This window comes from Odocoileus virginianus, chromosome 13 (assembly GCF_023699985.2).
Source record: "Odocoileus virginianus isolate 20LAN1187 ecotype Illinois chromosome 13, Ovbor_1.2, whole genome shotgun sequence".
NCBI lineage: Eukaryota > Metazoa > Chordata > Mammalia > Artiodactyla > Cervidae > Odocoileus > Odocoileus virginianus.
Window position 1 is genome coordinate 58,883,407 of NC_069686.1, and position 71,127 is coordinate 58,954,533.

General features: G+C 47.6%; 2 protein-coding genes and 1 long non-coding RNA gene across 3 annotated transcripts in view; 1 reads left to right on the forward strand and 2 right to left on the reverse strand.

Annotated features, from left to right (window-relative positions):
* Window positions 1–4,594: 4,594 nt before the first annotated feature.
* LOC139038079 (uncharacterized) lies at window positions 4,595–9,553 on the reverse strand. Its single transcript, XR_011491018.1, has 2 exons — window positions 9,467–9,553; window positions 4,595–5,279 (listed from the first exon to the last, which is right to left on the reverse strand). It is a non-coding gene; the product is annotated as an uncharacterized lncRNA (long non-coding RNA).
* Window positions 9,080–25,407, forward strand: LOC110130832 (5-hydroxytryptamine receptor 5B-like). Its single transcript, XM_020883047.2, has 2 exons — window positions 9,080–10,228; window positions 23,382–25,407. Exons 1-2 carry the CDS (start codon window positions 9,302–9,304, stop codon window positions 23,712–23,714), a joined length of 1,260 nt encoding a protein of 419 aa, XP_020738706.2. The 5' UTR covers window positions 9,080–9,301; the 3' UTR covers window positions 23,715–25,407.
* A 7,699-nt stretch (window positions 25,408–33,106) lies between these two features.
* CCDC93 (coiled-coil domain containing 93) overlaps window positions 33,107–71,127 on the reverse strand; it is a 92,077-nt gene continuing 54,056 nt past the window's right edge. Inside the window, exons 12-24 of the mRNA XM_020883043.2 lie at window positions 66,625–66,741; window positions 62,708–62,770; window positions 54,780–54,853; window positions 53,876–53,957; window positions 52,952–53,023; window positions 51,652–51,705; window positions 49,228–49,290; window positions 46,459–46,567; window positions 44,434–44,516; window positions 41,985–42,022; window positions 40,236–40,320; window positions 37,956–38,069; window positions 33,107–33,509 (exon numbers count right to left, since the gene is read on the reverse strand). Of these exons, the coding sequence (XP_020738702.1) occupies window positions 33,456–33,509; window positions 37,956–38,069; window positions 40,236–40,320; window positions 41,985–42,022; window positions 44,434–44,516; window positions 46,459–46,567; window positions 49,228–49,290; window positions 51,652–51,705; window positions 52,952–53,023; window positions 53,876–53,957; window positions 54,780–54,853; window positions 62,708–62,770; window positions 66,625–66,741 (1,008 nt within the window). The 3' untranslated portion in view covers window positions 33,107–33,455. The remainder of the gene's footprint in view (window positions 33,510–37,955; window positions 38,070–40,235; window positions 40,321–41,984; window positions 42,023–44,433; window positions 44,517–46,458; window positions 46,568–49,227; window positions 49,291–51,651; window positions 51,706–52,951; window positions 53,024–53,875; window positions 53,958–54,779; window positions 54,854–62,707; window positions 62,771–66,624; window positions 66,742–71,127) is intronic.

Genomic DNA, 71,127 nt, shown 5'->3' on the forward strand with positions numbered 1-71,127 from the left:
CAGGACAGGGGCGCAATCCTTTCAGGATTTCAGGAATTTCAGGAACCACAAGGAGGGAAACTGGTCTGCACAGCTCCATAAAAGAGCATGTTCACTGTGTGTGAACTCCTGGTCATTCCCTCTAGGGGAAAAAATATTCTCCAAATATGGATTTAGACTATACTGTCCTTACATTTTGTTTATTCTTGAGGGGTGTGTCTGTGTGAGCGCATGCTCTTGCGGAAGCATTCTTGTTCAAGAATTTAACAGCGGTATTAGGAGCAAAAAGGAGCTAGGATAGTGCAGGCAGGATGCAGTGACATGTCTTTATTTCCCACTTGCTTTATAAAGCTTCACACAAAGCATCACTGTGATCGAATAACTCTGCTTCCAAGGAAGGGATCTCTTTGGATTTTCAGATTGCCTAAGTGAGGACAGAGACTAAGGAAAGGCCTTAGGAGGATGGTTTGTTTCTGATGGGAGTAGACATTCTAAGGGCCAGACACCCAAAAATATGGGCTGGGCTGGGAAGATTGAGGGGTTGAGGCTGGGACTCCAGACTGGTGCGAACTCCTCGTGGGCCCCCACTTGGAGGGACCTTATCACCTACAATAGGGTGATTTGGAACAGCCATATCCAATGCTCAGTGCTGTCTTCTGTGTGATTCTTGGGGAACTAAGCCAGGGGACCACGCCAATGTTGAGGAACTTTCTCTGGGAAGATATAGGAAGGGAAACTAGTAGGACTAACACTTCTGTGGTGGAGCAGGACATTTGAGATGGGGCATGCTGGCCAGAGAGACAAGTCTGAATCACCCAAGTCAGTGGTTCTCAGCTGCAGTGGTTTTGGTCCCCAGGGAACGTCTGGAGACATTTGTGGTTGGCACACTTGGGGAGATTCTTCTAGCATCTAGTGGGTGGAGGTCAAAGATGCTGCTAAATATCCTATAACAACTGGCCCCACCCCCAACAGCAAAGAATGATCTAACCCAACAGGTCAACAGTGTTCCGGTTGAGGAACTCTGGCTTAGACGGAGGTAGTGAATGCACTTGGATGTTCATATGCAAATATAATGCAAACTGAGTCTTTAATAATGCAAAAGAAAAGGTTGTCTGGCAAAAAATAACACAATGAAACGTGTCTGTTGAGGATCTAGCATGTGTCAGGTTTTGTCATGTGTTTTGGGGTTCCAGAGGCCAACAGGACAAACTTCTTGTCCTTGTGGAATTTTTAGTTGGGAAAAGAGACCCCTAAGAATCGTTTATTTCAGATCCTAATTATGCTATTAGCTCTTGTGAATTAACTCTTTGAATTCTCCCCATAACCCCGTGAAATATGTGCTCCTATAATAACCCAGTTATTAAGACACTGAGGCCTATGGAGGCAAGTACCTTGTCCAGGGTCCCACTGCTGACAGTGAGTCCCAATCTTTATAGCCTTTAAAATTGTTTTTATCATCAAATAGGCTTTAGCGCTTCACTAGCTATGTGATTTTGGTGGCTTAATTTATCTTGCTGCTTCTTTTACGTGTAGAATGGAGATAGTGAAAGCACCACAGAAGGCTGCCAAGAAAAGTAAATGTGCTGATCGATAGAAAGCGCTTGCACACACTGAAGGTTAATAAGTTGTGTAAGGAAAGCAGAGAGGGAAGAGCTGAAAACCTGCTTTAGACCCATGGCCCCCAAAAGTGTGGTGATGGGATCAGCAAGAGCATCTGGGAGCTTTTTAGAAATGCAAACTCCTGGAACTTCCTGGTAGTCCAGGGGATAACCATGCTCCCAGTGCCAGGGGCCGGGGTTCGATCCCTGGTCTGGGAACTAAGGTCCCATATAGAGCAACTATTGAGCCCTCACACAACTTGAGAAGCCTGTGCTTCAATGAAGACTCAGAACAGCCAAAATAAATAATTTGAAAAAAATTATTTTTTAATTTAAAAATTGCAAACTCTTGCCCCCAGATCAGGCCTCACTCTGGGACTGGGCCCTAGCATCCAGGTTCAACAAGATCTGTGGGTAACTCTGATGCAGGCTGAAGTTCAAGAACTCATGTATGAGACCCTTCTGAGGGCAGCGGTGTTTGGGCTGTGAAACGGGGAGTGCTTCTTCACCCAGTCCTAACTTCCTCCCCAACTACAAACTGGTTTTTTTTTCCCCCCAGTTTTTTTGAAACTCTATATTTCCTCCCTCTCTTTTGCTATTTCTTCACTTTTGCTTGGCTTCTTAATTGATCCCTTCTCTTCACCATGTATGCCCAGGTATCTTCCTTGATACCCTTCCATACCCTCAACTGCTCTCCACCTGTTACCAAGTGTAAGATCACTCTGCTCCCGAAAGATAAGTCAATGAATCTGAGCAAGGTGTTGGGGTCAGGAAAGGGCTTTATCTAGGAACCAGCTGACCCATGGATGGAGAAGATGGAAGGCTAGCACCTCAAAATAACCATTTTTTTCCAGGCCTGCTTGCCAGGTTCTTTCATGGATCAGGCATGGGAGGGAGAGGTGAAGAAAACAAAGTTAAAAAAACTATTCAGTCCGTGCAAATGTTCCCTAGAATGGCAAACCTCAGGCAGAGGAATGTTTTAGTTTCACTTCCTTTTTTAAAAAAATTTATTTATTTTAATTGGAGGCTAATTACTTCACATTATTGTATTGGTTTTGCCATACATTGACATGAATCCACCACGGGTGTTCCTTACAGTCCTTTGCCGGTGGGCTGCTCAGGTGGGCTGCACAGATTATCTCCCTTTATTATGTATGTATGTACGTAGGCTGTGATGTATGCTTACAAAAGTGGCAGGACGGAGGTTAAAGTCACAGAAGCAGATCCAGCATAAATTCAAAATTAACCCTTCCAGCTTACACACCTTCAGTGAGTTAGTTCTTGACTCTCTCATCTCTTCCCTCGCTCATTCATTCACGCATGCATACATGCTCACTGAGCCATGGGAACAAGGGCAAGGAGACCCCAGCCATATCCTCAGGAACCCTGCTGCCTTCCAGGGAGAGGCAGAAACACGTCCTGTCCCAGGACTGCCTCCGGGTCCAGCCCGAGCAAGGGCACTGTTGAGGCTGGGGGTGAGGCAGAGGTGGGGACCAGGGCCAGCTTCTCCAAGGAGGTGACACTTAACTAGGTCTGAGGGTTGATGAACTGACGAAATGAACAGATAGGAAAAGAGCCTGATAAAATAATGTTAAAAACCATCTGGAGAGCACAAAGGCAATAATATAAAAGAACAAAAGCTTTTTTAATAAAAGCAGAAGAAGGTCATTGCGGCAGATGTCTGGAATCACTAAAGCATAGACTCATGTGGTTAAAGATGATGGAATGTTCTACCTCTGTTTGCTTTAAAAGCAAAACCTGACAGACCAGAAGGGAATGAACTGCAGGCACTTGGAGATCCTTCTCTGCCGGTCCCTTTGTTTTGTTTTTGTTCTTTTGTCTCCAAGCCTCTGCTCACCCCTCTTCCTCAGATGGCTGTGCCCCTCCCTCCTCCTCCTCCTCCTCCCCCCTCCCTCCTCCACCTCCCTCGTCCCTCCTCCCCCTCCCTCCTCCTCCCCCCTCCCTCCTCCTCCTCCCTCGTCCCTCCTCCCCCTCTCTCTCCCTCCTCCACCTCCCTCCTCCACCTCCCTCCTCCCTCCTCCTCCACCTCCCTCCTCCTCCCCCCTCCCTCCTCCACCTCCCTCCTCCACCTCCCTCCTCCCTCCACCTCCACCTCCCTCCTCCTCCCCCCTCCCTCCTCCTCCTCCCTTGTCCCTCCTCCCCCTCTCTCTCCCTCCTCCACCTCCCTCCTCCACCTCCCTCCTCCCTCCTCCTCCACCTCCCTCCTCCTCCCCCCTCCCTCCTCCTCCTCCCTTGTCCCTCCTCCCCCTCTCTCTCCCTCCTCCACCTCCCTCCTCCACCTCCCTCCTCCCTCCTCCTCCACCTCCCTCCTCCTCCTCCCTCCTCCCTCCTCCCTCCTCCGTCCTCCTCCTCCTCCCTCCTCCCTCCTCCTCCTCCTCCTCCCTCCTCCCCCCTCCTCCTTCCTCCTCCCTCCTCCTCCTCCACCTCCCTCAGGCAAAGTCCTCCTGCCTTTTAGTGTCCAGGTCAAAAGCTGCCAAGCTCTCTGCTCCTTCTCACTGGAGGTGACTCCTCCCCAGCAGTAAAACCAGATACCTTTGTTTCTACTTCTAATCAGCTGTTGGCACATTCTGCTGCATTCTAGTCCCATCACAGATAGATTTTGTTCTGTGTTGGATGAAAAGTCTTCAGGGTCAGAACAACATCTCATCTGCCTCTGAAGCTCCCAATGTTTTGCCCCCAACAGTCAGGACTGGGCTTTGCTGCACAGAATCACACATGGCCCAGGGATGAGAAGGCAGATCACCATTTCCTGCTGGGACACACACAACAACGACTCCAGAGAAATCAAAAGGTTAAATTCCTAAATCTATCCATAAACTTTAGTAACAGAAATAAAAGGCAGGAAAGTAACATCATTACAAAGTAAATTAAGAACATCGGTGGAGATAAAATCAATAGGTCCTATCATATGAAAGAAAAAAAGTTACTCAACAAAATGTAATAAAATTATAAATGCAAAGAAAGGAATGACAGAGAAAAAAATATATGACAACAAGAAGGATGAAAATCTGCTCTTTAATTACACTGAAATTGATCAACAGCCATAAGATCAGTATCCAGATTCTGATATAAAGTAGTTAAAAGGGGATGAACAGTTTCTACACAAGAATATGTGCATGATAAAAATCACCATGTAGAAAAATGGGTTTTTTTAGCCATTGAAGAAAAGCAAACTAAAACAATTGAAATAAATCATTATACCCCAATTAAACACTTCTTTTTCTAATAAAAAATTGATTTTGGCAGGACTCTAGGTCTTTCTCTTGTTTCTCCAATGCCAGAACTAACACAGCAGTGAATCCATTAAATCTGTCTAGGGTACACTTTGAAAATATGTAAAAAGAGCAATCACACAATCCCTACAGTTCTACTCAGTTACTAAATTTGGGGGGAAAATAATTCAAGGAAATAATCTCAAAAGGGTGAAAGAATTCTGCTAACTATAATTTTTTAAAACAGCTTTGTTTGTCCATTGCTGGCCGCGCTGGGTCTTGGCTGCTCCTCAGGCTTTCCTCTGGCTGCGGCGAGTGGACTCAGGCTGCAGGGTGTAGGCTTCTCAATGCCGCGGCTCCTCGCGTTGCAGCGCTCGGGCTCCAGGGCACCGGCTCAGTCCTTGTGGACGGGCTGAGCTGCTCTTCAGCATGTGGGATCTTCCCGGACCAAGGATTGAACCCAAGTCTCCTGCATAGGCAGGCAAATTCTTTTACCACTGAGCCACCGGGGAAGCCCTGCTACTTGTAATTGGAAAATCAGCAAGCCAAAGGCCTGACAAGAACTGGGCAGGGCCGAGGAGTTTACCCTGTTTGCAGGCTAACAAGCCACCATGTAACTTTTTCATAGATGCTGTCACAAGACAGAAGACTCCCAGGCCAAAGGCAGAGGACTTTATTCCTCTGGGCAGAAGCTGCAGCCGGAGCTCCATGTTTATGGGTACTGGCTCTCCACGTTTCCCAAGTCCGTGGGGTTCTAGAAAGGGTCCCAGGCTGGACCCTGCATAGGCAGGGGGTTGGGTTACAGAGAGGAGCACTCAGCTCGGGCACTCCTCAAGTCATAGTAATGGAAGCGAGCTTGGCCCCGGGGAGGGATTCCTTCACCCTGTAAGGTGGCTTGCTGCACATACGACTCTAAGAGATAGCCTGGATAATAACGAATCAGCTCCTGGTAACCTTGGCCTGCCCTACATGAATGTGTAGGGGGCTCGGGGTCCTGGATCACGTCTCCCAACTGTGCTTCAATTTACTCATTCAACATATCCATTCAAATTTATTATCATCTTCTATGTACCTGGCACCAAAATACAGTTGACCCTTGAACAACAGGAGTGTGAACTGCACAGGAACACTTATGCACAGATTTTTTTTTTTTCTGTAAATACCTCTTATAGTACCATTCAACCAAGCAGTTGTTTGAATCAGTGAATGTAGAACTACAGATAGGAGGACTGATTGCAAAGTTATAGGTAGATTTTCCACAGCGCAGCACCCCTAACCCCCAGCTCCAGGGTCATCTGTAGATGTTCAGGATACAGTGGTGAATATATTTCCTGCCTAAGAAGAGCTTGGGCTTCCCGTGTGGCTCAGATAGTAAAGAATCCGCCTGCAATGCAGGAGCCCAGGGTTCTATCCCTGAGTCAGGAAGACCCCCTGGAGAAGGGAATGGCAACCCACTCCACTATTCTTGCCTGGTGAATTCCATGGGCAGAGGAGCCTGGTGGGCTACAGTCAATGGGGTGGGAAAGAGCTGGACATCACTGAGCAACTAACACATGCTTTCACTTTTCTTTCAAAAAGAGCTTTCATAGTAGGGAGGCAGATATCAAAAAGGAATTAAATAACCTGATTTCCATGAACTGTTGTGAAGACAGATAAAGCAGAAGAGTGGGACAGAGCTGCCTTTCGATAGAGTGATAGATTGTAGATCCGATGATCAGGGATGGTCTGAGATGGTAACACTGGGCCAGAGGCCAGAAGGAAATAAGCAAATGAGCCACATGACTACCTGAGGGAAGAGCATCCCAGGGACCAGCACACCCACACCCCATAGCACTGGGAATGGGATGTGCTTGTACTTTCAAGAATAAGAGCCAGGGGGCTGGAGGGTGGTGAGCAGGGGAGAGTAGTCAGAGATGAGAGGAGGAAAGCCCAAGAGATAATATAGTTTTGTAATGGGGACAATATAGTTTTTTAACATGACAAGCAGACTTATCACATGGAACAATTTATATAAAAGAATTCAATAGGGTGGGAGGTGGGAAAGAGGTCCAAGAGGGATGGAACATATGTATACCTATGGTTGATCGTGTTAATGTGTGGCAGAAACAACACAATATTGTAATTATCCTTCAATTAAATAATTTTTAAGTAAAAAAAGAGTTCAATAAAAACCATCAAATTGAACCCCCAGTCCAGTGTATGGAGGGCTGCTGGGTATCAAGGACAGATGGGTGAGGGGATCAGAAGAGCTGAGTCCTGCTCCCACCATCAGTTAACAGGCAACAAACCTCTCGCTGTTTCTCCATCTGCAAGTGGGTAAGATCAAGTGAAATAAAAGGTGTGAATGTACTGTGTGGTTACAAATATTTGAGAGAGTACCACTGGAAAAACACAAGCTTCATCAAAAGGTCACAAGAGGATGGAATTTAAGCTTTGAAATAGAAATTTAAAATAGTAGCAGCAGTCATCATTTATTGAACTCTTAGTAAACTACTAAACTATAGCTTTATAATAATCTCATGACAGTTATAATTAGCCTCATTTTTAAAATGAGAAAACAGTCTCAGAAAGCTTAAGTTACTCAAGTCTCTGACTTAATACATGGAACAACATAAAAAAACATAACTATGAAGAGTATATATAGCAACATGAAAAATATTAAGAGAAATCTGCAAGATAAAAAATTGATTTTAGGCATGCAACATGTATGTGGATATATGCAAAGAACAGAAAACAAAAGCATGCCCTGCATCTGACTGAGGCTAGATGAATACTTTTACATTTTTGATAATTTTTGCTCTTGTTAGAATGTTTGCCGAATAAAAGAGGGAGAAAATTCTTGTGAAACTATTTCAAAGACTAGTCCCCATTTTTTTCCCTTAAAGGATAGTCTTTGTCATGTCAATTTTCTCAACGCCATCCCAAATCCAGCTTTTTCCACTTTTCCTGCAAACCCTGCTCCTCGGCACTTACACCTGCTCGTCCACCTCCAGGTAGCTTGACCTCAGCTACTCACACTCTGGCCAGGTCCCGTCCTCCACGTATCTCTGTGCAACACTGAAGTGCCTGCCTAACAATTCAGTAAGCCTAGGGGCTGCTCCCACCACAGCGTCCCCCTCTTTGTGATCTCTGAACAGTTCATCAATTTCCCTTACTTTTATCAACCACTTGACCATTATGCCTGAAAGTCCAAGTATTTTTACTCTGACTCCTTTGCCTGGAGTCAGCAAGAGCAGTCCCATGCAGGATGCAGAGCATCCCAGTCTGTGAATGGCTAAGAAAGGGAGAGCAAGGACATTCTCTCTTGTCCTTGATCCCCAAAGATTTCTCCAGATGCCAGGGGTGGGATGCTCAGAGGACCAGGGAAGAACCCCCATCACCTACTGCAGCTTAGGGCATTTTTCCACAGAAAGCCCCTTCTGCGGACCCTGCTCAGCCTGAGACTCGGTGTTAATAAGAAACCAAGCTGCCCTGGCAAGAGATGGGGCAGTTTGGCCTCTGTGTCCTTTACGTTTCTACTCTACTCCCAGAAACAGGCTGGAAGGCAGCTGTAAGTTTGCATTATGATTGAACTATTTTTTAAAATGTAAGAGACTGAAAACGGGGGAGGCAGGGCGGGTTAGGGGAATTTCACTTCCCATTGGTTTCCACCTTTGTCCAGGGGTCAACAAAATAGAACTCCATCCTCACCCTGGATGTGAAGAACTGGAAGACGTGCCCCAGGATCAGGAACTTTGGCAACTGCAAAGGGAGCGCGGGGTGGAATGGAAGCCAGTAAGGTTGGGTTGGAGACTGGGAGGAGGACACGCCCTTCTCAGGGCCTCGGCCAAAACGCGTAGAAGCCGAGTTCTCTCTGAGAGCCAGAGAGAGAACTTCTCAAGGCAGCACGAATCCTCAGAGGGGCAGAAGGGTAGTAAGGGAAGCCGCAGGCAGGATGGAGCCGGGTCGAGGAGCTTCCTGTTGAGCATCCCTAACACCTGAGTCCCCTAGTTCACACATACTTAGGATGGAGATCGAGGAAAGCAGAACCTCTCGGTCCCGGACAGGGCCGGTCCCTCTGTTTCCAGATGTCAAACCGTACCTCAGGCGAGTCCCGGGGATCCGGCTACGGAATTCCTAGGCGATTGTGAACCTTCTTCGGAGACTCCCGCGTTAGGGTTCTCTCCGCGCAGAGGGGAGAGGGAGACCCACGGGACAGCCTGAAGGCCCTGCGCAGTCGGCTGGTTCCCTAGACCACGCCGCCCTCGCCCACCCCGGGTGCAGCTCTGCTCAGCGCCGCTGGGCTCGGAGTCGCGGGCCGCTCTCCAAACCCACTCTGCCCGCGGACACCCGCCACGCCCTCGGACTCCCAGCCCTGTGACAGCCCGCTGCCCTGGGAACCGCGAGGAAAGGCAGGAGGGACTGGCGCGGGGCCCACTCTTTTCTCCACTGGAAAAGAGACCCACGAGGACTCAACGGCGAGGCACCAGAGGGGCGGGGAGCTGCGGCCCCATGAGGGACCAGAGTAGGGCAAACTGGACTCCTCTCTGCCCTCCCCATCACGCAAGGCCCCCTTCCACGCCCTTACTCGCCGCGTCCACGCCAAGCCCAGGGCGCGCTTGCGTCCCCGCGGGGGAGCCGGGATCCCGCGCGCCGCGCGCTATGGAAGCAGCTAACCTCTCGGTGGCCTCCACCGGCGTCGCCCTTCGCCTGGGACCCGCAGCCTTCAGCAGCAGCCCACACCCAAGCGGGGTCGTCGGATCGACCCCAGGCGGTGCGGCCCCGCCGGGCCGAGAACCGCCCTTCTCCGTCTTCTCGATGCTGGTGGTGACGCTGCTGGTGCTGCTGATCGCGGCCACGTTCCTGTGGAACCTGCTGGTTCTGGTCACCATCCTGCGCGTCCGCGCCTTTCACCGTGTGCCGCATAACTTGGTGGCCTCGACGGCCGTGTCGGACATGCTAGTGGCCGCGCTGGTAATGCCCCTGAGCCTGGTGAGCGAGCTGTCGGCTGGGCGACGGTGGCTGCTGGGCAGGCGTCTGTGCCACGTGTGGGTCTCCTTCGACGTGATGTGCTGCACCGCCAGCATTTGGAACGTGGCGGCCATCGCCCTGGACCGCTACTGGACTATCACGCGCCACCTGCAGTACACGCTGCGCGCCCGCCGCCGCGCCTCGGTGCTCATGATCGCGCTCACCTGGGCGCTCTCGGCTCTCATCGCCCTCGCACCGCTGCTCTTCGGCTGGGGCGAGGCGTACGACGCTCGACTGCAGCGCTGCCAGGTGAGCCAGGAACCCTCCTACGCCGTCTTCTCCACCTGCGGCGCCTTCTACCTGCCGCTCGGCGTGGTGCTGTTTGTCTACTGGAAGATATATAAGGCGGCCAAGTTTCGCTTCGGTCGCCGCTGCAGGGCTGTGCTGCCCCTGCCCTCCACCGCGCAGGTGAGGCGCGGGTTGGGGAATGGGGGTTTGGGAAAGGGGTCGCCGAGGGACGAGGAAGCCTGGCGAAAGGGAGAGCTGGAGGTGCAAGTCTGCACACTTGGCGCAAGCTTTTCAGGTTGGCCAGCCGGAGCGCACGCGGAGTTTGCCATCTGCGCTGCTGCAGCGCTCGCGGAGGACCTCAGCATCCGCGCCTAGCGCGCACACGAGGGGTTCATGCGTGGATGGCGCGCCGTGGGGAAAGGAGTTCCAGCACCTGCCCACTCGGACTGGAGCTGGCGCGGCCACCACGCGGCTGGGAGGGGCGGCGGGGGCAGTGTTGCTCGGTGGCGTTGAGCTCGCGGCGGATCCACGGCGCCCTCCGTTGCTTTCCCCCCGGAGCTATTGTGTCCGTGGGAGACCTCAGCCGCCAGTTTCCTAGCCCCGGCTAGACCAAGCGTGACGACAGGGGGCTGGAAATTCGTTCTGAGGTTGAACACATTTCTGTGACCATTCGCCCGGTATTTTTGTCTCCACCGCACCCTCATTCACCCCTGCAGTCCCGAGACTATTCACTCCATTGGCCAGCTTCCTGCCAAGGGGAAAGTGAGGATAAAAATGAATCCAAGTATCACTTTTCTTTCACTGTCTCAACCTCAGTGCTATCCTTTAGTGACTTTGAAAAGAGTTAGAAAGCTCAGGACCGTGGGGCAGTTACTTAATCTCTGTTGTTTCCTGCTCTTTAGACTGGTTAATTCCTACGTAATAGGGCTTTTGGCTTACGTGAGATAAAGAATGCAGACACCTGGCACAGTGCCTGGCAAACGTTGGTGGAGGGGTCGCAGAGCTGCCTGCAGCGAGGGGATCCTCAGGACCAGGGCGTTGCCCGGCAATCTACAATGGGCGCCGGAAACGAAGGAATGTGAGGGAGGAACCTGCATTTGGCAGAACTTCTCTCCACTGTCTTTAGAATGGGGGCTTTCTGCCTTTTTTGCTTATTGTTTAGTCTGTAATTCCTGTCAGACTCTTGAGACTCCATGGACAGTAACCCGCCAGGCCCCTCTGTCCATGGGATTCTCCAGGCAAGAATACTGGAGTGGACTGCCTTTTCCTTCTCCAGGGGATCGTCCCCACCCAGGGATCGAACTTGTGCCTCCTGCTTGGCAGGTAGATTCTTTACCCCTGAGCCACCTGGGAAGCCTCTCTGCCTTTTGGTCAGACCCTAAGAGACCTAACTCCCTCCTCACTCTGGAGCTCACTTTGTGGGCTTCAGGCCCTCAGTCCTGGAGAATAATAGGAATTATTGCCTCTTTCCTAATACAATGTATGGACCAGGGGAAGGGGACACGAGGTGGGAAAGAAAGGGGGTCAGTTTTTTTGTTGTTAACTTTGTTTTAATTCTGTAAGTTAACTCAGATGCTTAGGTTATTCAAATGTGTGTATTTTTAAAAGCAGGCATCTCCCGCCCCCCCACACCCTTCATGAAATGGCAGAAGAGTTTTGTAGGATAAAACGGGAATGTCAAGTCTATAATTGGAAAGTGTTGTTAAGAGAGAGCTTTATTCAGAATTAATGATGTCCTTTGAAAGGTCCCTTGGAAATGCCTGGGGTGATTATCCTTTTTCTATCTGATTGCCAAGGCAAGGCAGACTTTTACTAGCTATATCGATCCAGGGTGCACCCAGAGAAATCATGGTGAAATGGATCCCAGAAAGGCTTGCCACGCCTGAGTTTAGTGTTCATTTTTGATAGACCCTATTCAAGCAGCTGATAACAAAGCAGATGTGCCTCGATGATGGGGAGCAGGACAATCAGGATGGTCACTGGTAGGGAGAAAGTTCTCTGGGAGGCAGGGCAGCCTGGTGATTTAGCCACCTGCCAGCAATGAGCTTCTTTCCCATTTTGGGCTGCAAGCTTTCTCCTCTAAGACACAGCATTGGTCTAAGTCATGGCTAAGAGTCTTGAATCGTATGATGCTGAGGTTGTAGATGAGATGGGTTCAAGAACATCCTGCTTCTTCAGGCTCCAGCAAGCCATCACTCAAACTCTTGGGTAATGTTGCCGAGTCAGCAGTTGCAAGCTTGTTGACCACACCCAAACAGAAGTTTTAACTAATGTGCCAGAAATACTCTCTCTGTGCCTTCCCCCACCTGCTTTATAAAAAAATTTAATTGGAGGGTAGTTGCTTTATGATGTTGTGTTGGTTTCTGCTGTATAAGAACGTGAACCAGCCATGAGTATATATAACCCCCTTTCTCCTGAGGCTCCTTTCCACCCCTCTCCTTCCGTCCCACCCTTCTAGGTCATTGCAAGGGCTGGTCTGGGCTCCCTGTGTCACACAGCAGCTTCTCACTAGCTATCTGTTTCACACGTGCTAGTGCATATATGTCAATGCTACTCTCTCTGTTTATCCTCCCCTCTCCTTCCACCCCTGTGTCCACAAGACCATCCTCTACATCTGCATTGCTAGTCTTGCCCTGCAAATAGGTTCATCAGGACCATTTTCTAGATTCCATGTATGTGCATTAACATGTGATACTTGTTTTTCTTTTCCAGACTTATTTCATTCTGTATAACCTGCTTTTCTCTGCATTCCAGGGAAAATGAGTAGAGTTGAGTTTAGGTCCTGCAGAATGTCTTTATTGCTTTCTGTGGGTGATGGGAGCACTTAGGAAGGCAGAAGGCCTCTGGCCATGAGGTTGTGCTCACCCTTCACTGTTTTCAGGGTTCTGTGACTAAGTCCCAACACTAAAATAGAATCAGGCAGGAATCTGCAATCATGCCTGAAGTTTTGAAAGTAGACGTGGAAAGAAATGCTGACTGAGTGAGTTCCCTCTTCCAGGCACAGTACACTTTACCTTCTTCCTCTTATTTAATCCTTAGGCTCCAGACACATTGGCATACAGCGTCTGTTTTTCAGGATAAGCTAAGATACGCTGAGTAACACAGAACCCCCAGACTAACGGTTTAACCCAGTTTCACGCAAAGTTCAGTGTGGGTCTGGTGGCCCCCCTCCCCTGCTCAGCTCTCCTCCAGGCAGTGACTTGTGGATCCAGGCCCCTTGTCATCTTTAAGTTATGCTGTCTTGAACATGTGGTTTCTGAGGTTGTTGTGGAAGAGGAAGTGAGACCTGGAGATAGAGCAGCTTCTACCTGCCTTACCCAGAAGAGCCCCTTCTGGGCACAGTCCATTGGCCAGACATTGTCTGTGAAGACTAGGGGAACCTATGGCTCTTTGGTGAGCATTAACCATCTTTGCCACACAGCTATCATTTTTGTTGTTGTTCAGTCTTTAAGTTGTGTCCATTGAGTTGGGGATGCCATCCAACCATGACAGAGGATGGTCTGTCACCCCCTTCTCCTCCTGCCCTCAATCTTTCCCAGCATCAGGATCTTTTCCAATGAGTTGGCTCTTCACATCAGAGTTGAATTTAGGTCCTGCAGCTTCAGCTTTAGCATCAGTCCTTCCAGTGAATATTCAGGGTTGATTTCCTTTAGGATTGACTGGTTTGATCTCCTTGTAGTCCAAGTGACTCTCAAGGGTCTTCTCTAGCACCACAGTTCAAAAGCATCCATTCTTCAGATGATCCAATTCAGTTCCCATAAAGTGAGTTCATCCATGACACCTCCCAGTTACTGGGTGGAGAAGCTAAAGTCTGTCCTGGATCTATCAATAAAATCACTGTTCTTTTCATCCCTTTTTCATTATGCTGTGCTCTCTGCATAAATTTAATTTCTGAGCACTGTCACAAGTATCTAGAACTTCATGGGAGTGAGACAGTCATATCCCAGTCAAGGTGGGTCATGGGGATGTCAACTAAAAACAACAACAAAAATAACAACCTAAAAGTTGAGAATGTTGGCAGACTTTCTGAGAACTTCATCTGGAAGACAGGTTCTCAGATAGCTCTGAGGTACTCCTTGTGTCATCTTGCTGCAAGCCCATGGGCTGTGGCCTACCAGACTGCTCTGTTCATAGGGTTCTCCCGGCAAGAATAGTGGAGTGGGTCGCCATTTCCTTCTCCAGGTATCTTCCTGACACAAGGATCCAACCTGTGTCTCCTGTGTCTTCTGCATTGGCAGGTGGGTGGCAGCCCATCCATAGGGAGTAGGATCTCAAAACTGTGAACTCCTTTGTAGGAGAGTTGAAAAACAAGTGAATACAGAGGCACCACCAGCTTCTCTCAGGAGTGGGAGTTAATTCCCATCTGCATCCTTTTTTTCCCACCTCATAGATGGGACATCATGATATAGTATATTCTGCTGTCCCCAATGCATCCCCCATGGGGTATAATTGTTTCCTACTATGCTATACTCTTTACTGCTTAGAAGAGGAAAAAAGCAAAGTCAATAGAGATTGTTTGGTTGGTTTTTAAAATGCAACATCAAACATTTTGTTCATTTTAATTGTTTGTCTGATAACTGTGCCTGATACCAGGGCATGCTTATTTATTAGGCATAGTGGGTACACCACCGAGAGCCGCAATACTTTTCGGGGCCCATGGAAATTGTTTAATTTCTTTTAGAGGGAAAGTGACTATAATAGTAATGAATAGGTAATAATGAGTTCAGCCTTGATTATATTAGTCTTTATAATAATATGATCATAAAATATAATTTTTAATATTTTTTAATGGAAGAAGGGCCCACAGAGGCATGGATGCCTCAGGCTCAAGAAGGTTATAATGCAGCCTTGGTTGATACCTTCTTTCATTCACTCAATCAATAAACATGTGCTGGGAGACAGTGTGCACATTAGTTAAGAACTTGGGATTTGGAAACAAGGAGACCTGGATTTCAATTCTTTTTGTGCCACTTATTAACTCTCTAGCCAAGTGAGTTCAGCTCCATCTGCCTTTCCCTGTAGGTAAAATAGAAATATTGCTATCTGCCTCTTAACATTCTTGTGAAGAGTAGATGAGATAACAGTGTATATGGAGTAACTAAAATAGTAAACCCTAAATGATGGCCACTGTACTACTTTTGTTACTATTTTTTGCAACTTTTTTTATAAGTTATAAATAACAAGTTATTATTTTATACCTCTTACTGCTGTTGCTCACCATTATAGGTGGATTAGTTATTTCTTAACGATCACCCCTATGTTTAGTGTCTTCAAACAACAAGCATGTATGAACTCAGTTTCTGTGGGTCTGGCATTGGGAACAGCTTAGCTGGGTGTTCTGGTCCAAGGTCTTTTGTGGCTGTAGCTGTGGCTCACGGCTGTTAGTGGAGGGCTCTACAGGGCTGCCTGAGTGTCATCCCCGATACAGTGGCCGGCTTCCCCCATTCTGAGAGTGAGGCAAGGGGGAAACTGCAGTGCCTTTTATGAGCTGTCTCAGAAGCCACGTTTCATCACTTCCCCTAAAATCTATCATTAGGAGTGAGCCACTAACTCCACTCCTCCCTCAAGGGAAGGCGAATTAGGCTTCGCTTTGGGGAGATGAGTGAAAGAACCTGTGAATGTATTTTAAAATCACCCCAAAAGGCCACGAGGATGGTGTTCAAGGTTATTGGACTTGTACTGACCTGCACATCAGACAACATGGGAGCCTCTGAGGTTTCGTAGGAGTGGTCTCTGCTCTCCAGGGGTTCACGCTGCTGCTGCTGCCGCTAAGTCGCTTCAGTCGTGTCCGACTCCGTGCGACCCCATAGACAGCAGCCCACCAGGCTCCCCTGTCCCCGGGATTCTCCAGGCAAGAACACTGGAGTGGGTTGCCGTTTCCTTCTGCAATGCATGAAAATGAAAGTGAAAGCGAAAGTGAAGTCGCTCAGTCGTGTCCAACTCTTAGCGACCCCATGGACTGCAACCTACCAGGCTCCTCCGTCCATGGGATTTTCCAGGCAAGAGTACTGGAGTGGGGTGCCATTGTCTTCTCCAGGGATTCATGTTAGTTAACCACAATTACAGAATTATAAATGTAATAAAGTCTTAAAAAAATCATTTTATTTTTTTGTCTGCGCTAGGTCTTCGTTGCTGCTCGAGGTCTTTCTCTAGTTGTGGTAAGCAGGAGCTACCCTCTAGTTGTGGTGTGAGGTCTTATTGAAGTGGTTATTCTTGCTGTGGACCACAGGCTCTTGGGCACGCAGGCTTCAGTAGTTGTGACTTGCGGACTCTGGAGTTTGGGCTCAGTAACTGTGATGCACGGGCTTAGTTGTCCTGCAGAATGTAGGATCTTCCTGGACCAGGGATTGAACTTGTGTCCCCTGCTTTGGTAGGCAGATTCTTAGCTGCTGGATCACCAGGGAAGTCTGCAATGATGTCTTACAGGTGTTCCGTCCAGAGTACAGTGATCTTGAAAGACTGATAGTATTTGTGAAAGCACTTTGTAACCTGTAAAGGTCAAAATAAATGTATAGTATTGAACTATCGGGTTTGTGACGACTTGGATTTGAATTTTAGGTAATGTCATATTACAAAATATTTGCCTCTCCAAACTAATCCTCCACATTAGATTTGTGTTGTAAGCATACAGTATATAAGCCCTAAGTGACCTAAAAACTATACAGAATGCTTGATGTTTTTGTCACATCTTCAATGTTTAGCTGTCATTTGTTCCACCCCAAAGACTAAGGGACTGTTGGTCTTGTGGACCTAGCCACGTGTGGGACCAGAGTTCAGTCAGAGCTAAGCTCTGGGAAGAGGATGGTGGAAAATCACCACCCTTATTCTGATCCCATCTATTAAAAGAAATATGACTCAAACCACTCCCATGCCAGCATGCAAGACTATTTTAACATAAGAAAAGTAAATTTTATTCATCAAATTGTAAGGTTATTTTAACTTTAGAAAAGTAAAGTTTATTCATCAAATTGTATGGTAATGATACATCTGACTTATCATTTGATTCTTTTAAGACTGATGCCTAATTGTCTGAGAGTGTCCAGAACTACTTGTGTGGACAAAGGAGCATTTTCTCTAGACTTTTTAGAAATACCCCTGGCTTTTCCCCTCTTCCTTGTTCTCTTCCATTGTTACATTCATTCTGCCTCTTCTGCTTCCCTTTCTCTTTTCCCTGGTTGGATTGTTGAGGAAAGTGCAGGGGAGACGAAGGGGGATGGAGACGAAGTATGGTGCAGGGATCAGGTGTCTGCCCCAGTGACCTTGCAACAAGCTACTTCTTAAATCCCTGTAGTTCTCGGAGAAGATTGAGTTTCTCAGTAGAAGAGTGAGATTCAAATTCCATGGTTATTAACCCTTTCATAGGTCACAGAATTCCTTGAAAATTAAAGAAAGCTTTGGGCTGGCTGCTCAGAAAGGCTTGTAGGCGCCTGCTTGCCCAGTGTGCCTAGGGCACTGCCCGAAGCCTGTTTGGAGGGTGATCCTCAGTCTTGCCTCCCACCCACTCTTCAGGAGAATGGAACCCACAGTGCAGTAGGAACTGGGACTCTCCACAGCACCGGCAGTGGTTATCAGGGGAGCCATGGCCCCCTACGCGGCCATGTCAAGACACTGGGGCTGGAGAATGCCTGCGCAAAAGGCAAGACTTTCCCTCTCTCCATTACACCCTCCTTCTATGCCAAGACTCTCTGGCCTGGGAGTCTGGGGACCTCAAGGTAAGAACTCACACAAAGGACCTTCCATTGGCCTCCACTCGTAAAAGAGGATGACTAGATCTGATGATATGAGAACGGAAACAAATGTTGTGTAATTTTAAGTAACACACTTGATTACAGTTTCCCTTCCTCAGTATTAACTCCAGTGAGTTCTTAGCCATCCCAGGGTAATTGAGCACCACCCCCACCAAATTCATATTTTCCAAATGTAATAATAGTAGCGATTGTCCTTTATGTTATGATCATACCCGAGTTTAGCATAACTGTTCTTTTTGGTGTATGTAATTACACTCAAGGGAAATGTAATTTTTTTCAAGCCCAGCAGTGCTCTGCTTTTATTTATTAATCTGTTTTATTTTAATAAGAAAACATCTTTATTTTCTGGTTTCTTTTGCACAAGGGAAGCTGCTGAGAAAATTTCCTGTTGTAGTTTGTTAGACAAGTTAGACATTAGACAGCTTCTGTTTACTTTGAGGGGATATTTTGGTTAGTTTTCTCTTCAAGGTGCCTTTGAGAAGTACAGCTTGGAGCTTGGTTATCTCCGTACAGCACGGGCAGAGAGAATGGCAACCTGGGTGCTCCATCTCCTGACCTGTTGAGCTCTGGATAGAAATGGGGAATTCCAGTTACAATTCGGATTGCCTTCAACCAAAACTGGATGCCTCTCAATGTCCTCCGTCCTCTCCCAGAGGTCTCAGGGCTTGGTTAGTCCCTGGGATTGGCGTGTCCCCACCACCAGCCTTGTGAAGAGCCTCGCTATACTGGATGCCTGACCTGTGTGTCAACACCCAAGCTAGTTGGTTTCAGGAGTGATTAGGAACCATCTTTCTTTTTTCTGCTTTCCTTTTCTAGTTCTTCTTAGGGTGTTCATCTGACAACACTGGCGGTTTACACATGTTTGTGGGTACTCCCGGTGGCAGCTGGATTTTTTTTTTAATTAGAGGGGAGGGAAGGCACATTCCTTTTACTTAGAGGGACTTAACGTTGACATCTCTGAGTTCCTGCTACGTACCACGTCTCACTGTCATCCTCCAGGAAACCCACCATATATGACAGATAAAGATCTTCATCGCTGGAAATGCAAAAATGGGAGCTCAGATTGGAATCCTGCCTAAGCCCTAATTTGCTCTGAGCCTTGGTTTCCTTACTCCTTAGTTACTGGATGCTGTTATAACTGAGTCAGATGGTGTGTGGAACCACATGGCCAAGTAGCAGATGACTGTCAGGAACTCTGAGATTTTCCCCTGCTGGCAAGCTCACAAGTCAGCCTCCCCTAGTTTACTGGACACTGACAAAAGACAGGAGACTTCGGGGTCAGAGTCAAAGGATGTTATCACCCGTGGTTCACAGGCAGCAGGAACTTCATGTGTGCATCTCTTCCCTTCGAAGTCCCTTGCGACTGACATGGAGTGGGCCAGCTGGATTTGCATCACAAATAGTAGGGAAACTCCCAGATTAGGGAACTCAAGTCGATACTGTCCTGGACTGAACAGTATACAAACCTGCCCTTTGCTTTTCGGAAACCCGAATCTTTAATAATGGGTTGCAAGTAAATCTGTCTTCTTTTCTACTGGGAGATACTCTCTCACTCTTGCAAGGCTCTTTGTTATACAAACATCCTTGACAGGCTGGTCTGAAACAAGAGCTGTCAGTGCCTTTGCTGGCAAAATGTGTAGAAACACAAGAGACTTAAAAGAGACTTGTCTCCCCCAAATAACTTTTTATTTAGTGTTTGTTGAGATTTTACTATAGACCATACATTACACTAGGTGATGGGGACGCTTCAGTGGACGGGACACTCGTGTCCCTGCCTTCCTGGAGTGTTGATCGTGACACAATATTCACAATCAGCATGAAGATTCAGAATCTGTGCCTTGGTATCAGAGTGCTTATGAGAATAGTGGGACAGGATATTTGAAATTGGGACTTCATGAAAAGTTCCAGTACATAGTCCCTACATGCACTAGTCCAGTCTAGTGTTATTTGCTTAGTCGTGTCCAACTCTTTGTGACCCCAGAGACTGTAACCTGCCAGGCATTTTTGTCCATGGGATTTTCCAGGCAAGAATACTGGAGTGGTTGCCATTCCGTTCTCCAGGAGATCTTCCTGACTAAATCCGGGTCTCCTGCATTGCAAGCAGTTTCTTTACTGTCTGAGCCTTCAAGGAAGCCCCAGGAGATGATTAATAAATGTCAGCATATATTGTCTGGCTGATTTGGTCCTTAATTAATTTTAGATGGAAAAGCCTCAGATTCTATGGAGATGTTTAGGTGAACTCATCTTTTAGGTCATGTCTCACAGTGGCAGAGAGAAGCCAAATAGGCCTGGAGCCAGACAGATGGGCAGGCACCTTGGTTCTGCTTTGCCCTGCTCATGTGACCTTGCTTGTAGCATCTGACATCTCCAAACATCTGTGTACTCAGAGCACCTGTCCTGTTACAGCAGGACAGAAGGTGGCAGGTGCTACTGGTTCTGCACCTTCAACAGTCAGTATTTTAACCTTCAGATGAGTGGATTCTAAGAGTCTGAGGCCTTTTAAGCCAGAATGGTCAGTTTTACAACAGGCGTAGAGAGGATTGTCAGGGCTTCTGCGGTGATTCAGACGGTAAAGAATCTGCCTGCAATGCGGGAGATCTGGGGTTCAGTCCTTGGGTCAGGAAGATCCCCTGGAGAAGGAAATGGCAACCCACTCCAGTACTCTTGCCTGGAGAATTCCATGGACAGAGGAGCCTGGCGGGCTACAGTTCATAGGATCATAAAGAGTTGGAAAGAACCGAGTGAGTGCCACTGCTAGAGAGCATTGTCAGGGCAAAGAGGCTGAGGAGACACCCAACCAAAGAGGAAAGATGGAGAAGCCCAGGGCTGGCCCCAGAGCTGACTGCTGGAGCCCCTAGACAGTTCCCAGGAAGCCAGAGACATTCATTCTGAAGGCATCCCAAGCATAAACGTGATCCTAAAATAGGTTCTGTGTTTTCTCCACCGTCAAATGGAGATAATCGCCTGAAGGTTTGGCAGGAGGACGGATCAGAGTTAGTCATTACAAGTGTCTGTTTTACAGTGGCTTTTCTGGAATTTTTCTTTGTGTCTTTTGGTTTTCTATTTCTTCGGATGAAAAAAGGCATGCTTGTCCATCTTATAGCAAACCAAGGTCTGACCTCACTGACTTGTTGACTTGGAGGCTGTTCTGGAAAGGTTCCATTGTCTGTCCTGTCCCTCTGCACAGGATGCAGCAGGCTCAGGTGACAGGCTGTGAACACAGGCTCCACGTTGGCGGAGCAAAGCGGGGCTCTGCTGGATGCTGCAGTGGTGGACGCTGATGTGTTTTAAACCTAATTAGTGGATTTGCCTTTTCTGTTTCTCTTCCCCCAGGATCCGTCTGAAGTGAATTGACCCCATGTGTTTACTTTGTAGCATGACAAGGATTTGGAATTGTGTTAAGGGAGGAAGGAATTCAAGAGCCTGGGAGGTCATTGAGGTCAGCAGAAAAAATCTTTTCAAAAGTGCCCTTTAATGAGCTGAATGGGAGGAATACAAACAAACCACCCACCGCCACGCCTCTCCTGCCCTGATAATATTGTTTCCTGCAAACAATACACTGCTAATATCCATAGGGGATTTTAGGATGTCACGTTTTCTTCCTCAGACTTCCATTATTGGATGCTGGTCATCCATCATGTGAGAATTGGTCAGTGTCACCTCTTCTAAAGGGGAGAAATGAGCTTCAGCTCCTACCTGCCTGGGGTGGACCAGAAACCTTGGGATGGCTCATTAAAGAGGGGGTGCCCGCTGGTCTGTGCAGGGTGCGTGTTTGCGGAGCCAGGACTGTGTAAGGGGCAGAGGGGTGGGGGGAGGGACGTGCTGTTGGTCTCTCCTGGAGTCACCTGCCTTTTCCTTCTCTCTCTTGAGTGGCAGGCGGGAGGAGGCTGGGTTTACACTCAGAAAGGAAAGGACTCAACTTTGTCCATGTCACCATGATTATTTCAGGATGACTTAGTGATTTTCCAAATAAATAGAGTGTTGGGAGGAAGTAGCAGAGACGGAGAATTTGAAGGTAGAGCTTAGCGTGAGGAGCCGCAGGGTTGCAGAGATCAGACCTCCTGGGTGCCTTCTAAGCTCCATCCTGCGCCAGGTGAGAGGAACCCGGGCTCCTCCCTTGGTGCCTGGAGGCCGGGTGGATCTCCTGATGGCTGCTGCCAGCTGCGTCTGGGAGAGAAACGAGCTGCGGTCCTTGCCTGGGAGCCTCTTGCCTCTGTGTCTTCTCTAGCATCGTGGCTGGTAGCATTCTGGAAAGGAAGAGACACGCAGGTGAGGAGCATGTGGTTGAAACGATCAGTCAACGTGGCATCTGTTTCCTAGGCTCTGACTGGGCGCCAGGTGGTGCCGCCAGGCAGGTGCTATACCAGGAAAGCCCAGCCTGCTGTGGTTCAGCTTGGGCCAGAGGGGCACCTCATGTGACACCCGTGATCGCACACACGGCTACAAAGGAGGGGAACGTGGTACCAGAGCCCAGAGAGACGTGACTGAGTTTAAGGGGGAAACGGGGCTGCTCTGAGCGGCTGGTGGCCTTTAAGCTGAGACTCAAGAGGCAGATAGGAAGTGGCCAAAGGCTGGGGGTGAGAGGGTGGAGAGCAGCCAGAGGCTCCTTAAATGGTAGCTAATTATCACCACAAGGTCACTTACACTTGGCTTATTTTAAGCTAGGCAATACAAAATTATCTCCTAATTTAAAGTGAATCCACTTCACACAGTAATCATATAATTTCTTGCAATATTGATGTCTACAGGCGACCTGCCTCTCTGGCTGTGAACTTTGTGAGGGGCAGGCCTGGGTCTGTTCCATTCAGGGTCCGGGTCCCAGCCCCACCCCGTCCATGAGTACTGAGTTGTGAGTGTCTGTGGCAGGGGCTTGTGCTGGGCACCCACACACATTCCCAGTGCTCATTCACGATTGCCTTGTGGCGGGGAGGGGGCTTGGTCACCCGGCTTCATACAAGAAAATGGCATGGCCAGTGGGGCTGGAGCTCAAGCCAGGGTCTGACACCAAGGCATGTGTTCTTAAGTGCCTCCCCCGCCCCTCTTTGTAGATCATATTATTATTTGATTGGGGTTCCCTGGTGGTTCAGATGGTAAAGAATTATTTGTTCTAATATCTGACATTGCGGGGACCACCACCACTCTCAGTCCCTGAAGAACCTTCAGGACATATTTTAACCTATGGTTTCAAGAACTTTTTCACCTAGCGTTAATGTTTGGTGGTGGATTATGGCATCAGGTGGGCTTCCCTGATGGCTCAGGGGTTAAGAATATATCTACAATGCAGGAGACACAGGAGATGCCTGTTTGATCCCTGGGTCAGGAAGATACCCTGGGGGAAGAAATGGCAACCCACTCCAGTATTCTTGCCTGGAAAATGCCATGAACAGAGGAGCCGGGCGGTCTACAGTCCTTAGGGTCACAAGGAGTACTACACGACTGAGCACACGCATGTGATGATGATGGATCAGTGCATCTCGTATGGGGCTGGAGGGGAGGGGCTGGCCAAGGTTGGATGTATTGTATGTCACTGTATTGCCCAGCCTCATGCATTTTATCTTTGAATTATGCATTTCCTCTGTTCCCAGGGAAAGGAGGCCCCTCAGGAGGCTGAGATGGTGTGCACAGCCCACCGCCCCGCGGCGGCCTTTCCGCCGAGCAGAGCCTCGTGGCAGGAGCAGAAGGAGAAGCGGGCGGCCGTGATGGTGGGCATCCTCATCGGCGTGTTCGTGCTGTGCTGGACCCCCTTCTTCCTGGCCGAGCTCATCGGCCCCCTCTGCGCCTGCAGCCTGCCCCCCGTCTGGAAAAGCGTGTTCCTGTGGCTAGGCTACTCCAACTCCTTCTTCAATCCCCTGATTTACACGGCGTTTAACAAGAACTACAACAGTGCCTTCAAGAGCCTTTTCACGAAGCAGAGATAAAGCCAGGGCTTGGAGAGGGGAGGGAACTGGACTTTCTCCCCTTCATTTGTGATGTGGGCCAGAGCCGTCCCACCGCTGAGTATCAATGACAGTTGGGAACCATAGCACTTGGGCCTGGACTGCAGGAGCAGCGAAGCCAAAGGCCCTCCAGAAAGACAGAAGGCGGGTGGCAAGCGTGCAGCCTTGCCCTGTCACCGAGTGATGCAGGCATTGCTAATCGATCTCAGCACATCTTCCCACCGAGCTGGAACTCAGCCTCAGGATCCTTTCTGGACAGTGCATTCGGCAGTTATTGCTAATTGGCCAGAATTCATGTGGCGCTAGTGGTAAAGAAGCTGGCCAATGCAGGAGATGTAACAGACATGGGTTCAGTCCCTGTGTCGGGAAGATCCCCTGGAGGGAGGCGTGACAACCCACTCTGGCATTCTTGCCTGGAGAATCCCATGGACAGAAGAGCCTGGCGGGCTACAGTTCATAGGGTTTCAAAGAGATGGACACGACTGAAGCGACTAAGCACGCAGTGTACCAGAGTGGAAGCCGATTTGCTCTTCCTTTGTCTCCTTACCATATTCTCAGCACAGGGCCCAGTGACCTGCTTGGTGGCAGAACGGGTACCTGGACTCAAGTCTGCCTGAATCTTACCATGGGAAAATGAAGGGACACAACCGAAATCTGACTGGACCCCACATTTCAATGTTGGTTTGCGTTTGGTACCATGAGACCCACACATGGTGTAGTGGTTCCACTTGTATTTTTCTGCTTGGATTCCAGCAAGGGGCCCTAGAGGGAGAGCCTAGGGGCGGTTTGGAGGAGGGGGCAATGATATTTTCAGGCTTACTCTCACTGTTGGATAGATACTTTATCATTGTGTTCATTTGGCCTGGGCCTTGACTTAATGTAAGATCATTATGGAAGCATCCCAGGCAGAGGGAATCATTTACAGTGAGTACTTCTCAAAAGCAAGTTGTCTGCTGACTAATTTGATGGCAACTTCTGTTGGACCTTTCAGACTTCAACTTTTTCTTTACTTAGGCCTTCCCTGACTACTCACTGTAATTACAAAATGCTCAATTTCTGAGACAGATCAGTTCAGTTCAGTCGCTCAGTCATGTCCGACTCTTTGCGACCCCATGAACTGCAGCACGCCAGGCCTCCCTATTCATCACCAACTGCCGGAGTCTCCCCAAACCCTTGTCCACTGAGTCGGTGATGCCATCCAACCATCTCATCCTCTGTCGTCCCCTTCCACTCCTGCCCTCAATCTTTCCCAGCATCAGGGTCTTTTTGAATGAGTCAGCTCTTTGCATCAGGTGGTCAAAGTATTGGAGTTTCAGCTTCAACATCAGTGCTACCAATGAACACCCAGGACTGCTCTCCTTTCGGATGGACTGGTTGGATCTTCTTGCAGTCCAAGGGACTCTCAAGAGTCTTCTCCAACACCACAGTTCAAAAGCATCAATTCTTCTGCATTCAGCTTTCTTTATAGTCCAACTCTCACATCCATACATGACCACTGGAAAAACCATAGCCTTGACTAGATGGACCTTTGTTGACAAAGTAATGTCTCTGCTTTTTAATATGCTGTCTAGGTTGCTCATAACTTTCCTTCCAAGGAGTGTCTTTTAATTTCATGGCTGCAGTCACCATCTGCAGTGATTTTGGAGCCCAGAAAAATAAAGTCAGCTACTGTTTCCACTGTTTCCTCATCTATTTGCCATGAAGTGATGGGACCGGATGCCATGATCTTGGTTTTCTGAATGTTGAGCTTTAAGTCAACTTTTTCACCCTTCTCTTTCACTTTCATCAAGAGGCTCTTTAGTTCTTCACTTTCTGCCATAAGGGTGGTGTCATCTGCATATTTGAGGTTATTGAGACAGATCAGTTGATGATTAACTTTATGTAAGGATGTACTTATAATTCCTTTTATTTATTTTTGAACTTTTTATTTTGTATTGAGGTATATGGCTATACCCTAATAAAAACAGTTCAAAAACTATTAATGTTTTGATTTAGTGTCAGGTAAAGGGACGCAGCCATACATATCCATGTATCCATATGTAATTCCTTTTAATACAGAGTATCAGAAATAGAAATCTATTGACAAAATATCAGATTTATGATAAATATTGCAGGAACTTCCTTAAGCCTAGTCTCTGTTCTGCCTCAAATCTCTCTGCCTGTAGGACATGAGGGAGACAAGGCCAGGAGGCTGTAACTGGAATTAATCTCGTCAGGATTTATTTGCTGATTAAGTTATCACTAAAGGGTCTTCATGTCCAAATCCAGTTCCACAAAGTTCCAGGCCTATAGGGTGGATGTGGCTAACCTAGCAGTTTTTTTTTTTTTTAAAATAAATTTTGTCCTGCATAAAGCATGCTATTTTTCTCCCCTTTATCATGGCCTTCACGTTTCTTCAGGCACGTCTGAGGGGAATCTGGATCCTGTCACAACTGTTGTCCTCTGTGGGCATCTCTTCCATGTGTGGGTACCATCCTAGGAGCCTTCTCTTTGGCCCCTGACCTGCTCTCTCCACACTGAAGCTGGATGGTACAGAGGAGTGTCTTTTAAACTCCAGGTCAAGTTGCCATGAAATCAGTTGGTTCTGATTCAGTCAGCTATGTTCTCAATATCTGCACACAATCATTGCAGAATCTGACAAATGTATAGCAACAAGCCTCCTCTGCTGAGGTGTCTGTGAGTCGCTGGGATTTCACTGGTTCAGGTTGGGCTCTTCTGGGCTCAGCTTCAAGCTGCAGGTTGGTCCTCGTCTGCTCCATGAGTGTCTGAACCTCCTCTGGCCAGCAGGATAAGTTCTTCTCCAGAGAGGCTACAAGAGGGTGACTCCAATACACAGCATGTTCTCAAACCTTTGCTCCTGTCAAGGCTGCTAACAACCCAAGACCAGGCCCAGCCTGAAGTCAAGGGGTGAGGAAGCCCATTCCACCTGCCAGGGTGCCATGACTAGGATGTCTGCTCTGGGGAGTGAGACTGTAGTATGGAAAAGGTATGCATTGTCTCTGAAAACTTTTGTCCCAGGTGTGCTTCATCTAGATTATCAGTCATTGCTTAACTGGGCTTCCTGCCACTACCCCTGCCTGCCCTGCGGCCTGTAGGCAGCATACCACCAGAGGCATCTTCGCTGAGATCTTGTCAAAACCCTCCCATGGTTCCCCACATAGGTCCCCTTCCCACTCCTCAGACTCACCTGCTGTGCGTGCTCCTACCTACACCTTGATACCTGCTCCTGTCTATGCCTGGAACTCTCGTCACACAGGTATCTACCTATGTGACTCATTCCTGCACTTGTAGTGAGGTTTTGCTTATTAATATTTATTTAGTGCTAAGAACATAGATATCCTAAAGAAGGGGCAGACAATTAAGAAACAGTAATTTTTTCTAAATAGGAGTTTCATAATGAAGACACTCACGAGTCAAACCTCTAAAACAGAAAAGCACACAAATCTAGAAAAATGTGAAATACTTTTTCTCTCTTACCTGAATTAACCTGAAGTGAAAGTGAAAGTGTTAGTTGCTTGGTCGTGTCTGACTCTTTGAGACCCCATTGACTGCACAGCTCACCAGGCTCCTCTGTCCACGCAATGCTGCAGTCAAGAATACTGGAGTGGGTAGCCATTCCCTTCTCCAGGGGATCTTCTTGACCCAAGGATCGAACCTGGGTCTCCTGCACTGCAGGCTGATTCTTTACCAATTGAGCCACCAGGGAAACCCTGAATTAACCTGACAACACCGAAATATCAACTTTGAGAGCAATTTTAAAATCATGCAAAAAATAGTACTTGTAGCATTTAAACCATAAAAAAGTATCTGCCTTATATGTGACAAAAATAAAATGAAAGCAAGTAAAAGTATACAATTTATACAATTCAGAGACAACCAGTGTGTCTAAAAAGTGAAAGAAAGGCAATTAGGGACAGGAGACACTTTGTAAAGCAGAATGCTACAGTGATGTCTACTGCTAGCCTAGATGAAAACAGGAGACTCTGAACACAGAATCACTGATGATGGATGGATAAAGGTGTAGTATTTCCAATAGGCAGCAAATCACCTGGCCCTCTGGTAAAACCTTCAGAACATAAACTGAACCGAGGCAGTTTCCAGTCAAGAATGCAAAGTTGTATTCTCTGACTACTCATTATAAAATCGCAGCCGTCACGACCCTGATCTGTGTCTTTGCTGAGTCAGCACATTGAAGCCACATGTGACACAGTGTGTGTGTTACCTGTTTCTATTTCCCCACAGGAGTATAGCCCTAGGAAAACAAGTTCCTTTGCCTGCTGGGATCCATTCCCAGGGTCTGACCCAGAGCAGAACCTCAAATGTTTGTTGGTTGAATGAGTGAGTGAACAGGGATTTTTCTCATAGAACAAGAAATATGGAGGCAAGTGGTCCCCAGGTTGGTTTGGAAGTGCGTCATGCCTTCAGGGAGCCAGGCTCTTTTCAGCCTTTCACTCCGCTGAGCTCACGGTGCTGGGAGGTCCTTTCTAATGCTCTCGAGATAGTGAAGCCTGCTGCAAACCCCTTGCCCTTCCCCAACGAGCTGCCAGAACAGAAGCTCTTCTCTGCCATCTCGAGGTGATTATCAGTGGGAAGGTCTCTGTACTGGCCGTGACTGGGTTAGACACCCATCTGTAAACCAACTCTTGGCAAATAGAATTCATGACTGTTTTTGAAAAGCTGTCATGATTCCCCTCCTGGGGCTGCACACGTCGCCACCTAGAGCTGAACAAAATCAGTAAAAACCATCTGTGAAACAAAGGGACGGGAAAGGATTGCCCACGGCAGGTTTCCATGCCAGACAGGCGGGGCCCCCCTTGGACCGTGGCTCAGAGGTGCCATCTGCAGTTAGTAAAGCCCCAAAGCCAGGGGAACAGGGGTTGGGCTGTGATCCTCAGGAGACGGAGGTGCCTGTGCAGCAGCCACGGTCTGTCCCAGGATGCCGCCCCTTCACCGTCCAGCCCCCCAGCCCCGTCCCCCACACGGCCGCTCCGCCCACACAGTGGGAGCAGGCCACCCTCGCTGCTGTCTCCCCAGAGTTGTTCTTCCGGAGGAGGAGGCCCCTCTCCAAGACCCGAGAAAATGAGATCAACAACTTTGGGCTCAAGGACTTTAAATTCCTAAGCAAAGCAGATTTACTGACCAAAAATCTGACATCGAGTTTCTTTTTAAAAAAATGTAAACAAAGTGAAAATTTAAAAACTTTATTTTTTGAATAGATAATACATGTACATGGTACAAAATTCAAAAGGTACAAAATGTAAACCGTGAAAAGTAACCCCCACCCCTCATCCCAGAGGCAGCCAAAGCCTTCAGGATCCTGTGGATCCCCCCAGAGATTCTCTAACTGTGCCCGCACACACAAGTATATATACAGCCACATTTTCCCCACCCTCTTCCTTTTCAGAAATAAACACTAGTAAGCCAAGTCTTTATCTCCACTTAACCATGCATCTGAGGGATCATTCCATGGGAGTACATAGAGAATAGCTTAATATACCACTGTGTGGATTTGCCACAATTATTTAACCATTGCCCTATGCTGGTGGTAGTTTCCATCTTCTTGCTATTACAAATAATGCTGAAATGCAATTCCTTGTATATAGGAGACCTGGAAGGTTTGTGCATTTTCACTTTTGATAGACACTGTCTGACTGTCCTCCATGGGGTTGTACCGTGCATACTTCCGCCAACACTGTATCCCAGGGTGCTTCCCACTGCTTGGTTTCCTGTGGCTCAGTCATTTCAGCCAGCCAGGCTACCTTTATGCATGGTTTACTCTGAGCCAAGACATACTCCTGACCTCATCTCTGACAATAATGTGTTCCCTTTGCCCCCCACTTCCCCCATCTGCATGGGGGTGGACCATCTGCAAAAAGTAATGCCTTTGAAACGTCTGAAACCTCAGACACCCTTCTCATCTTAGCTATCAAGGTTACAGTGTAACAAACATTCTGAGACCCTCTAAAGTGGCTGAATAAAATCACCCCCTCATTCTCAAGCTAAGCACAAATCAGAAGAAAGGTTCAATCTAAACTTTGCTAATACGAGGATGCATAGCTGCAGTCTGGAGAAGCTATTTTATCCAGCCAGAGTTTCCTGATCCACTCTAGTCAGATGCCAGGGAGACAGCAGAGGATAATACAGGCAACGTCCCTGCCTTTGCCGCTTACACCCGAGCGGAGGGCAGCTCACAGGTGTCGCACAGGACTTAGGGAGGGCGCCGTCAAACAGTGACATTTGATGGAGAGCAGGGGAGAGGGCGCTGTGTGGTCGGCTGCAGGCTGACACCGAGGCATCTGTGCGAGCACCAGGTGTCTGGGAAAGCCCTCGCCCTCAATCTTGGAGGGAGAGCAGTCCAGGCAGAGGCCAAGCAGTGTGAGCCTGGCACGTCTGAGGAACTGACGGGAGGCTGACGTGGAGAGTCCATTGCATTCCCCATGTCATCAAGGAGGCCGCAGACCAGCAGCTAACCCCCCCCAACGTCTCCACACATTTACTGTGAGAGCAGGGAGACCATGACAGTATTTTTTTACACGGCATTTTCAGCCTATCACCGTGCGCTCGCTATGAGACAGAACTGTCAGGGCTGGGGACTCTGAGGACACATCACACCAGGCCCCTCTCTTGGTCAGGCCAGCCGCTTGGACAGATGGGGGGCCCTCACCCCACGGGTCTCCTCACTGTCCGGCTGAGCCGCGAGTCGTGCTTAAGGCCACCGGCGGCCACGGATGACTCAGAGCACTTCCTTCCTCAGTTTCGCTCAAGTCAATTAACCGCCTCTCGGGCTCAGCCATGGTAACTTGTTGCTACAAGGCCACGTCCCTGATCGCCTGCAGAGGGGGCACCGTGAGGCCGTGCTGAGGTGCCAGGGATCAGGTGGCACAGGTGTGCAGGCCACGGGCCCAAAGTGCCCTCGGGCAGGACTGCTCTGGTCACGGTGACAGCCCGAGGACCCCCGTCTCCCGCGTCTGGTTTCAGGAGGCCCAGGAGCTGCAGGGATTGTCAGGGGGTGAATCCTCAGTCCGGGAAAGGTCTCCTGTCTCCCAGCCCCTCAACCTTCTGGTTTTGCTGGCAGGACATCCAGCTCTCCACAGAACGTGGGCAGTGAACCCGGTTAAAAGCACACCCTGCAGACTCCGATGAGCGCTTAGGCCTGACGCACTTGGGCTGTGCCCATTCGAGCCCCTGACGAGTGACCTCGGCACCTCCCTGGGTGCAATTAGCCAAGCAGTGACCCAGGAGCCTGGACCCAGGCCACGGACGGTAACACACGCAACCCGAGCGTCTTCCCAGATGCCTGGAGGGCGTCAGTCTGTCCTGCTCACAGCAGCTCTGACTCCCGAAGCTGCACATGGGATGGGGGCCCAGCCCAGGCCCCAGCCGTCAGCAAGCTCACTGCCCTGACTGAACAGGGAGGATGCACTGCTCCTGGGGAAACCTCCTTCCCCTGGTAGCACATGCTTTACAACCGTAATGCATTTGTCATCTCCAGAAAAGCCTGTGGGCTCAGCAGAGCAGCCAGCCATCCTCTGGGCACACAGGACCAGTCCTGGGAGGGCGCCTGACCTCTGAGGCCTGACTATAAAGCACATTTAATGTCCTCTTTACTCACAAAGGCACCATCCACGCTGTGGGTTATCTGTAGCAAACATAATTCTCAAGACTGGCTTATGCAGTTTAATTCAAGATGTGTTCAAGGAACAGAAACTGATTTATTATCTTTTTCAGGCCTTATCCCTTAGTCCTAAGGGACTTAAAAATGGAAACATCTCCTGATACCTCCCTATACCGAAACCGAATGAAACTGTGGAAACACAGCCCAAAGTCAACACCCCCACTTCTGGAAGACGCATTAGTTCCTCTGGATTAGCCATGCCCAACTTTCTTCAGTCATCCAGAGAGGAGGGCCACCATGACCCCCAGGAGAACCCATTTCTCCTCCCACCACCTGGGACCACACATGAATAGTCTACCTGCTCACAAGTTGTTAGTTAGGCCTGTGAGCTTCTTAGCAAGACCACCAAGGTGTTTTTCTGAACCTGAGATAGTTCACAGTTCTACCGTCCGCTCCTTCCCTTGCCCCTGGAGCTCTACCTGCACTCTGGCAGCCACTGGCTTCAGCCTCACTGAGTCCTTTCAGAATCCACAGGTGACCAGCACCCACCCAAGTGGAGAAGCACATGGCCAGGAACAGGGCCATCGGCACACGGGGGCGCTGGCAGCAGCTTCCTCACCGGGCGGGCCTCGCGGGGCCAGCACAGAAGCCAAGGGCCATGGATCCAGCCTGGGATTCTTTAAGTCTGTGCACACCAGCCCTGCTCACCGCACACATTAGGGAACTAAAAACAACGTCCCTGCAGCTGCACACAGCATGCTTACTGCACGTCTCCGCTTTTATGCCTCACAGCCTGAAGACCTGCCGACCGGTACCTGCAAGGCTGGTGTGGGATGACGTGCAAGCCGTCACGGACGGTTCACGGACCCTGAACGACCCCGAAGGGCTGGGGCAGGAGGAGCTCGGTTTGGATGGCCTCCTGCCTTGCGGGTGGGAACGTAAAGCCCGCTGTCTTTCCATCAAGGCTCTGCAAAGGGTGAGTCTCTGTCCACCTCTCCGGACGGCTCTCTAGAGCCCCCTGCAGAGACCGGCCACCCACCCCTCTCCCAGCAAGCACGGCTTGTATTCTCCCTGCGCTCTTGAGTTTTAATCACATCCGTACTTTATCCAAAATGGCTTTCCTGCTAATCTCTATTCAACTGTGAGTCCTCCTTCGGATCCAGCCCAACCCAGCCGGCTCCGTGAAAGCCCTTGGATCTCCACACACCTGCCTGCTCTTGCTGCTTGGACACCCTCGGCACCTTCTCATGGCCGGTCCCTCCGGGATTTACACGCTGGCCTGGAGCGGGGTGACCGTGGGCGAGCCCGCCTCTGGGTCCAGCCCTGACCTGGGCACAGCAGGGAGCATGTGATGTGCTCCCAGTGAGGGGGACGCCCAAGACCACCCAGAGACTGACTGAGACTCATGGAAAGCAGGCGCAGTGCGGTGTCATTCTTATGTGTCAGGCTGAGGTCCTTTTTTTTTTTTTAAAATTTTTGGTGAGATGAACTTGGGTGAGTGTGATGAAGCCAAGGGCAGACACGGAGTTTTCATTTTAGTTGCTATACCAGTAAGGTTGCTGACTGGCCCCCGAGGGACCAGGAACAAAAGGCATCACAGCAAGTGAGAGGCCCAAGTGACCAATATTCACGTGGGCTGGTCATTCAGCTGAAAGCCTTGTTTACTAAGGAAAAAAAAAATCCCAGCGGTCAGGCTCTGGGGCCAGTGTCTGTGGCACCCTGCTCCGTGCTTCCTCAGCAGCTGCTCAATTAACATTACTGAACAAATGAATTCCTCTTTATTCAGAGTCCATTCAAATACAGGTACCTTCATATGTGCAACGTTACTGGAGAAATAAAAGTAGAATCGACACAGAAAACAAACAATGCCCACATTTCTTCACTGGAGGATGGGTGTTATCCAAGCCACAATGTCTGCACTGTCCGACCCCATGGACAACAACCACATGGAGATGAAATGTGAGCAAACAGGAGGAAGAAAATATCCCGTGTTGAGATCATCACACCTACATCTCTGCTGCAGTGTCCGGAACCATTTCACCATCTCAGAGCTGATACATGGCATTTAGATGAAGACATCAATGACGTGAGATGTTGTCTGGGAATGTTCAAGAGGCCTTGGCTTTCACCTTGGACAGCAACATCTCGTTCTTGCGGCCTTCCTGCAGGGGAAACAGAAAGAGCAGAGACGTGGGGACCACGTTAGCGCCCACCGCTGCATCTTTCCCTGTCCCCGAGGAGGCCTGTGGATCAGGGGACAGGCCTCCTTTTCCATTGCCACCAGCCTAGGGGAGGTTCCTGGCCACATGCTGACCTTCAAAGCCCCAAAAGTCTCAAAGACTGACTGTTAAGACTGAGGACAGGAGAGGATTAGGTACTGTCATCCCCAAAGACTTCAATCCCCAAGGGGCAGAAGCAGAAAGCAGACACTTCTCTGCTGATCTTGGATGCCTCCAGTGAGGAGGGGGAAGTCCTGGACACCAGGGCCCAAGAAGTCCTAAGAGACAGCAGGAGGAGCATGTAGAAGAGCTCTTACCCCACAAGACCGAAGATTAAGGATACCCTCAGCTTAAGAGAGAAACTCACAGCAGACAAAGGGAGAGAAACGTATTGAGGGACACCTCTCCCATAAAGTGAGCTGTAGGAAACCCATCACTGAGGATGCTGCAGCATGTGGACGAGGTCACCGGCCTCGTCCCCTGGGCGCAGAGTCTGGCATCCAGGGTACAAGGCCATCGCTGTGTTGTTTTGAATCCCCTTCTTCCAAAGCATGTCACTGTGCGTCCTCCTCAACCTGCTGGCAGTGGCCCTGACAGCTCAGGATACTTCCGTCTGCTAGCTCATCATGTCCCCTTCCTCCCTGGACTGCAAGGAGCCCTGTTTACAGTGAGAGGTGAGCGCGGAAGGGGAAGGACCTCGAGGGGTCGAACCCGAGCCTCCACTCATCATTCTGCCCCTTCATGTGGAAGAAAAACTGGGTCACCCTTGGCCCTTTCTGCATCCAAGATCCCCAAAGTCCCCAGAGATGTTCCCATCTCCCTGGGCCTGGCCAGAGGCTCCCGCTTTTCTGGAGGCCCTTTGCTCTCAGCTGCAGTGACCCTGGTTCACCTGCAGGGTTTCTGTTTACCTTCCACTCAGAGCTGGGGAGGGCTGAGTGGGCGTGAAGCTGAGTTGCTCTGCCAGAAGCAAGATTCTCTGACATTTTTTAAGCACGTGTTTTTGGAGGGGGAGATAACTTCTGGGGGGTAAGAAGAGAAAGAAGGTGAAGATGGGTAACATTTGTTGTGTTAGAGAAGTTGAGAAGAAAGTTTTCTTATTAAAAATAAGTTATTGAGATCTGCTTGGGGGAAAAGCCTCCAGTACCAACACACACACACACACACACACACACAAACACAAATACAAAAAATGTAAGTGGGGAGCAGTAAAGATGAATAAAACAGGCAGAGAGGCATACTATTACACTGGTAGACTGCTTTCTCTAGTTCTGTGTGTTTTTGAAATTTTCCATAAGAAAAAGATAAAACAATATAACAAGGAATAAATAAGTTTTAATTGCTATCCACGTCACTTTATGAAGGAGGAAAAAAACAAAAAATAACCCCCAAACAAAAAACCTTGGAAGCACCAAAACTGCTGCTACGGCAAAATCCCCAGCAGGGGTCATTCTTCTCATCACACCACACTGAGACGAGACTTCACGTTTTCAGTAAAGACATTTCAGGGCTTCACGCCTGGTGTGAGAGCACTACTTAATGCACGCAGTCTCCTGGACGCCTTTCAGGAGAGGACAGAATGATATTGTCTGTTAGTTCAAAGCAAAGACAGAGAGTCCTTTAGGTCCTTCTCCTAGCATCTGCTTCTTTTCTGCTGAAGAAAGTATGGGGCCTGTTATGTGCCAGATGCTGCAAGCTCCACTCACTCGAGATTATGTGCCCAAACTCAGCATCATAAAAACGCATGGCTGGCCTTCGCCAGAGCCAGGCAAGAATCTAGCTCTTAGTTTGGGAAACTTGTGAGAAACTGTGCTTTGAGAAACACAATTAGCTGGTGTAATACTGCCCTTAAGGTGTTTTCAGAGTATATGTTTTTTTCCTGGCAGACTTGTTATTAACAAACCCTCCCAGGGCAAACAAGTCAATGGAATTTTAGAGATACCTCAATGTCTACCCAAAAGGGCCTTGATTCCAGAGGAGGTTGGAGTCAGGATGAGGGCATGACCTAGGCCTGCATGGAGCCCACGGGGTCACAGGAGCTCAATTAATGTGGAGTCAACTGTACCCCATCAAGTGATGACTGTGGTGGTCAAAGGGAAGCTGTGGAGCCTCAGTGGTAAGGAATTCGCCAGCCAATGCAGGATATGCTGGAGACTCGGGTTTGATCCCTGGTCGGGAAAACGCCCTGGAGAAGGAAATGGCGACCCACTCCAGTATTCTTGCCTGGAGAATCCCATGGACAAGAGCCTGGCAGGCAACAGTCATGGGGTCGCAGAGAGTCAGGCACGACTGAGCACACATGCCGAGTGGTGGTCAAAGCCCATGTTCTGGATGGCACTGCTCTGCATGAAGAATCACTACTGCCCAGCACGGTGCTGGGACCAGGATGCAGTAAGAATTCAGGGCTGGGGAGAAGAAAACCAGGCAGGTCGGGGTAAAAACAAGCAGAGGAGGCAGAACAGAGGGTTCTGGGAGAAGATTCCATCCTGGGCTGAAAAATCTGATTTTTCAAACTGCTTTTCTCCCACAAATGAGATCTTACACGCAACTGCAATATGTAAAATGGCAGAATGACTCTAACTGGAAGGGTGCGGTGGGAGCTAGGAAGCAGCAGGGAAGCCTCCACACCTGCAGTGGCCCCAGCGTACCTCAGAGGAGCTTGAAAACAATCTCTAAGGTTTTAGAATGCTAACTCATGGTTTTAAATTTTTACCAAGATGACTTAAAAAAAAAAAGCGTACACACTGTCACCATCATTTTATAAGAGAGAGGCAACTGTAGAATCAAAAAATAGGACCTAATTTTATTCTTTTTTAAAGGTGAGTCCTTTAAGTGAAATACATGCAGCCGTCTGCAGCAAATATTACATTCCCCTTCCCCTTTTCCCATCTAGCTTTGGACTGAAGGACACTGAGGCCAGCACCTGGTCTGTTCTGGGGTCTTCATGGGTTCTGAGGGGCCCACCTCCGGTCTCTGACTGACAGTAACTGTGCCAAGGAGGCGGGAACATGGAAATCTTGACCTTAACGTATCTGAGGGAACTGTTTCCTTCAGGGAAGACCCCCAGCCTTCACTCCGAGAGCCTGCAGTGTAGTAACGAGCTTTTCCATCTCGCTTTTACTTGCTCTGACTTTGACTCATCCTCCCAACTCACCTGCTCTGTGTTTCTGCTGTCAGATGGCAGTGCTGCTGTCCAAGCAACGCTTACCGTAATTCTCCTCTGGGCCTTCTGTCCTTGTGTGCCACTGGGGAAAAAGACCTCAGGTGGGGAGTGGGGGGTCCCTGTTTACTTCCTGCAGCTCTCTTGCTGGCCCTCTGGCTCCAGCCCCTGCCAACCAGAGGCTCCCAGACGCGGAGCAGCTTGCCCGGTCACTTTGCCCAAGACCAAGTTCTCACTGGGGACAGGCCTTCCCCGACCACACCCGATACATCAGTCCCCTCAAGGCAAAGGCTGGAATTACTTCTGATTTGTTATTACTCATTCATTGAAAAGGATGAGACATTCTGAAATGCCTACAGTTGTGGCTCTCAAAAGTTACGTTACAATAATGGGGAGAAGCAGCAGAGAAGGAAAACAGGGAAGTGAGGAAGGAAGAAAGAAGAGCCATAGAAAACATGTAAGAACAGAAACGCTGGTAGGCAAGGACTTTTTAATTCCATTGACCACATGCCAGGATACAACTACCTTTAGCTTCCCTGCATCTTCAGCAATCTCTAAATTCACTAAAACCACACAGATTTATATTAGAAAGGGGGAAAGAAGTCCTGAAAATAAAGCTGATGAGATCTTGGCAAGCGACAGAATGAAGTCTGCTTTCTGGAAAATCTTTAAGAAAAGGGCACTTTCCTTTCTGGAATGATGGACAGTAATCCTGCCCAAATGCAAGAGAAAAGACAGGGGTAAACAACATCTGGTAGAGGGTGGGTGTGACGGGTGCCAGATACCCGTGTACACAGTAGGCCAGTGGCAGGATCTGAACCCAAGCCTGGCACACTCACAGTTCACTCCCCTCACACATCGCTTCTCAAGGTCCCTTGCAGCTTAAGATTGGGAGGAAAGGAAATGCTAGACCTGAATCTAACAAACACTGTTTCCAGGTGGCCCTGCGATGCCATTTTACTTGTGAGTTTAATGTGGTTACAGAGTGTCAAGAAAATGAAGTGATGTTCTTTAGAACTGTTAGAACAGTTAGAGCTTCCAGATGGGCCACGAAACATGAACTACTTAGATGCACACTTTACATTCAGGTCCAATGCTCACTTGCTATTTCCATTTCAGACCAGTGGAAAACCAGTGGAAAACCAAAGAAATGTTCTGGTTTGCAGAGGTTCATCTGGGGGGGATTTGAACAAGAATTTTGCCCAGCCTCAAGGGACCCATGCCCCTCTTACCTCCTTGAACTCTTTCACAGTCTTAAAGTACAGCCTCTGTTTTTCTAACAATTCCAAGTACTGGTCGTTCAACTGGTCTCTTCTCATCTTGTTCTCTTGCTTCTTCTTCTCCATCTGTTGAAACATTTTGGGAAACAGCGATGAAAAGCCATGTTCTGACCAAGCGTGGCTGACAATGTCCAGAAGGAAACTATTAGTAACTTTCATGGATTTCCTTCCAGTAGTTTCCTTCTATGCATCATTTCTGAGGTTGTTTTATTTATCTGCATGATACGGCATAGGAATTATAATCTGTTCAGCAAGTCTCCTACCACTGGGTGTTAACTGCTTCATTTAACTCTTTCTTTTTGTGTGGTGTTTGTGTAAGCACAATTTCACAAGAAACAGGTAGGCAGTTTCCTGTTACTCAGGAACCTTTCCACAAACCACAAACACCTACTCCATTGTACACCCTGCACCTGCTGGCTCTGGGGGAACCTGTGCTCTGGGGCACAGAAACTCCCCTGCCACCGCTATCTAAGCAGAACCCATCATGGTACCCAGATACAGGGGGCTGTGTTTTTGTTTCTTTTAAACAAACACAACAAAAGACATCCACCCAAATGAGTGCTGTTCTGCAGAGCAGACAGACTTAATCCATTCCAGTGCCAATCAACATTCAAAGTCTACCTGGAACCCTCAAGGAGAACTACTTTTGGACTCAGTGAATTCACTCGTTCAACAAAGAGATCTTTGGTGCTCACCACGGGTCAGGTGCCAGTCACCAGCAACACAGACATGAGAGGAGACAGCCCTCCCCATTCAGGGACCTGGGCACCCTCCTGGGGCCCAGCCACCTCGTGGGGGGACAGACACAGCAGCAGCCTCCTCTGCTGGCCAGCACCAAGGTGCCTTCACCACGAAGCCTGGGACAGGATGAAGGGAATGAAGGAGTCAGGCCCATTTCCTTCCTGAGGAATGCTTCAGATAGTAACCGAAAGGGAAACCAAAGTGGGGGAAAAAACCCAGTAACTTCCTCTTGTTCTTTACTATGAGCAAGACTATCTCCCCGAGGATGAGCATAGTGAGTGGAAAGTCCCTGCACTGAGGCTGGGTTGTTACAGGCCTGTGGTTGGCCAGGTTCTCTGCTCCCCACCTCCCTCTAACCCCAAATCATCGAGCAGCGACTCCACTCCCTCCTGCAAGAGAGCCTGCCTGCCCTGGGTTAAGAGGCCCCACACATGGACAGCTGCCGTCTCACTCTGCCCTCATTTTTGTGGCTGAATAGTCTTGTCACCAGTGACACTTTTTTTTAATCTTTTGACATGATTTTGTTGACATCCTTAATAAGGAGATGAATATTCTGCTAGAGGGAAAGGGACATGGCAAGCTCTTGTCTGCAGTCCCTCTCTGGTGAGATGGGATCACAGGCAGCTTGAAGGAGTGGATTTTTCGGACAGGTCCTAAGGCAATCCCTTCATGTGTTTACATTCTGGCCACGCTCTCTGGACTGCTCCATCCCAGGACTGTGAGAGGAGATGCCCTGTGTCCCCAGACGGTTTCCCTGCCATGCCCGAGGACCAGGTGTGTGACACATTTCCAGAGCAGGACCAAAAGCAAGAGACACTGGAAGTATCAGTTAGGATTTGTCTGCTGTGGTAGCGGGAGCCTTTGGCTGCACGTCTGGCTTCCCGACCATCAGCAAGTCTTCTTTCCGCCTGACAAAGTGTGCACGCGAGGAGCCAGGGTGCAGAAATGCTCACGCTGCCCCTAGCCTGGACGATTCTCTGCAAAGCTATCTCTGGAGCCCCCACATCCCTTTCAGTTCCTCTTTTCTCTTCTGAGGCTCAGTATCCCCTCACTTTGGCAGAATTCAGCAATGAGATGTTAAGGAATGGATCCCTGATGGCAGAATGTCAGGAACCAGAGAGCCAGTGAGGATTTGATTCTGGACAAGAGAGAAGGCCTGCTGGTGAAGGCCAGCTTCCTCATCTGTGAAACGGGGGGAATACACTCACGTGACTTCTGGGAGGATGAGCACAGTGCTTGACACTCAGTAGGTGTGACACCCACAGAGCTGTTGCTAAGAGTCTCATCGACCAACGCAGGCAGCCTATGGAGCTGGCCTGCCCATTGTAGGGTCAGAGACCTTAGTGGGACCCCTTGCAGAGACACTGAAGATGTGTCTTCAGAATTGAGAGCACATCCCCAGGGCAACTGGAAGAGACCTGCTTTCTCCAGGGCCTTCTACCATCACCAGTGTAAAACTCTGGCCACATTACAGAAAAAAAGCAATCTGACCTTCATTCGACTTTGCTTAATTCCTTCTACGATCTGTTCCATCTGACGTAAAAACTGGTCCCGGGAAGCAGGGGAGGCCATGGCTCTGAAAGAAAGACCAGCAGAGGTATGACCAGCAAACAGGATTCAAGGAAAGGGGAGGAATGCAGGAGTCAGTCCAGATAATGCCCCAGGAGGCAGACAGGCCTCTGCAAGGCAGGAGGACCCATGGGTCCCCTGTGATACCAGGCAGCCAGAGATTTTAATTTGTGAGCAAGGCATGAAAATTAGCTTGGTCTTATAAATGAATATTAATCTGTTTTCCCCCCAACCTTCTCTATAATTTTCTTACTAACAGGTACTTTCACAAATAAAATGTGACTGAAATTAATAATTTTTAAAAAATTTTGAATGGTGACAGGTACTGCTTCAGGAATGAATTTCACTTAGTTTTTTTTTAAATCTGCAGATTTAGACGCACTGATCAAGGCACTGGCTGTCCAGTGGTTAAGACTTCACCTTCCAATGCAGTGAGTTGAGTCTGATCCCTGGTAGGGGAGCTAAGATCCCCCATGCTAAAAAACTAGAACATAAATAAAAGAAGCAATACTGTAACAAATTCAATACAGACTTAAAAAAAAAAAAAGGCACTGTTAAGACTGGGAGACATTTTCTGAGACTGTCCTAAAACCAGGCTGGTAAACCTGGTCCTGTTTCCAGGAGCAGCAGCTAAACAAGCGATGACCTAAAACATGCCTGTCCACCTCCAGCCCTGCAGAGGGCCTGACGTGAGAAGGGTCAGAGCACACGATACGAGGATGAGAAGAAATCTTTCAGAGGATGGGCCAAGAGACAGTGGAGCTTCCACAAAAACACTCCAACCTCAGCTTCTCTCAATGATCAGGGGATACAGATGAAGGCATCGTTTTTAGAAATGTCACAAGGCTGTAAGTCACTAAACTGAATCTGAATATTAAATGGAGCTGTTTGTTTTCAATTAGAAATGAAACTTAAAGTCCAGAGCTTGTAATCCATTAAGATCTTAGCTGCTGGTCACAGCAGAGTCTGTGCTGGTAAGGGAGGAAGTCTTCTGGACAGAGAACCAGACTGGGGCTGCCTGGATGGCAGACAAGGGGATGGTCATCTTTGAGGGCTGGTATGATCTGAGTAGAGGTGGCCTTTGCTGTTCAGTTTTTAGAGAAAATATTTATATCTGAACACAGTGATTTAGAGCACGCACATGACTTAACTCTACCACCAAATCTGAAAACTATTTAAAAAAATATATAGGTTATTTTATTACCTAAATTTTATTTTTTAATTTACTTTTTTCCCCAACCAAGGATTGAATCCAGGCCTCCATGGTGAAAGAGCAGAGTCCTAATGACTGGATGGCCAGGGAATTCCCTCATTATCTAAATTTTAAAGCATCTCTGTGTGTGCAAAAACAAATGTTATTAATCTAATCTTAGTAGGACAAAGGTAATCTATGAAGAAATTATGGTAGCTAGGCACAGTCAAATTATTTGAAAGCTAACTTTTCCCCTAAGCTACTCCTTGGTTGTTTTAAAAATTTGCTGTAATATCATTATGTTTTTGTAAGAACTCAAGGTCTGCATAAACCAAGATACAGCTGCACACAGCACGGGTGGAAGTGTAAGAACCCCAGCCTGGGCCCTGAGCCTTGCTGCACACGGAGGCGAGCCGGCAAGCGCAGGGCACACGGACACGGACACGGACACTGATCGGAAGAGAACCGACAGCACTTACTGTGAGAAGTTCTCGTGGATGGAGTTCAGCAGGCTGATCTGGGGAGGAAGGAAGAACAAGAACAATAAACAGAGGCTGAAAGATGCCTGTGCCACCCCAGCCACTGAAAGCCTGGCGCCTGTCTCTGGGTACTGCTTCTGAAAGGAATGCACCTTGCTCATGCAGATGAAAAGTAACACGAAGAGCAACGTGTTCTCAGACTCAGCTTCCCCAGAGTCTCCAGCTCTAGCAAGCATGACCTGTAGCATAGGAGGGCTCCGTGATGGGGCCCAAACCCCCGCTGAGGCACATCTAAGCCAACATTAGGGCTCCTTGGGGAAGCTGCACCACTGTCCTTTCAATCTCACCAAACACTGAACTTCATTTTCAGGGCCATCAGCCCAGCGGAGAGTCAGCGGGGGCAGGAAGGTGAGAACACTGTGTCCACGCTACTCCTTCCCACCGAGCTTCAGCCAGTGTGTCTGCTGCCAGGCAGCTCTGAGAGCCTTCACGGGTACGTGCCCCACTCAAGGTCCCTCCCCGACAGAAATGCCGTGGCCTGCACACAAGACCCTTTATCTGCCCTGATGACAGTCCAGGGCAGGGCTCGGAGTCTGGAGTTTAGAAACCTAGGTCATCTTTCCAGCTCTGTCACTGACCTGGCTTGTGAGCCCCAAACTAAGCATTTACTATACTCGGACTCAGGTTTACACTCTGAAACATAGAGATGATATTCTTGTCCCTGACTCCACAGGCATGTTGAAAGCTAAAATATCACAAGTATAAATAGATTTGGAATAAAATGTACAATTTACCCAAATGAAAAGTTCTAACTGCATTAATATAGCTTGGAATTAAAAAGCCCCACCACCCTGCATACTCCTAAAGGAATGCAATAACCTTAAACACTGCTGATGAAGGGAAGTCAAGGGGGTTTAAGGCTTTCTCACAAGGAGCTGGCCTGTTCCTGAGTTAGGGGACAAGTCTTCCCCTTACCAGGTGGGAGGACCCCCAGGTCAGGGCGTGCAGCAGAGCGATCCCCCAGGTCTGATGTGTGTTCAGTCACTTCAGTCACGTCTGCCTCTTTGTGACCCCATGGACTATAGCTCGCCAGGCTCCTCTGTCCACAGGATTCTCCAGGCAAGGACACTGGAGTGGGTTCCATGGCCCTCTCCAGAAGATGTTCCCGACCCAGGGATTGAACCTGTGTCTCTTGTGTCTCCTGCGTTGCAGGCAGATTCTTTACCCACTGAGCTATCTGGGAACCAGGTCTGATGAAAATCCCCCAAACGCACTCATCTATTCAAACACTGATCAAATGCTTGTTATGTGTCTATCACTGTGTAAGGCCCTGGATAGAGAAAACGGAACCCAACCCCTCAAGGAGTGCGTCTCAGAGGACAGCGATTGATCTGGTTTGACTGGCAAAAATAGGCAGTCAACAGGGAGCTCAAACTTGGGCTATGAAACCACCTAGAGGGGTGGGGCTGGGCGGGAGGTGGGAGGGAGGGTCAGGAAGCAGCGGACACATGTCCACCTCTGGCCGGCTCATGCTGATGGACGGCAGGAACCAACACAATATTGTAGAGTAATTATCCTTCAATTACAAAGAAACAAACCCCAAACAAAAAATGGGTAGTCAGGATAACAATAGCCACAGAGGCTTCCATTTGGGTCCAGGTAAAAGATACAGCTGTAACAGTATTCTTATTAAAGAGGTAATTAGTGCAGGTTGCAGGATGATAATGAAATAAAAAGATTCTGTCACCTTCAAGGTGAGGGGTAGGCAGGAGCTAATACATATCACCGTGTGCTAGGAACTTCACAGACATGGTCTCATTCATTCTCTATCACTGTAGGATATGTGGTGAGGGTGAGAAGAAGGCCAGACTAAAACCCACACCCAAATGACTCCGGAGCGCCTGCTGCGCCCCCCCGCCACACTGTGCTGCATGCTGCAGCTGTGAAGACGCCCCTGCTTATTCCTAAATCCAGCTGCACACCCGCCCCGATCCACTGCTTTCCACTGAGGGAGCTCCGAATCACCAGCAGATCTGACCAGAGTGAGAGTCAGAGCAACATGGAGCGGCTGCTCACGGTCACCCCTTCCACTCCTGCTTTCAATTTTACAATTCTTTCAGTTCATGCCTCTGTCTGACGCTGGTGACTAAATAGCCATTTCCCCAGGTCAACTCTGACGGCCCACCTTCCCCATTTCCTTTAGTTGGTTCTTTCCTTCATTTAAAGCTCAAACTCGAGTTTCACCAACTGTGGATCCTTCTCCATATGTACCTCTTGTGCTTCCAGTCGTTTCTTTTTGTGATGGTGCCTCTTGCAGGGCACCACACAACCGCTGCCCACTCTGCAGGGTGACGGCCCTGAGGAATCGGGCACTTTCAGACCGTGCACCCAGCACTGGGCACAAGACACAAACCCCTCTCTGTCGTCTTCTTTCTGTAAGGGCGCTCACCTCTTTCTCCAGATAAACCTTTTTGTCGTCCAGGGTGTTATACAAAGTGAAGAACTGCTTCGTTTCTTTGTGCACTGCCGAAACTGTAATGCAGAGAAATGAGCGAGCACACGGTGAGAAAACGTGTCAGTGACCCTACGTGCCCCATCCCTGCTAAGGCCTGCAGGACTGGGACCTGCCGGGCCGGCGCTCATTCTTATTTGTGAGGAAGCCCCATGGGACACAGAGGCCGTGTGGGGGGCTGCTGTGGGCGGACAGCACGTGGCAGCCAAGACAGCCCTGCCAGGACAGGCGCTAGAGCACGCTCCCTGCCGGCGTGCGGGATGGGGCGTTGCCCTGAAGTCCTCCAAGTGAGGGTCCCAGGAGAAAGGGGGCAGGGACGAAGCAGCCCCATGCTGGCTCTTCCTGTCTGTGTGGCTCCCTTCCCTTCCAGGCTCCTCATGAGCAGGAGCCACAGTCGGCTCACTTTTGTAAACCTCGTGCTTAGGGGGAAAGATTTAACTTAGGGAAGAAACTATTTTCTGCTGAGAAACTGCCACTGTTGACACCCACCCTGATCATCTGAATGAAATGTGAGGATGAAAACATCTGGGTGGGGGGTAAAACATAAAAGGAAGCACATACGCTCTGAGTAGGGACAGTGCTCCAGCTTGAACTAGGAAGGATGGCTGAGAGGTCAACATCTCAAGGGAAAACTGGGTGTACTTTAGAGAAGATTGGGAGTTTCCCAAGTGGGAACTGTAGGGCCCTGGCCTCCTGGACCTGCAGACCAGCTCACAGGGGTGAGGGACACAGGGACTGCAGGGGCCCAGCTGGCCCAGACGAGGCAGGACTCTGATCAGAATTCTGAAGACTGTCCATCCAGTTACAGGGAGCTATGAAATATTAAGGCTTTTAAAGCAAGAGTGTAAAATGATGACATTTATGTGAGAAAGAGCTCTCAGGCAGGAGTGAGGAGAAGGTGGCTATCGCAGGAGTCCAGAAGAAATGGACATGATACTACTCAGAAACGGAACTGGCAGAGCAGCATGGGTCAGAGAAGACAGGGTGTCTAGCTGGACTCGAAGGCGGTCACGGTGAGTGAGGGGAAAGGCGGGAGGGGGGCAAAGTCTTGTACCTGCTGAGTCTGAAGTGCCCAGGAGACATGCAAGAATAGAGCCTAGGGAAGGGGCGATGGTCCAGGACCTGTTTACTGAGGGTAAGTGAGGAGGTCCTTGACGGGTTCTGCCTAACAGAATGGAGAAAGGGCCCCAGGTGCAGGTAACGGGGAGTCAAGGCCGAGGATGTGAACGTCCACGGTGTGCTGCAGAGCAGTGTGTGGCCTGGGGAGGAGAGGAGGACGGAGAGCAGGAACGAGGCCTCCGGGCAGGCCTCCTAGACTGAGGAGGGTCCTGGAGAGAACGAGCAAGCTTTCCTGCAGGCCAGGGAGCTTGTGAGCATTTGTCACAGGAGAGAAGTGATACAACTGGGTGGGTGGATGACAGGGATTCAGAGAAGGGGCTGCACACCAGTTAATGGTTACTGGGTTAGGATATAAGGAAGAAGAGATATGGCAGAAGCACTGTGAAGAAAAAGGCAATGACAGCCTCGAGGGTCACTCTGAGCCTGATGAGATGTGATCCCTGATTTAGGCTGAGGGATACCCAGTCTTGAATGAACACGATGCTGTTAAAGGCAAGGATAACATGAGAAGAAGGCTCACAGAGAATAAGGACGACGAGTGAGGACTGATCTAGAGATGCTGGTTCCGTGTGACGTTGGAAAGCGGAGCCTGATGGCTGATGCGGTAGAGGGTGGGCTGAGAGCATCACTCTCAGAGCTCAGTCAGGGAGAGGGAGTCGGGGCCCCACAGTGCTGTGCCTGGGATTCCGGGCTACGTGGAATGAGTGGGCCTGATGATGAGCTAAAGCCCTTTCCAGGGCTGGCTTCCATGGACACAAACACCACGCTACAGTGGGTCAGAGCCCCTCGCCCCCTACCCCTCCCAGGGCCAGCCTCAGGAGCGTATGTGGTCGATGCACCTACTCTGACGGTAGAGTTCAATAAATCTCTTCTGATACTGTATTAGCTCGGCTCGGCTGGGCACTTCATCAATCTTGCGATGCAAAATTGCTATTTCTCGATTTCTTCGAGCCTAAATGCAAAAGAGATGGGGAGACAACACTATTTGATGAAAGGCCTTATTTGTTCCCACAAAATATTGCCCCCACTCACACTGTGCCTGCAAACCAGCTGCAGACACACACCACCAGCTGCTCCGACCCTGACTCCCACAGGCAACAGAGAGAGAAGGCATGGCTGTGAGCTGGTGCCACCTGTGTACGTGTGTGCTAAGTCACTTCAGTCGTGTCTGACTCTTTGCAACCCTGTGGACTGTATCCCCCCAGACTCCTCTATCCTTGGGATTCTCCAGGCAAGACTACTGGAGTGGGTTGCCATGCCCTCCTCTAGGGGATCTTCCCAACCCAGGGATCGAACCCACATCTCTTAGTCTCCTGCACTGGCAGACGGGTTCTTTACCACTACCATCACCTGAGAAGTCCCTAAACTGGAGGCACAGGAGGCATCACATTAACAGATCCAGAAGATTCTGAGTGGGATGGTACCCCCGGCCAGCCCACCAGGCCCCCAAGGACTCTGGAGCAGCTGATTCCCCAGAGCCAGGCGGGTACCAGAAGTGCTCCCCAGATAAGGAGAGACTGATGCCACTCTGCTGCTCCATACAACTTTCGAATCCCTGAGCCTGCCTGAAAAGCTCCTGAAATATCTTTCTGGCATCTCCCCCTTCCCATGAAATGAACTGGGCTCTACTAGTCAAACTGCTTCTGACTGCTTCTGGGAGGCAGAGCCGTGAGGGTGCAGGGGAGACCTCGGGCTCCGAGGCGGGGAGTCTCCCGTGGGCAGCACTGGAGAAGGGGTCCAGCTCCCCGACACACTCACAGCCTCAGTGTTGCCGTCTCCCAGCCACTTTATCACAGTGGCAGATGGGGACCTCTGATTCACGTGGGTGCAAAACCCTTCCCAGTGCAAAACCCACTATCAGCTCTGGTGACCAAACCAAAACCAGGTCTGTGGCTTGAGCTAGAGCAGAGGGATAGATCTATTTCTCCTTTTGGCCAAGGCTATATTCCCCACAGGTGCTTGAGCTCTGACGCCTATGCTTCACCCACCCCCCCACCTCCCCGACCAGGAATCTATAGATACAACCATTCATTCTTTTCACTGCATCTTTAACCTCTCCTTTTCTACTGGTTTCTTTTTACTGGTATTTAAATATGTTGAAGTCTCTCATCCCTTTAAGGCCCTTCCTTAAACCCTGATCAGGGACTTCTCTGTGGCTCAGTCCTTAAGAATCCGCCTTCCAATACAAGGGATGTGGCTTTGATTCCTGGTTGAGGAACTAAGACCCACAAGCCATGGGGCAACCAGGCCCTTGAACTGCAACTAGAGCCCATGCACCACCATGAAGACCCCGGACAGCCAAAAAAGAAGAAAAGAAAGAAAGAAAAAGGAAACCGCAAAAACAAGTACTCAAGGGGCTCTGACGTCTCGACTCCCCTCCCCACAAGCCACCCTTCAACCCACGGCCGCTGGCTGCTCCAAACACCCACTGGAAATACTCTCGCCAAGGTCACACAGACTTCTCTGTGCCTGTGGCAACTCTCAGCCTCCAGCTCTCTTGACTTCTGGCAACGCTGAACCTTGTTTCCCCCGAGCCCTCTGCTCAGCGGCCAGGAGACCTCAGACTCCTCTTTCCCTGGGCCTCGAGCTGCCCGCTCAGTCTCCAGCCTCACTGGTGGAGTCCTCCTTCCCCTCTTCACAGCCTCCACCCACCACCTACACAGCACTGACACCCAGACCTCCAGCCCAGATTATTCCTACTTGGTGCAGTACCCTAACCTTTAGAAGCCCCACAGAGATCTCATGAACATTTCTCTTCACCGTCCCATTCCCTTCAGCCCTACCCTTTCTCCTTTAGGCTTTTTCTCAATGAACAACACAAGGATCCATGCGAGTGCCCAAGTCGGAAGTTCTCCACCATCTTTGGCTCTGCTGTTTTCTCTAACCCATCCCTGGTTCCATCGATACAGCTGCTCACCCTCTTGGCCACCAGTTCACTTCCATCCCCCTCACTGAGCCAGCCCTGGCCCAGGCTTCGGCACTGATCCCTGCAGCCCCTTGGCCACTCCCACCAGAACCTGGCCTTCCTTTCCCAGAGAGCAGAGAAGTTCCGGGCCAAAGTGCAACACAAGTGAACTCTTGGCTTTTAAGTGTCCATGAGCCAGAATCTGGCAACGGAAGAGATTTTACAATGCAATTTTGACTCTATATGAATTTAAAGCCTACTTTGAAGCCTACCTTCCCATATCTGATAGCCTTCTCACCTGACCCCCAACCAATACACCCCTCCCCCCCCACCACCCCAGGTTATCAACTAACAGCTAAAGTGGGCACTTAATTTTTGAAGAAAAGTACTTGACAAGAACATTAGACCTTGAATCCTGCCTCCAGCACTTTCTAGCAGCTTGTACTTAACAGACTTGAGTCAATTTCTTCATACAGAAAATGAGGCTGACAGCTAGGTGATGATCAAGTCAAGCGAGATGTTGGTAAAATAACAGACCAATGTGAGGTGTTATAACCAACACCTCAATCCAGAGTTACACTCCAGACAGAAGAGGAAATAGTAGCCTTATAACTGAGTCTCTCTGGCTCTTAGATACTGAGATGCTCTTGTTCTGCTATAGGACATGCAAACCTATTAGATGGATTTATCAGCTCGTGTTTACTCACCTGTAGTAGACGGATCTTGTAAAGTTTCTCTTTCTCCATGTTATACCGTCTGTCTAGGTCTTCCTGAAATTGGAAAAAAAAACCCTCACAATTATCTGCAAATTTTAATTTTTTTGATGAAATCTTTCTAAGTTGAACAATTTTTATATATCTCCTTCACTGTGAGGCTCCAAATTTCTTTTTTGAAATGGCTGAGTTCAGGGTTGAGTCCTACATCCTGTGAGACCCTTGACACTCTTTCACATCACTTTGTAACAACTCTTTCTTCTTCTGGGACCCAGGCTGAATCCAGGGTTCTCAAGTGAAGGATCCTCCAAATCCATGTGCCCTTCCCTCCCTTAACAAAAAAACCATGAGGAGGAGATAACTGATATTTAAAGAGCCTGCTGTTCTATGTTGCTGTGTTAGACGATGCTGGCTTGCTTACGTGTCTGTTTAGAGCTGCAATGTCCAATGTGATTGCCACCAGGCACATGTGGCTATTTAAATTCACATTATCTAAAATTGAAAAATATTCAATTTCTCAATTGTCCTAGCCAACCTTCAGATGCTCAGTGACCATACACGGTGGCCACCATATTGATAGAGCACAGATCAAGAACACTTCCACTACTGCAGAAAGGCCTTTTGGGCAATATTAAATTCAAAGACAGAAACCAGCCCCTCACTGAACCCAGTGAGGTAAGAGACGTGGCTGGACGGCTCACTGTGTCAGAGGAAGCGACAGGGGCGTCAGCCCCTCTCCCCCTGTGGTTTACACACACAGATACAGAGACACACACACACAGATACACACAGACACAGACACACATAGACAGACACATAGACACACACACACACAGACACACACAGACACACATACACACACACACACAGATACACACACACAGACACACACACAGACACACAGATACACACAGAGATACACACACACACACACACAGACACACACATACACACACAGATACACACACAGACACACATACACACACACACAGACACACAGAGACATATATGTAGATACACACACTCACACACAGACACACACACACACACACACATACACACACAGACACACATACACACACACAGACACACACACACAGATACACACACACAGACACACACACACACAGACACACACACAGACACACATATACACACACAGATACACACACAGACACACATACACACACAGACACACACACACAGATACACACAGAGATACACACACAACACACACACACAAATACACAGACACACACACACATAGATACACACAGAAACACACACCACACACACACACACAGACACACACAGAACACACACACAGCCACACACAGACACACACACACACAGACACACACACAAAGACACATAGACACACACAGACACAAATACACACAGACACAGACACAGACACACAAACACACACAGACACCCAGACACACACAGACACACAAAGACACAGAGACACACAGACACAGACAGACAGACACACACACACACCCAGACACATAGACACACAGACACAAAGACACAGAGACACACACACACACCCCCTGCCAGCTCCCCCTGGGGCTCAGCTGCGGGCAAACCCCGACAGCCGTCCCTGAGGGGGTCCGGCAGCTCCGTCTCTGGAGCCTCTGAGGGCGGGAAGGGAAGAGGACCTGAAGGACGTGAGTGGTAGAGGCTTTCCTCTTCCTCCTCCTCTTCTGTTCCTCTCTCCCGGAAGCACTCCTTTACCTCAGAACAGGGGTTGGCAAACCACAGCCCAGCGGCTAAGTCCAACAGACCTTGGGCCAAATTTGCCTGTGCCTAGTTTTTTTTTTATTTTTTCACTGAAGGACAACCGCTCCACACAATTTTGTTGCTTTTTGTCAAACCTCAACATGAATCAGCCACAGGTATACACATATCCCCCCTCCCCCCGAACCTCCCTCTGTGCCTAGTTTTATAAATAAAGTTTTATTGGAACACAGCTATGTCCTTTCACTTATATACTGACTCTGATGACCAGCATGGAGCTGGTCCACAAGGCTGAGAATATCCGCTACCTGGCGCTTACACCCCCTGACCTTGGGGCGCAGGCCCGCAGACAGTCCTCTCTCCCTGTGCACGGCCAGCCCCTCGGAGCCTGTGGGCTGGCAGGTGCGGCCCTCACAGGTCTCTCCCCTCCCCAGCTCGGAGGCCAGGGTGGAGACGAAAGGCCTGTGCCAGGCGCCGGGCCTGAGGGCTGTCCACAGGGGAGTCGTGCTCCACCCGAGGGGCGGGCGTGCAAAATGGAGCCAGGCCCCGACAGCCCGCAGACGAGGAGGTGGCCACAGAGATGATGGAAGGAGGGGTGAGAGGCTGCTGAAGACACAAGGCTGCCAGCACGCCCGCAGAGGACAGAACTGGTCCTGCGAACGGGCAGGTACTTACATTGTGCGTCATCGCAGAGGTTAAGGCACCATGTGACTCTCCCCCAGACAGGGTCTGCAATGAGGCAAAGTAAAAAAAGAAAACATCTCTGAGGAAAGAAGCTGAGGGTCCAGAAGTAGGAAGGGGCGGGCTGGAAGTGTGCCGATCATGTCTGAACAGGGAACAGCCCATACATGAGCCCTAGATTTTAAACTGTTCTGGTATGTCCATCAGTCACATACTAATAAGCTAAAGTCTATTTCTGAATGCAAGCCAATCCCTCTAGTGCGGTGTGATGGCGAAGAGAAATGCCGTCCTTAAAGTCTGAGTCCCGGATAGACCCAGAGGCTGGCTAAGCTGAACTCAGAGAGTCAGTCTCGGAAACAAGTGGAAAGCTGGGGTGGTCTAAGTGTGGGTGGCCCCAGTTCACCACCCGCTGCCCGGCCACACTCCGCTGTGGCTGCACCAGTCCTCAAGGCTGGGGCTGAAGTGCCAGGACCCGTCACGACAGGGAGGCAGCACCTCCGTGGCCTGTCTCCTGATGCGCGGGGCAGTGTCCACACAGACCCAGGCCCAGCCCTGGCAGAAGGCCCTGGCTGCCTGGACTAGTCCCCGCCCTTCCCTGAGCCCCAAGTCCCCATTTCCCCAAGCAAGAGGGTGCAGTCGATGAGGTCTGAGGCCATACGCTGAGCTAATCACAGAGAGCCTCAGCAAAGATGCTTTGAATGGAGTATGCGAAGGGAAGACAAACCAGTGATCCCTACAATCTCATTTGGTGAGAGAAACAGACTTTATTTTCCATCCTTATCCACGCCAGTTCCTTGGAAGGTCAAGGCCTCTGTTCAGAGAGCCAGCGGGACGTATTCTGAGCCAGGCACGCGCCCAGGCAACCAGAGCCCTGACCTCACACCTCGAGCGAGCTGCTCCCTGCAGCATCCATGTCCCGGGGCAGGCGTGCGGGCGACATCAGCAAACGGGCACACAATTGAGAGGTAGACGGGACAAAGTGGGGCCAGAGCTCTGGGAGCTCCTGGAGACACCCACCCCTGCTGGAGGGGCAGCCGGGCTTGTACACTGGTTAACGCTTGCCCCGGGCTTGCTGCCGTCCACACTCAGAGCTGCTTCAACACACAGAAGGAAGACAAAGTGCAGGGACGCTTATCGACGAAAACCACGTGAGAAATGAGTGTTCAGAGGACAAGGCTGAGGGAAAGTCTGGTCCCTTTCAGCACCAGGTTCTGCTGATGAGTCCTCTAGAAACCCTTCCACGGTGGACGTCACACAGCCCCCGCAGTCTGGAGCACCGCTCCACAGCCCGTACCTTTTCATCTCTGCCTGGCGCCCTCTCAGCCTTCAGGCTTTCGATTTCCCGCTGCAGCCGTGCCATCTCCTCCTTTAAAAGTAATACAAACATTTACAAGGTCTGGACAGGCTAGTAACTAGATGTAACGACTTACCTTGATCTAGAATCTCATTTTCACACTTTGTGAGTTTATGTGGGGACAAGAAGTCCATAGAGAACTTGCCCCCAGGCCCCTGATTTTCAGCCTGGGAACGTCTTTTCAGCCGTACCTCCGGCAGAAGGGGTCTTTCTTCCCAAAGGGCGGGTGAGGCTTGTACTAATCACTGGGGCATGGAACGAATGAGTGGCTTAGAGTCAGTCCCAAGCCTCCTCTTTTTCAGCTCGTCTCCACCTTTCCTGGGACCTTCCAGCCTGGAGTCCTGCCTCATCCAGCCCTCCTCCACTTGCCACCCTCACCTGCTTAAGTCAGACATAGCTTCCAGAGGGCCCCCAGGCCACAGCGGCCTCTCTCCCCTGGACTCACAGAACCCAGCCCTCTTTCCCGTCTCCCACGTGGTCACCTGTGCACATTATCACTCCCACTCTTGGACCCTGTGACACAGAGCCATGTCAGGATCTTAGGGCGGCCCTGGTTTCATAAGATACTGCGCCCTTTGTAGAACTTTTCTTTTAAATACATTTGTAAATTAGAAAACATTGTTAGACTGTGCTCTCAGTTTGGGGTCTGGCACACAGAGTTACTCCTCCAAGGCATCTCTGGTGTCCTCCGATCACTTTATCACAGCACTCTACTCCTCTCGCACACCACTGCGTGCCCGTTGGAGGTCCTGGAGAGGACCTCCTACCACACCTGGAGAGGACCCCCAGCAACACCAGGGGAGGGAAAGCAGGAGACTGTCTGAGAATCTCTGTTGACATCTGATGACACCGGGCAACACTTACTCGACAGTGTGCTTTAAACTCCTGTTCCTGGCTTTTCAGATTTTCATTCATGGCTACAAGGGCTCTCAAGTTCTGCAGGATGCTGAAAAGACCAAAAAACAACTGACTTTCAACAAACCACTATGATTTTATGAATCATAGCTAAAACCAAGACCCTAGGAAAAAGGAACTTTTTTCTTAATTTCCTTTGTCTCTTCCAAGAGTGTCTAATGGGCTTCCCACCAATGTTAACGACCACCATTTAACAGACATTATTATTCATCTACAAGCTGAGTCCATCAGGTCACATTCAAACAAACGTTACAGAATCCAGAATTAATCAACTGCAGAAACATCAATGTGTTTTGAGATTACTGTATATTTTTAATGATACCAACTACTGAAGACTCAGCACAGAATCGTAATTTTAATTCCCATTTAAAATTTTAAATGTAAATGCTTATATTTAATTTAAATTGTCTAAAGACAATTAATTTAAAGAAAAACAACCCACAACCCAGTGTTGGCAAAAAAAGACATTTTCATTCTTGAAGGACAGGGTAAGATCAGTGCTGTTAAAACCTGGCAACCATGATTGACTCCAAGGGAGAAGGACTGGGTAGCTGGGGGCAGGGGCGGGAGGAGACTTTTCAGTGTATGTCTTTTTGAACCTTGCATGTATTACTTACTTTCTAAACTTACTTTCTAAAAACGAGAAAACAGACAAAACAAAATACAAAACACAGCTGCTCCTGACCCAGGGGGAAGCGGGAGGAAGAGGAAGAAGGCAGCCCCGGATCAGGATCAGCAGTGAAGTAACTGGCAGAACGGCGCCAGCAGCCATGACCTGGGCTCCTCAGCCCTGTTCTCCACCCACCAGCCACACTCACAGAGAAAATAAATCCCACGTGTTGAGGTCTCCTACCTCGGATCGGCTTTGGCCTCTATCTTCTCGAGGGCTGTCTGCTCTTTGTCCAGTTTCTCGCTGTGACCCTTGAGCTATGAGAGAGAAGGAGGCATGCTGCTGGAGACCTGCCAGGACAGGAGGCAAGGGCTTCCGTTCCCCCGCCTGGCCCACACCTGAGCCCTCTCTAGACAGGTGGCCCAGCCCACCGCACACGGCCGTGCATTGAGAAAACAGGTGGACCAGAGGCACAGGATGGGGCTGGAGGGACCGTACAGAAAGATCAAAACCACAGCCTTCCTGACAACGTGCTGTGCGTTAAAAGAAACCTTGGCAATACCTTTAAATCACAGCTGCAAGTGGGTGGAAAGCCAAAGTAATGCTGACAGCAGGTGCCTTTCAGTGGGAAGAGGTAAATAAAAGCAGCAGCCATGAGACAGACCTGGGTTTCAACCTCAGGATACCACTGCTGGGGCTACTCACAGGGGCAGGGTTAACTCTCCTATCTTGAAAAACTCCATTTTCTTTCTCTGAGTCAGTGGAGACTTTAAAAAGCAAACTTTAAGGAAACTCAGATTTTAATTTTCAAGGTGTGTAGATCTACCGTACAATAGACTATTAAGCTGCTATTAAAAAAGAATAAACAGTTCTTTTATGATGATCTCTAACATTTACTGTAAGTTGAAGAAAACATATAAAATCATGACTCCAATGTGCATCAAAGAAGGTATACACGTGTACATCTTTTATACACATGCAGTAAAGAACCCAGATGTTATTTGTATATGCACAAAAATTTCTTGAAAAGATTCACAAGTGATTGGTTACCCTCTAGATAGAGTAGCTGCTTGGGTTACAGGGGGACACCCTTTGTACTTTTTGAATTTTGAACTATGTGAATGTGTTACCTATTAAAAAAAAAAAAAGTTAAAGAACTTCCAAGAGTCCTAGCTGAGAAGTGGCAGCAAGCCCTTCTTTTACAAGTCCTGGGAAGTTCAGGTGATTCTGTTTGATGACAGGAGCGGGCACCTTGGGGACAAGAAAGATGGTAGCAGATAAGACCGGCCAGTGGAGGACCACGTGTGGATCCGGCAGGCGTGGGAAGAACTGGGTGGCAGGACTGGGGTCTGCGTCAGGAACAGCCAGCGGGCGGTGCAGTGAAGCCTGCTTCCCTTAACCCAAGAGCTGGTGTGGGTTTCCCAGAGGCAGGACTGCTCCCAGAGAGCTGGCCAGACTCAGGCAGAGGGGCAGTGTCCTGACCCCAAACATCAGTTACCACTGGCAGATCCCACTGAACAGTAGGACCCCCCCCCTTCCAAAACAGTTACGTGAAGCATGCTGCATAAAATGAATACAGAATCCACACAGGTGATAACAGAAAATTTCAGAATCACAAGTAAGCACACCATCAAGAATGATCACGTATTTTAAGAAAGACAAAACTGTAAAAATGGCATCAACTCAACAAATGGATCCTGATCTGAGCGGATAGTTTGTAGGTTAAGGAAAACTTTAGACACAATCAGTGCCCTTGGGCTGGAGAGGATCCTCCATATACAAAAAGGAATCAACCTCCACATAAGAAATTAAAGTTGTGACTGCTGAAATTAAAAAGCGCACAGGCGAGAAGGGACCCCCGCTGATGCAGGGGCCCACAGCGCCTGCCCCACACGTCAGGGCTGCCATCCACCCTCTACCTCCCACACCCTGCTTTATTTTCCTAAGTTTCCAGGGAAGGCAGGTTTTCCCTGATTTCCAGTGCCACTAGGTTTTGCTGAAGAGGTAAAACCTGGCAGACTGGCATGGAAGGGCTCAGAGTGCTCATGTGCCCAGTCCTTCCTGGAACAGATAAGGAGACCAAGGCCCAAAGGCAGAGCTCATTACTGATTCAGGGTCTTCAGTATTTTGACCAAATCAGGCTTCTTCCTACATTGTTCAGCACAGCCTCCTATTTTTCTAGGTAAGAATTAGTTTGACTGCCTGACTAAATGGCAAGCTCCCTGAGAGGTCATGGGGCCAGGTCCCTAGCACTGGAATCTGCACGGCCTTTCTGCCTCAGTTTCTCCAGCAGCACAGCAGAGGTGTGCTGCCAGAGTTGACAGGACAATTCAATGAAAACACAAACGACGTGCCCACAGCACAGCCAGCACATCGAAATGTTGGCTGCTACTATCATGTGAGGACAGGGATAGCATCTCCTATTATTAGCTTAATTCTAAACTTCCACCTTTCTAGCACATGCAAGGATTCAAAAAATTTTTTAAATTTTTTTAATTGAAGGATAATTGCTTTGCAGAATTTTGTTTTCTGTCAAACCTCAACATGAATCAGGCATATATATATATATATATATATATATACCCTCCATTTTGAAACTCCCTCTCATCTCCTGCCCCATGCTATCCATCTAGATTGATACAGAGCCCCTGTTTGAGTTTCCCAAGCCACAGAGCAAATTTCCACGGGCTATCTATTTTACATATGGCAATATAAGTTTCAATGTTATTCTTTCCATACATCTCACCCTCTCCTCTCCCCATGTCCATAAGTCTATTCTCTATGTCCGTTTCTCCATTGCTGCCCTGAGAATAAATTCTTCAGTACCATTATTCTAGATTCTGTATACATGTGTTAGAATACAGTATTTCTCTTTCTGACTTACTTCACTCTGTATAATGGGCTCTAGTTTCATCCACCTCATTAGAACTGACTCAAGTGCATTCCTTTTTATGTCTGAGTAATATTCCATTGTGTATATGTACCTCAATTCTTTATCCATTCATCTGTCAATGGGCATCTAGGTTGCTTCCATGTTCTAGCTATTGTAAATAGTGCTGCAATGAATAATGGGATACACGTGTCTCTTTCAATTTTGGTTTCCTTAGGGTATATGCCAAGGAGTGGGATTGCTGGGTCATATGCTGGTTTTATTCCCAGTTTTTTAAGGAATCTCCATACTATCTTCCAGACTGACTGTATCAATTTATATTCCCACCAACAGTGCAAAAGTATTCCTTCTTCTCCACATCCTCTCCAGCATTTATTGTTTGTAGATTTTTTGATGATGGCCATCCTGACCGGTGTGAAGTGATATCTCATTGTAGTTTTGATTCGCATGATGTTTTTGAACTATGGTGTTGGAGAGGACTCTTGAGAATCCCTTGGACTCCAAGGAGAGCCAACCAGTCCATCCTAAAAGAGATCAGTCCTGGGTTCACTGGAAGGACTGATGCTGAAGCTGAAACTCCAGTACTTTGGCCACCTCATGTGAAGAATTGACTCATTGGAAAAAGACCCTGATGCTGGGACAGATTGGGGGCAGGAGGAGAAGGGGATGGCAGAGGATGAGATGGTTGGATGGCATCACCAACTTGATGGACATGGGTTTGAGTAAACTCCGGGAGTTGGTGATCGATAGGGAGGCCTGGCGTGCTGCGATTCATGGGGTCGCAAAGAGTCAGACATGACTGAGCGACTGAACTGAACTGAATAATGAGTGGTGTTGACCATCTTTTCATGTGTTTGTTAGCCATCTGTATGTCTTCTTTGGAGAAATGTCTGTTTAGGTCTTTTTCCCACTTTTTGATTGGGTTGTTTGTTTTTCTGGTATTGAGTTGTATGAGCTGCTTATATATTTTGGAAATTAATCCTTTGTCAGTTGTTTCATTTTCTATTATTTCCTCCCATTCTGAGGGTTGTCTTTTCACCTTGCTTATAGTTTCCTTTGCTGTGCAAAAGCTTTTAAGTTTAATCAGGTCCCACTTGTTTACTTTTGTTTTTATTTCTATTATTCTAGGAGGTGGGGCATAGAGGATATTGCTTTGATTTATGTCATTGATTGTTCTGCCTACGTTTTCCTCTAAGAGTTTTATAGTTTCTGCTCTTACATTTAGCTAACGCATTTGGAGTTTATCTTTGTGTATGGTGTTAGGAAGTGTCCCAAGTTTGTTCTTTCACATGTAGCTGTCCAGTTTTCCCAGCACCATTTATTGAAGAGGCTGTCTTTGCCCCATTTTATATTCTTGACTCCTTTGTCAAAACTAAGGTACCCACAGGTACAAGGGTTTATTTCTGGGCTTTCCATCCTGTTCCATTGCTCTATGTTTCTGTTTCTGTGCCAGCACCATACAGTCTTGCTGACTGCAGCTTTGCAGTATAGCCTGAAATCAGGAAGGTGGATTTCTCCAGCTCCAGTCTTCTTTCTCATGACTGCTTTGGCTACTCGGGGTCTTTTGTGTTTCCATACGAACTGTGAAATTTTTTGTTCTAGTTCTGTGAAAAATGCCTTTGGTAATTTGATATGGGTAGTGCTGAATCTGTAGATTGCATTTGGTAATATGTTATTTTTACAATATTGATTCCTCCTATCAAGAAACATGGAATATCTCTCTATCTGTTTATGTCATCTTTGATTTCTTTCATTAATGTCTTATAATTTTCTGTGTACAGTTCTTTCGTCTCCTTAGGTAAGTTTATTCCTAGACACTTTATTCTTTTTGTTGCAATGGTGAATGGGATTGACTCCTTAATTTCTCTTTCTGATTTTTCATTGTTAGTATATAGAAATGGAAGTGATTTCTGTGTATTGATTTTATATCCTGCAACTTTGCTAAATTCACTAATTAGCTCTAGTAATTTTCTGTTACTATTTTTAGGGTTTTCTATGTACAGCATCATGTCATCTGCAAACAGTGAAAGCTTTACTTCTTCTTTTCTGATCTGGATTTCTTTTCTTTCTTTTTCTTCTCTGATTGCTGTTGCTAGGACTTTCAGAACTATGTTTCATAATACTGGTGAAAGTGGACACCCTTGTCTTGTTTCTGATCTTAGGGGGAATGCTTTCAGTTTTTCATCGAGAATAATGTTTGCTGTAGGCTTACCATATATAGCCTTTACTATGTTGAGGTAGGCTCCTTCTAAGCCCATTTTCTGAAGAGTTTTAATCATAAGTGGGTGCTGAATTTTGTCAAAGGCTTTTTCTGCATCTGTTGATATTATCATGTGGTTTCTATCTTTCAACTTGTTAATACAGTGTATCACATTGATTGATTTGCATATATTGAAGAATCCTTGCATTCCTGTAGCAAGCCCAACTTGATCATGGTGTAGATCTTTCTTCTTCTCTTGTATTTCTCGGCTATATAAGCCCGTTTAACATTTGCTGTAAACCTGCTTTGGTGGTACTGAACTCTCTTAACTTTTGCTTGTCTGAAAAGTTTTTTATTTCTCCATCAATTTTGAATGATATCCTTGCCAGGAACTGTAATCTTGGTTGTAGATGTTTCCATCTCAATACTTTAAATATATCCTGCCATTCCCCTCTGGCCTGCAGAGTTTCTGCTGAAAGATCAGCTGGTAAGCATATGGGGTTTCCCTCATATGTTACTTGTTGCTTCTCCTTGCTGCTTTTAATGCTCTTTCTTTGTGTTTAGTCTTTATTAGTTTATGTGTCTTGGTGTGTTTCTATTTGGGTTTATCCTGCATGGGATTCTTTGTGCCTCTTGGACTTGACTATTTCCTTTTCCATGTTGGGGAAATTTTCAACTATAATCTCTTCAAAAATTTTCTCATACCCTTTCTTTTTCTCCTCTTCTTCTGGGACCCCTATAATTCGAATGTTGGTGCGTGTGATATAGTCCCAGAGGTCTCTGAGACTATCCTCAGTTCTTTTCATTCTTCTTACTTTATTCTGCTCTTCAGAAGTTATTTCCCCCATTTTATCTTCCAGCTTAATGATTCATTCTTCTGCTTCAGATATTCTGCTACTGATTCCTTCTAGAGTATTTTTAATTTCATTAATTGTGTTGTTTGTCTCTGCATGTTTATTCTTTAATTCTTCTTGGTCTTTGTTAATTGATTCTTGAATTTTCTCCATTTTGTTTTCAAGGTTTTTGATCATCTTTACTATCATTATTCTGAATTCTTTTTCAGGTAGTTTGCCTATTTCCTCTTCATTTATTTAGACTTCTGTGTTTCTAGTTTATTCCTTCATTTGGGTGGTATTTCTCTGCCTTTTCATTATTATTTTTTTTAACTGATTGTGTTTGAGGTCTTCTTTTCCCAGGTTTCAAGGTTGAATTCTTTCTTTCTTTTGGTTTTTGCCCTCCTAAGGTTGGTCCAGTGGTTTGTGTAAGCTTCGTATAGGGTGAGATTTGTGCTGAATTTTTGTTTTTCCTCTGATGGGCAAGGCAGAGTGAGGTGGTGATCCTGTCAGCTGATGATATGGTTTGTATTTTTGTTTTGTTTGTTGTTTAGATGAGGCGTCCTGCAGAGGGTGCTACTGTGGTTGGGTGATGCCGGCTCTTATATTCAAGTGGTTTCCTTTGTGTGAGTTCTCACTATTTGATACTCCCTGGGGTTAGTTCTCTGGTAGTCTAGGGCCTTAGAGTCACTGCTCCCACTCCAAAGGCTCAGGGCTTGATCTGTCTCCAAAGACCAGCTTAGATTCAATCTACCAAAGAGCAATTTCACCCAAAATGAAAGGGCCTTTACTTGAGTTCCAAAAGCCAGCATACAAGAACACAGTGGAGATCTCTGACTCAGCAGAAACCAGTGCTGTGCCTCCAGCCTGAGCCACGAGCCCTTAGAAAGTAAATAGAAACACTGAGAGCTGGGAATCTTGGAAGAGCCTGGAAACTAAAGCTCAAAAAATATTTGATTCAGTGTTTAATACCAAAAGTGACTTGACAGCCACTCAGGATTTTATCAAGATGTTCTGCCTTGAATGTCTTCCAGACTGTTATACAAAGACGGGTCTACGACTTGGCACCCTTTAAGCCAGGACTGTGGAGTGTGCACAGGAGGACAGCGGCAGGGGTTCCACCAAGGAGCTTGCCACCTGGTCGAAAGGAGTGAAGCCACAGAGCAGCGTGAAGAAAGCTGATGTGTCCAAATGCAACACGGGCATCTTTAGAAAGAATTTTAAAAAACTTCTCTAATTTGTCATCCGCATGCCTGTCCTTCTCAAACATTCTGACAGTAACTGAAGAGACCAGTCCAGGTCAGAATTACAAAGCTTTGTCAGGTTTATAACAAGGCAGAGAACTAAGTGCTGCACAATGCTAGAGAAATTACCATTTCAAAAGTGTCGATTTCATGTGAAATTAAAAAAATAAAAAAATAGCGACTGTCTTGGCTTCAGAAATGTCTCTGAAGATCAGCCCCGTTTCCACATGGTCCAGAAAGTACTAGGTGGGGACCTCGCAGGGACAGCTGTCGCCTGAGCACCAAAATCACAGAGAAGAGAGCTTTTCAGACCCGGATGAGGACTAGCTTTCTGTAGAAACAGGGACAGAAATAGAAAGACCTAAACTTCCCTCATGCCAGAGCACCTTGTGTATTTGCTTTCCTCGCCTGGTTTCCTAGGTAATTGGAAGTGATGGGTAAGCTATGCTGTGGAGGACAGCACCATTGCAATCTGGGTTAGGAAATGGATTATGGGGTCAAAACAGACTTACAAATCCCTTTTCCTCCAGAGATTCCCTCCCCCATTCTACCAGGAGACCACTGGCAATTCTAAACAACAAATTATATCCTCTGTAGTTTTGTCATTTTATAAAAAGAAACCTCACTCTCCAGGAATCCAGTGTTCTGCTACTTTCTCCAGCCTGTGGCTTGGGGAGCAGGGGTCATTTACCGTGAATGATCTTCTGCGTTCTTTCATATGGCCACCCTGCTTGTCAGGCCCTCTGTCTTCAGGAAGCTTTCCTGACCCTTGCAGCTCACAACAATCTTCCCCTCCTCCCAAGACCCTCATGGTTTAAAACATGGTAGCATGGATAAACATGGCTAGAGACATGCTACTGTGTGACTGTCCTTTGTCCAGATGGACCTGAGCCCTGAGAAAGAGATCGTGACCCCTCCACATGGACTGATGATGTGAGTGTCCCGTTGGTAGTGCATGTCAAACAATTCCCAACAAGACCCATGGAGGAAGGAAATCTGCTCACCTCGGTCAGGGTTTTCTTTTTTCCTTCATATTTGGCTTGTAGGTCAGTACGACTTGCCTGCAGCTGTAAATGAAAGATAAAGACATCTGCTCTCATTTGAGTCTCACGACAGCACAGATACTGGTGGTATCCACATTTCACAGATGAGACAATGGAAACTCAGAAAGATTTAAGCTGAGCAAATGTGGACATTTTAGATTCAATTAGCACCAACCATGTGTCAGGTGATGTACTAGGTATTCTGCATGAATCCTAACAAAGAATTCTTACATTCAATGGAAAAAGACATTATTCTTATTTAACAGATGAGAACGTAAAGATTCAGAAGAGGTAAATCACTAAAGTTTCATAGTTTGTAACTGATAAAGCTTAGATTCAAATTTAGGTCTGACTTTACTACATGGTTACAATCAATTCAGTTAATGAACTTGCTGGTTCACAGGACACAAACTGCACTGAAGCACTCAAGAATCTAACACAAAATTTGTGTGTGCATGCTCAGCTGCTCAGCACGCGACTCTTTGCGACCCCATGAACTGCAGCCTGCCAGGCTCCTCTGTCCATGGGATTTCCCAGGCAAGAACACTGGAGTGAGTTACCATTTCATACTCCAGGGGATCTTCCCAAGCCAGAGACTGACTCCGCATCTCTCATGTCTCCTGCATTGGCAGGGGGATTCTCTACCACCGTGCCACCTGGGAAGCCCTAGCATAAAATCTGACCGGAAGGCAAACAATGCCAGATTGGAGAAAGGAGTCAGGACTTCAATGAATAGAAAGAAGGTGAATTACTTTTACTGCACAAAATTATACAATCATAACTTACATCTCAAAAATGTCATTTCCCTTTTCTTTACCAAAAAGGTGTATCCCATGCTGTCTATGAACTTTTAGATATCTGAAAATATTCTATTCAAAGCTCAAAGGGTTGTACATTTCTACTTTTGAAAAGGGAATGTGGTAGAAAACCACAGTTAGACTAATCAGACACTTTGTCTGTTACCTGCATACAAATTAACAATGAGAAATTATATCTTATGTCTCAACAATTATTTCAAAGTAACTCAGCCCATTAAAAAATATATATTCATTTATTTACTGACTGCGCCATACCGCTTGTGAGACCTTAGTTCCCAGCTAGGGATTGAACCCAGGCCCCAGAAGATAGAGCAGAGTCCTACCCACTGGACTTCCAGGGAATTTTCAACTTGGCCCATGTTTGAGCCTGTAAGCAACCTATTAGAATTATATCACCTACAGATGTAATTAGAATTACATTACCTACATCATCATTACTCCTAAATCATGCTTCAAGTTACCAGTCTTCATGACTGATGTGTTTCCAGCCAGGCATCTCAGGAAGTCGCCGCAAGCAGAGGGCAGAAAAGATAAACGTAGGGAAAGCTGGGAGCTTTGGCCTTTCACTTTGCAAAGGGAGCCATGTGCGCACTGAAGACTCCTATTAAACTATCGGTATCACTGGTGGATGAGAGTATTTCTGGAGAAAGTTTGTTTTTCTCTTGAAATCCTAATGGTTTAACTCTTGAAACTCCAGGAGGAGATCCTTCCATTTCCCACCTGTTTCACCCACCCTTCTGTACCACCCCCCAACCTTGTACCCACCCACTCGTCTGACATTTACCCAAGGCTCTGCTCAAATGAGGTGTATGGGAGAAGACAAAGAACACAGCACAAACCTTGCCCCTCAAGTTGCTAAACTAGTAAGCTGAGGATTAAAGTATGAGAAGAGCTTGGTCAGAGACAGGCCTGGGGAAGCCAAGGAAAGAGTCAGTTTGCTCATCAAGGAAGGCTTCACCGACAAAGACCCATGGGGGCTGGATCCTGGCAGGGAAGTAGGAACTTGCTAAAGGGAAGATTTTTCTCTTCTCTTTAATTTAACTAAACTAATAAGAGCTTTCTTCATCTTTTCTCTAACAGGAACTGTCCCAGTAGCTTAGCTAAGTTTTTGCCTTGCTGGAGTCTTCCATGATTCTCCCACCCCCATCTTCTTATTCATCATGAAACCCTATATTGACCCCCCAACACTTAGCCCACCGGTTAACACATCCTTTGGTTCCTCCTCCCTCAATCTCAGGTTTCTTGTCAGTTAGCTACTAGTTGCCTTCCTATTCTCTGCCCTTATAGCACATCCCCCTGTTGGGCCATGAGATGTTCTTCATTCCTTCCCTTATCGTACTCCTCTTCCCATCTCTCTGTGGGCTAAGACTCTGTGGCTCCCACTAAGGCTGCGGTGTATCCCAGTTGCCTTCGATCTACATGACCTTACAGGAGATCATCTTGGATTTAAAGAGTCTGGATTTTCTCATATACTATTCTGTGTAGAAGTGTGAACTAGTAAAATAATTGGTGAATAATTTGACAGTTTCTAGAAAAACTGAAAATGCATATAGTTTTTGATCCAGCAGTTTCACGTCCTAAAATCCATTTTACAGAAATATTTAATATATTTGCACAAATATGACTGTACAAAGATGTTCATCATAGCATAAACTTAGAACTGGGAAAAAAAATCTTGGGAAAAAACCTTTATGAATAGAGGAACAGGCTAACTAAGCCACAGCACAGATGTACTACGTCACACCAGGCAGCATCAGAAAGAATGAGGCAGAGCTACACGCGCCAGTCTCGGCTCCACTGCTAACAAGCTGTGTGACCCCAGGCAAGACTGCTTCACTCCTCTCTGTGTCTCGGGTTCCGTGTAAATGAGAATAATAATAGTGCTTCCTTCATAAGGATGTTATGTGAATTGAATGAGTTGATTATGAAAAGCACCTTGTAGTTACTCTAAAAAGTCCTTTTTAGTCATTACTATTATTGCTGCCGCTAAGTTGCTTCAGTTGTGTCCGACTCTGTGCAACCCCATAGACGGCAGCCCACCAGACTCCCCCATCCCTCGGATTCTCTAGGCAAGAACACTGGAGTGGGTTGCCATTTCTGTCTCCATTACTATTACTATTATGTGATAAAATAAGTGAAAACCAAACTCAGTTTTTATAACCAAACAACCCCCCCCCACCCAGCTGAATAAGAATATTTAAGAGCTTGTAAAGCCTAGAAAAATGGGTTGCTTTAAGGAGTGGGACTGGATGAGTGCCAGGAGAGTCTCATTTTTAGCTTCATACAGTTCCATAGTAGCTGGTTTATTTACATGGAACTTGGATTATCCCTATAATCTAAAAAAAGGCGGCTGAAGCATTTAAAGTGATAAAGACAGAAAAGAACGATGGCCTATGTCTTTCTATCACTACCTCCAGACCCTGAGAGCAGAGATCTTTCTTTCACCACCATGGCCTATTTCAGTGCTCAGCACAGTGGTGCTCAGCTAATCTGTGTGAATTAATTAATTAATGTTCTTTTTGCCCTGTGATCTTCTTTTAGAACAGAGGTTGTGAAATGTTCTCTGTAGAGACCAGGTGGAAAAATATTTAAGGTTTTGTAGTCTCAATTCTCCCACTGAGGCTTGAAAAGTAGCCACAGAAAATATGTAAACAAATACATATGCATAATTTCAATAAAACTATTAATATTTACAGAAACAGGCTTCCCAGGTGGCTCAGTGGTAAAGAATTTGCCTGCCAATGCAGGAGACACAGGTTCAATTCCTGAGTTGGGAAGATCCCTGATGTAGGAAATGGCAACAACCCACTCCAGTATTCTTGCCTGGAAAACTCCATGGACAGAGGAGACTGGCAGGCTACCATTCATGGAGTCGCAAAGAGTTGGACATGACTGAGTGACTGGCATGCATGCATGCCTTTACAAAAACAGGTGGAGGCTGGATTGCGCAAGGGCCAGATTGCATCGCTCCCCTGTTCCACAGCCTCCTTTGATCTTTCTGACACTTCTTGAAGAATGGCTTTATTTCACTTGAATGAATTATGAAAAGAAGACACCAACCTCTTCCAGTTGTTTGGTCTTCTGCAGAATCTGCTTGTTCAAGGAAGTGACTTTTCGCCGATGTAGTTGGGAGGTCCCTAACTTTTCTGGACTTTCTTCAGCTGACAGTTCAGACTGCTGTGGGAAACAAACAGAAGAACCAAAGGATTTAATTAATTAGCCCACTAATCAGCCTGCCTCATCTGGGAGGAACGCTGCTGGGCAGATGGCCACAACCAAGCCCATGGGGCCCCGGGTCCTGTGTAAAACTCACTCCAGAGAAGACTGTGACACAATGACCAAAGGCCATATTGAGAGGATCTACATTTCTGGGAAAGCAAACAGCATGTGCAGAAGCACAGGGATATATAATGGGTTCGGCTGATAATTACATAAGTAATAGGATCTCAAATATGAAGAAAAAACACAGTCATCTTAATATCTATTTGAGATTATTCTGGAGCTATCAAAAATGATGAACTGATTCACTTTCATCAAAGTATTACAAGTGTATGGTTAAAGAGTTTAACCATTCAGTAGCACTTATAATGAAAAGAAACCGCATTTCAAAGTATTCCCCCATCCATGGGACCATTTATTTCTGTTCTTCTGGTGTTCACAGAGGATAGATTTGAAAGGGGTGAGTGTTGATGAGAGAGACCAGGAGAAAGATCCTGAAACTCTGTAAAATGATAAGAGGATGCAGAAGAAGAGCTGGACAGGACATAGAGACTGTCAGGACTGGAGGGGAGGAAGGGAGAGACTTCTGGTTGGGGTGATGAGATGACTGTAGCAACAATACCCAGAAACTCTGCAAACAAGGAGGCAGCTTGGCGCAGATGATGAAAACAAACACTTGCCTCAAGACCCCAGAGGGAAGCCCCAGGAAGAATAAACAAGAAAGATGACCCTATTCCAACAGGAGTCCCTAAAACCTGTCTCGGGTGATCACAGACTAGACAGCGTCACTTACCTGCCAATGAACACCCATTATAGCCACACTGCCTTCTTTACTGGAAACATCCCAATTCCAATCTAATCACTGGTCTGAAGCTCAAGTGCAACAAAACTAATTGAATATTTGATTCTCCCTGCATGTTTTAACAGTGATCATGGGTTTGAAAGTTATGGGGAAGAGACAGAAATGTGAAAAGGAGGAATTGGATGGTATAGTCACCGTTTATATTGGTTAAGAATTTCCCTGAATAATTCAGAGGCACCATTAACAGATGATGAGTGTTTTTGCAGTTTAACGACTCTGGAGATGGGAGACAACCGGCAGGATGTGACTGCCTAAAGTGGCAAGAAAATCATTTTCCATCTTGTGAGCTGCGAGGCCGTAAAGGAAACAGAAAAAATAAGCATTTGGTATTACAACACAGCTAGCCCTTACACCTGAAATTTTGGGGAAATGTCAACTAACATACTCCAGCTTATCTGAATTTCTTCAAATTGGAGTTAACTTTTAAAAATGTAACTTTGGGCACATCAAGATATTTACCACCTGTAGTCGAGGGAAGAACTATTTCTGAAAATTATTTGAGAGTATAAAAAAAGGGGGGATTAATCCTTTGTCTGTTTCTTCGTTTGCTATTATTTTCTCCCATTCTGAAGGCTGTCTTTTCACCTTGCTTATAGTTTCCTTTGTTGTGCAAAAGCTTTTAAGTTTAATTAGGTCTCATTTATTTTTGCTTTTATTTCCAATATTCTGGGTCATAGAGGATCTTGCTGTGATTTATGTTGGAGAGTGTTTTGCCTATGTTCTCCTCTAGGAGTTTTATAGTTTCTGGTCTTACATTTAGATCTTTAATCCATTTTCAGTTTATTTTGTGTATGGTGTTAGAAAGTGTTCTAGTTTCATTCGTTTACAAGTGGTTGACCAGTTTTCCCAGCACCATCCCACTCCTGGGCATACACACCAAGGAAACCAGAACTGAAAGAGACACATGTACCCCAATGTTCATTGCAGCACTGTTTATAATAGCCAGGACATGGAAGCAGCCTAGATGCCCATCAGGAAACGAATGGATAAGAAAGGTGTGGTACATCTACACAATGGAATATTACTCAGCCATTAAAAAGAATACATTTGAATCAGTTCTAATGAGATGGATGAAACTGGAGCCCATTATACAGTGAAGTAAGCCAGAAAAATAAACACCAATGCAGTATACTAACGCATATATATAAAATTTAGAAAGATGGTAATGATAACCCTATATACAAGACAGAAAAAGAGACACAGATGTATAGAACTGACTTTTGGACTCTGGGAGAATGTGAGGGTGGGATGATCTGAGAGAACAGCATCAAAACATGTATATTATCAAATGTGCAATAGATCGCCAGTCCAGCTTGGATGCATGAGACAAGTGCTTGGAGCTGGTGCACTGGGATGACCCAGAGGGGTGGGATAGGGAGGGAGGTGGGAGCGGGGTTCAGGATGGTGAACACATGTAAATCTATGGCTGATTCATGTCAATGTATGGCAAAAACCACTACAATACTGTAAAGTAATTAGCCTCCAACTAATAAAGATAAATGTGGAAAAAAATTAAAAGAAAAAAGGGGGGGGGGGGAAAGAGCACTTCTCGATTTTCAAGCCACTTGTCAGAAACATAATTATAATTAATTACTGTCAGGAAGCATTTAACAAGGGGCTTCCGGTGTACAGTTTTGGATCTGTCAGGAATCCTTTGGTCCTTATTAATTCCTGAATATTCAGGAATTAGGAGGAGAGGCACGCCTTTCCTGGGGCTGAGGAATCCAGGCATTTCCTTTGTTAGTTTCTCATTATGGTGATAAGTACCCTCTTCTCTCTTTAATAGGGATCGCCTTGTGTTTTGTAAGTCTGGGATTTTAATCTTTACCTTTGCTAAGAATAACTACCTTGTAAGACAGTATATATGCCCACACCATGCTGCTTAAAACACTTTTGCTTCATCAGAGCTTCGGTCCCTGTGTCTTTCTTTCTCTCTCTCTCTCTCTATATATATATATATATATCTATTTCTGGCTGATTCCCTGGAGCGCGAAAGCCGGCTGCAAAACCCAGGGAATATTAACCTCTTTCCTTCTTTCACTCTCTCATCGTCGACTCCAGACCACCAGGTTCCAGTCCAATAAAGGACCACCAAATTATATCTTGGGCTTCACAGGTGGCTCAGTGATAAAGAATCCACCTGACAAAGCAGGGGATGCAGGAATCAGGGGTTCGATTCTTGGGTCATGGATCCCCTGGAGAAGGAAATGGCAACCCACTCCAGTGTTCTTGCCTGGAAAATTCCATGGATGGAAAAGTCTGAAGGGCTATAGTCCATACAGTCACAAAGAGTCGGACGTGACCGAGTATGCACACAGGCAATCTCACCAGTTAAATCTTGTCCATTTTGACTGCATCATCTTGAACTATGTTATCAATTTGTCCACTTAGCTTGTTATATATTTAGTAGCTTTCTTCCTCCTCCGACTGTCCTTCTGCCTCTGGATCAGCCAAGCTATGGGCAAGTGGGCTGCAGAGTATCCCCGTCTTGGTGACCTCTCAGCAAGACCTTCTCCAGTCCGCAGGGGTGGGGGGGTAGGGATGCACACATTCAGGGCTATTCTGTACCTCTGGCATGAGTTGCATGATGTGTCTAATTCTCAGCACGCTTTCCTGCTGGTAAACTGCTTTTATGGCCGAGGTCCCGACTACATTTTTCACCTAGCTTTCACACCCTCTTATCAGTGTACCTGGCAACACACACAGCTTTGTTTGAAACTGTGCCTTTGACACTTTCAAGAAACTTTCTTACAGGAAAATCAGTAGCTATCCTGCTATCTGGAAAGAGGTCTTCCAGGCTCACTGGCTCTCCTGCTCTCTCTCACTTTAATTTTTAGTCACATGGTTCTTTCAGATCCTTTCAGGGTTCTTTGAGGTCAAAATCCTTTTCACAATGATACTAAGATATGATTTTTTTTCTCTCATTCTCTCATGATCATACATTGAAATTTTCCAGCTGCTATATGACATGTGATGGTATCACTGCTCTGATGCCAGTGTGTAACACATTCATCATTATTATCTGTAAGTGAATTAATATGTAAGCTTTTAGGACCTCCTCAGAAAGTTTTAGCTTCCCAGGTGGCTCAGTGGTAAAGAACCTGCCTACTGATGCAGGAGACTCAGGAGATGCAGATTTGATCCCTGAGTTGGAAAAATTCCTTGGAGTAGGAAATAGCAACCCACTCCAGTATTCTTGCCTGGAAAATCCCATGGACAGAGAAGCCTGGTGGGTCATAGTCCATAGGGTCACAAAGAGTCGGACACGGCTGAGTGAATGAACATGGAGTAGTTTTTAAGAGATTGTACAGGCTCTTGAAACTAAAGATGTTGAGCACTGTTACTTTGAGGGGCCTAGCTGACTCACCTACTGGGACAGCCTAACACTGAGCTCTCCCAGTGCAGTGGGTCCATCCTCAGCACCAGGAGGGGATAGTTTTCTGACTCCACTTTTACTAGACAACAGCTTCAAACCAACCAGA

What these genes read in the sequence shown, in the direction of transcription:
- LOC110130832 (XM_020883047.2), top strand. Translation starts at nt 9,302, where the DNA reads ATGAGGGACCAGAGTAGGGCAAACTGGACTCCTCTCTGCCCTCCCCAT. An exon ending in CCCTGCCCTCCACCGCGCAG is followed by an intron (nt 10,229 to 23,381) that starts GTGAGGCGCGGG and finishes CTCTGTTCCCAG; the next exon opens with GGAAAGGAGGCCCCTCAGGA.